This window comes from Impatiens glandulifera, chromosome 5, assembly GCF_907164915.1.
Source record: "Impatiens glandulifera chromosome 5, dImpGla2.1, whole genome shotgun sequence".
Lineage (NCBI taxonomy): Eukaryota > Viridiplantae > Streptophyta > Magnoliopsida > Ericales > Balsaminaceae > Impatiens > Impatiens glandulifera.
This window is the reverse complement of record NC_061866.1, coordinates 42,508,455-42,580,543: the sequence shown is the minus strand read 5'-3', so window position 1 is coordinate 42,580,543 and position 72,089 is coordinate 42,508,455. Positions and strand designations below refer to the sequence as shown.

At 29.7% G+C, this 72,089-nt stretch overlaps 5 protein-coding genes and 4 non-coding genes across 10 annotated transcripts; 5 read left to right on the top strand and 4 right to left on the bottom strand.

Moving 5' to 3' along the window:
* Positions 1 to 13,434: 13,434 nt before the first annotated feature.
* TRNAD-GUC lies at positions 13,435 to 13,506 on the top strand. Its single transcript has one exon. It is a non-coding gene; the product is annotated as a tRNA-Asp (tRNA).
* An 11,815-nt stretch (positions 13,507 to 25,321) lies between these two features.
* LOC124937938 (NADH dehydrogenase [ubiquinone] flavoprotein 1, mitochondrial-like) lies at positions 25,322 to 27,592 on the top strand. The gene is made up of 2 exons (XM_047478276.1): positions 25,322 to 25,449; positions 25,978 to 27,592. The coding sequence occupies exons 1-2, from the start codon at positions 25,447 to 25,449 to the stop codon at positions 27,418 to 27,420; spliced, it is 1,446 nt and encodes a 481-aa protein (XP_047334232.1). The 5' UTR covers positions 25,322 to 25,446; the 3' UTR covers positions 27,421 to 27,592.
* Positions 27,593 to 28,144: 552 nt separating this feature from the next.
* On the bottom strand, positions 28,145 to 34,326 carry LOC124937939 (protein PHR1-LIKE 2). The gene is made up of 6 exons (XM_047478277.1): positions 33,804 to 34,326; positions 31,993 to 32,069; positions 31,804 to 31,858; positions 31,347 to 31,425; positions 31,161 to 31,230; positions 28,145 to 28,700 (listed from the first exon to the last, which is right to left on the bottom strand). The coding sequence occupies exons 1-6, from the start codon at positions 33,994 to 33,996 to the stop codon at positions 28,281 to 28,283; spliced, it is 894 nt and encodes a 297-aa protein (XP_047334233.1). The 5' UTR covers positions 33,997 to 34,326; the 3' UTR covers positions 28,145 to 28,280.
* Positions 30,303 to 30,374, top strand: TRNAD-GUC. The gene has a single exon. It is a non-coding gene; the product is annotated as a tRNA-Asp (tRNA).
* TRNAD-GUC lies at positions 30,633 to 30,704 on the top strand. The gene has a single exon. It is a non-coding gene; the product is annotated as a tRNA-Asp (tRNA).
* A 9,156-nt stretch (positions 34,327 to 43,482) lies between the features above and the next one.
* TRNAD-GUC lies at positions 43,483 to 43,554 on the bottom strand. Its single transcript has one exon. It is a non-coding gene; the product is annotated as a tRNA-Asp (tRNA).
* Positions 43,555 to 49,142: 5,588 nt separating this feature from the next.
* On the top strand, positions 49,143 to 57,785 carry LOC124940276 (protein arginine methyltransferase NDUFAF7 homolog, mitochondrial). 2 transcript variants are annotated; one of them, XM_047480781.1, is made up of 14 exons: positions 49,143 to 49,282; positions 49,360 to 49,436; positions 49,534 to 49,645; positions 50,195 to 50,277; positions 50,925 to 50,990; positions 51,733 to 51,833; positions 51,979 to 52,097; positions 52,420 to 52,460; positions 53,896 to 53,984; positions 55,020 to 55,200; positions 55,275 to 55,391; positions 56,088 to 56,132; positions 56,774 to 56,902; positions 57,324 to 57,785. In XM_047480781.1, exons 1-14 carry the CDS (start codon positions 49,228 to 49,230, stop codon positions 57,456 to 57,458), a joined length of 1,350 nt encoding a protein of 449 aa, XP_047336737.1. In that variant the 5' UTR covers positions 49,143 to 49,227; the 3' UTR covers positions 57,459 to 57,785. The 2 variants fall into 2 exon arrangements, with proteins under 2 accessions (XP_047336737.1, XP_047336738.1); XM_047480782.1 differs by lacking the exon at positions 57,324 to 57,785 and having other exon boundaries at positions 56,802 to 56,874.
* Positions 57,786 to 58,560: 775 nt separating this feature from the next.
* On the bottom strand, positions 58,561 to 61,502 carry LOC124939409 (probable pectinesterase 29). The gene is made up of 6 exons (XM_047479888.1): positions 61,218 to 61,502; positions 60,445 to 60,458; positions 60,207 to 60,366; positions 59,760 to 59,969; positions 58,821 to 59,068; positions 58,561 to 58,738 (listed from the first exon to the last, which is right to left on the bottom strand). The coding sequence occupies exons 1-6, from the start codon at positions 61,500 to 61,502 to the stop codon at positions 58,561 to 58,563; spliced, it is 1,095 nt and encodes a 364-aa protein (XP_047335844.1).
* Positions 61,503 to 65,826: 4,324 nt separating this feature from the next.
* LOC124938670 (cyclin-dependent kinase inhibitor 5-like) lies at positions 65,827 to 67,372 on the bottom strand. Its single transcript, XM_047479153.1, has 3 exons — positions 66,810 to 67,372; positions 66,386 to 66,589; positions 65,827 to 66,298 (listed from the first exon to the last, which is right to left on the bottom strand). The coding sequence occupies exons 1-3, from the start codon at positions 67,193 to 67,195 to the stop codon at positions 66,229 to 66,231; spliced, it is 660 nt and encodes a 219-aa protein (XP_047335109.1). The 5' UTR covers positions 67,196 to 67,372; the 3' UTR covers positions 65,827 to 66,228.
* Between the last annotated feature and the right edge of the window lie 4,717 nt (positions 67,373 to 72,089).

Genomic DNA, 72,089 nt, shown 5'->3' with positions numbered 1-72,089 from the left:
TCTAAAAAGTCATTTGAGATTTGCATTAAATATTAATATTAATTATGAAAACTATTTAGGAGATTTAAATTGTAAAAAAATATACTTACATTACATTGATATGTTCACACTAACTGATAATAAATATTATTATAACCTCTAATCAATTAGTTTCATTCTAATTTATAACTAATTATTATAAATAAAATTAACTGATAATAAATATTATTATAACCTTCAATTCATATATATTAATAATTTATCCAAATAATTAACATCAAATAAAATAAATCCTCCTAATTTTAATGAAATAATAATTTGTTTTATGAATTTAATTTTATTGTGCAACTACTATTTATGGTATATTTTAGTTTTTGATACTCTTATTTTTTTTTTAAATGTTAGTAAAAATAACTTAACAAATATAACCTAAATAATTTGATTATTTATAAATAAATCCAAATAAAATCTAAAATTATTGAGATTTGTATTAATGAAAACTATTTAGGAGATTTAAATGGTAAAAAGTATACTAACATTGAATATGTTCACTAACGGATAATAAATATTATTATAACCTTCCATCCATAAAATAAATTATTAGAAATAAAATTAATGGATAATAAATATTATTACAACCTTCAATTCATATATATTATCATTTATCCAAATAATTACCATCAAATAAAACAACCCTCTCCGTTCTATTTGAGATTTGCATTAAATATTAATATTAATTATGAAAACTATTTAGGAGATTTAAATTGTAAAAAAATATACTTACATTTAATATGCTCACTAACAGAATAATCATTCAGTTTCATTCTAATTTATAACTAATTAATAGAAATAAAATTAACGGATATTAATATTATTACAACCTTCAATTCATATATATTATTAATTTATTCAAATAATTAACATAAAATAAAACAAACCCCTTCAGTCATAATTTATAACTAATTAATGCAAATATTATGGAAATTGGATTATAAGTATTTCGACACTAACAAAAAAATGAGTTTCATTTTACAAAATCTTAGACAAATTGTTAGGTGGTACAAGTAAATTCATAAACAATTGATACTTTATTTTTTTTATTATTATTATTATTATTAACTTTATTATTATTATTTTTTGACATATTTTAACTTTAATGTTATATTGCTGGTTGTTAAATATCTACATTATTTTGATATTTATATATATATTTGTCTTTACATTTGGTAATAAACTTATTTTTTTTTTTTTTGTCACTATTCTATATTTTGGTGATATGAAATTGAAATAATAAGATGTTTATTGAGAATATTATCAAATTCTTAGCCTTTTGATATTATATTTTTTATTCTCTATTACTTTTTCATCTATTCCTTTAAAATGAAATTATCTGCAAAACTAAAAAGAGAAATTTCGAACAACAATTTTATTGTTTGAATGTGTAGAACCACTAAATTCTTATCGGATGATGACACTATGAATAAGAGTTTTGTTTGATATTATAGTCTCAAATTGGTAGGACTTTTAAATGATATTTATAGTCATAAATTTTGAGAAATTAGAACTTCTGATTCATTGTGTTGTGTCCAATTACGATCCTTACAACCTTAAAAAAAAATGTAATAAAAAATATTGTCAATTATCGATATTCATTCTACTTCTTATTTCATCTTATATTTTTTATTTATTTACAACTTAGACTAACTATTATAATATCTATTTATATTAGAATTTACAAAAATAATACAAAGGAATTAATTTGAATGGTAGATTTAAGTAGCAACTACAAGCATTTAGTAGTTGTTCGACGTTGATTTTTAATTTTATTTTCCATGTTTTTTTAGTTAATATATGTGTTAACTTACATTCGTGCAAACGCACGGACTTTTTGCTAGTTTACATTATAACAGGGTGGGATAATATTAAATATGTCATAACCATCAACAATTTTCAATTCATTATAGCTTTGAACTTTTATATATTTATTTTGATAATAGTTGATATTGGAACTTCTAAGTTCTAATCCCATCTTCATTTTTTTATTAATCAATATTAGTTCAAGTGGTAGCAGTGTTGCCTCAAATATTTTTGAATTCGACTTCGTTTAAAACCACCTTAAACAAAAGTTGTGTTATATAGTAAATATTGTGTATTTTTTTTTAATTAAAAAAGTACATTTATTTGTATATGGTTCACAATCTACTCTATCAAAAACACTTTGAGTTTTAGGCTTAAACAATCAACTAGCAGTCTGGATTTTCGGTGACAAAATCCGTATGTGTCTCTATTTCAATCAATCAGAATTTGTGTTGAGGAAGTTTATTAGAATAAAGAGAAGATTGTATTGAATGATATATATTTCGGTTACATAGGTTATGTCTATTATATAGACATTACATAGAACTTATAAAGAAATTAATCTAATAATATAAAATAATAATGATATTATCACAATTTATCATATTGTGATAAAATCTTACAAATATTTTATTTTATATTATAACATCCCTCCTCAAACTCAAGATGGAAAATACTTGAATAAACTTGAGGTTGAAGACGATCAAGAAGTTGAAAATGTTGACGGTGTATTCTTCAAATTTCAGAAACTCGTGAGCTCCATCCAGTTATAAGATATCAATGTGTTGACTGATAAACCAGCGAAAACGTCAAATCCCATGGGCATTAAATGCTGGGTGAAACAACAACTAAATAACTTCGACATTACTCGTGAGTCTCAAAATCCATCCAATGACGGGATGTCCGTGTGTTGCATAAAATAAAACCAACGAAGAGGTCGAATCCTATGGGCATAAATTGTTTGGCTGAAGCAACAACTAATATCAAAACCATTGTAAGAGCTATGATACCATATAAGATTATAGAGAAAAAGATTGTATTAGAATCGTTATATAATTAAAACCCTCCATTAATAGTTAAGGTAACCATTAATGGAGGCAGCGAAAGACTAAATTATGTAACTTAAGAACAAAATTTTAGCTCTGATACCATGTTAGAATAAATAGAGAAGATTGTATTGAATGATATATATTTCGGTTACATAGGTTATGTCTATTATATAGACATTACATATAACTTATAAGGAAATTAATCTAATAATATTAAATAATAATGATATTATCACAATTTATCATATTGTGATAATATTTTACAGATATCTTATTTTATATTTTAACAGAACTAATTTTTTCTTTAAAAAAAATCAAAAAAAAAAAGAAATTACTACCCGTTTATTATTATTATTATTATTGAGAGAAAAAAAAACTCGTATGTGAAGCAAACTTAATCTGATAACCTATCTCTATATAATAATTACAGTAACATAATATTTTAATTATAAAATATATATTTGATCATTATAAATATATAATTAATAATTATTTATAATTATTAATTAATAATTAAATATTTTTATATATAATATTATGTTATTATTGTTAATAAAAATGAAAATTAATATTATTATTAATAAAAATAAAAAATAAAGTTATTAATAATATATAGAGAGATTCTCAGGTGAAGCGCTTCACTCTTTGAGGTTATGTGTTTCACCTCCTCGCTGCTTGCTTCACTCTTTGAGGTGATGCGCTCTCAGGTGAAGCACGGTCCACCTCGTTACTTACTTCACTCTTTGAGGTGATGGTCTCAGGTAAAGTGTGTTTCACCTCGCTGCTAGCTTCACTCTTTGAGGTGATGCGTGGTTCACCTTCCTGCTTTCTTCACTCTTTGAGGAGATGGCTCTCAAGTGAAGTGCACTTCACATCGTGTTTGTTTCACTTTGTAAGGTAATGCGCTTTCTGATGAAGTGCGATTCACCTCGTTGTTTGCTTCACATTTTGAGGTGATGCGGTGATGCGCTCTCAAACCAAGTTTTGTTCTCGTCAAATGAATAACAAATCATTATAGTATAGTGGTAAGTATTCCCGTTTGTCACGGGGTGACCCAGTTTCGATCCTGGCAACGGTGATAACATTTTGGTTTAGCACGGTGAACCCGTTTTTTAAAAATTAATTATGAGTGAAAAAAATAAACTTTTATTCTCACCTAAAGAATAACAAGTCGTTGTAGTATAGTGCTAAGTATTCCTGTCTGTCACTCAGGCGATCCGGATTTGATCCCCAGCAACGTTTATATTTTGGTTAATAATTTGATGGAAACAAACAAGACTTGAGAAAACCAAATCTTTTTCTTATCAATGAATAACAAGTCGTTTTAGTATAGTGGTAAGTATTCTCGCCTGTCACGCGGGTGACCCGGGTTCGATCCCTAACAACAGCCAGTGAAGCAATCCAGATCCGAGTTTGATCCATGGCTACAGCGTTTATATTTTGGTTAATAATTTTATAGAAACAAACCAGACTTGGAAAAAAACAATAAGCACAATTGAACTTTAGTTTGTATTTAGTTATTAATAGAGAGTTGGTGGTCATGTTATTTTTAGTTGATTAATGAAAAGTTTCTCTTTTCTAAAGAGTTGTGATAATTATTTTTTTTTAATTTTTGTAAATAAATACTAATTATAAATTGACTAAGATTTTCATTTTGAAACAGCTCTGGCTAATATATATTCTGAAATTGTCCAACCAATATTTTAGTAAATTAAATTCATGACACCACTACACTTAACAAAAAAAATAAAAGAATAATCATGACATAACAAATTAATTATTTGGTGGAAAAATTTAATTAATCAGTTTCTGGCCGAATAAAAAATAATGATAAGAACATGATAAATGAGATAGTTATTCATCACATTTTTCTAAATGGTTTGGCGTGGTCTGAGAAAATATTTATTTTTATAAAAATAAACAAAATGTTGACAGCACTTAAATATTAATATATTTATATTGTAATTTCCCAAATCTATATTTTTTAAATCCACTTTCTATAAATATTTTGTCTGTTATAAGAGGTCACCTATATTATGTATATAGAACACATAATTAAGTATTTCCAATTCATTCTCCAATTTTGATATTAATTTTGTTTTTCAGTAAATATTTTGGGAGAACTGTAAATAATCTATTCTATCTACAATATAAAAATATCATTGACATTTTTGTTTAAATTAATTTTACAATTGTCTATTTTTTTAATATTGAAAACAATGAGAAACATAAAACATTTGCAAGCTATAGGTCCATTGTATTTCAAAATTATTATAATAATAAAAGGTTCAAATATGATAGGTAGCTTAAGATTCACACAAACATATTATGCTTTTTGTTTCTTTATTATCAATTCTTTTTTTTCTCAATAGGACCAATTATAAAATTTAGTAGCAATCATTTAGAAAGAGGGTCAAATTTGAGGTGGGAAATTGCCTATAGAGACAAGCATGTTCACTTTGAAATTAAAGTGCCTCAAGACCTTCTCAAAAGACACATGGCCTTGTTGGCTTGGGGTTATTTGAAAAAAACTAAAAAAAAACATCAATCCTCCACTACAATCGTCGTGTCATCCTTCAATTCATTAATCAAAATACTAAAATACATTATATTTTAAATTATTATTTTTTATTTTATCATTATATATTAATACCATTAAAAAAATTTTATTAAAAAAATACCCACTTCCTCAAAATAATTATCAATCATTATTTTTTTCAAATAAAATAGTTATTTAAATAACTAGATCCAAACAAGGCCTAGTGATTGAGATGAAAAAAAAACTAAAAAAAATTATAAGGTATATATATACCTGTCTGTGGTCATATACTTGTGAACTTGGACCATTTTTTATTCATTCTGCATGTTAGATCCACAAACACCAGCCACATTTCTTCATTCTTGTGAAACAAAACTCTTATTTTCATATTAAAAAAATCAAAGCTTGTCCCACAAAGCAAGCCCACAAAGTTTGTAATGTGACGGTGATAATATTTAATTTATTTCAAATTAATTAAATATATGGTTTCTTTCATTTTGCTTTGCGAATATATAGAAGAGAGATATGAAATTAATCTATTTAGAAACCACTTTAATTATTTTTTATACATATCTTGTTCAAATTAAAACTACTTTATGTATATCAATATCATTTATATAACTATATATTTCTCAAATTAAAATATTTAAGATATTTATAATAATTTGAATTTAAAATAAATAATACTTGATCACTCCACTTTTAATGGGACAATGCCTATGTACATACATGTTTAACATAATAGTCACATTATATTTATAACACTTCAATCATTTAAACATTAAGAAAAAAAAGTGTGTTTTTATTGAGATGTAATGGTAACTATATATGGATAACGATAAGCCTTATTCCAAGTATTCATTTTGATATACAAGGATTGAGAAGTATAAATGGGCATCGACAATGATTGGATATTGGGGGAAAATAGTGGAAAATGCATCACGTTTGTCAATGTGTGAAGGTGGACGCCCGAACCGGTTGTACTTTTTCCTCATTACATAAATGTTTTCGATATATTAAAACCCTAGTGTCCTTATCCTTCATTATTCTATTGTCCAATAAGAAAGCGCCTATAGTCTCGACTATTTCTTGCGTCTAGCTAGATCATTTTCTTCTCGTTGTGGTTGTGTACATCTCACATCGTCTCACATCAGAGAAAATAAAACAACATTGATATTTTAAATATCAACGTTAGAGGCTGTAATTCCCATTGTTAATGATTAACAACAAAGTTATTGTTATGTAGTTACTTGAGACAGTGTAGGAAATAAGTAAAACTAAATCTATCGCCAATATATTATCAACGTATTTGGTTACTTTCGTTCATGGTAAGTTGTAACAATACAGAGTACACTACATTGCACTACCCATCAATTGTCTTTGCTTTTTATATTGTTTCTTCGAGACCATCTACACTACTCGTGGTTTGATACAATGATGAGCTTGTATGGGCGTGTGCATTTTAATTGCGCTTTGAGCCTTCGTCTCCCTTCTTTAGGCCACGAGTCACCCCCTATAATTAACTTGGGGCTTGTTTATCTTTGGTTATTAAGATATTTCTAAGTTTTTATTAACCATCATTTCAACTATCTAATAATCATTTTTATAAATTAAAATACCAAAATTAACTTTATACTTAAATATTTTATTTTTATATTAATAAAGTTAATATTAATATATATAATATATAATATTTATTTTATTACAATATAAAAAATATTTAATACATTTACTTTTGAATAATGGAGAACTAGCATTTGCTAACACTCCACAATCGATATCATTACCCTTCGCTTCTAAATAAAATCCAAATAACTCGTTCGTCAAACGAAACCTTGTTCAACTTTTAATTTTTCATATGTCCTCATAGTTTTTGTTGAGAGTTTTTTACACGCACCTAGATTCGTACTTAATTATTTTAATATGTTTTACCTAAATAAAATTTAAAATATTTATGTTTGATAAAACTAGTCATGTGATGGAAAAAGGTATTGTACCCATCTTTTGTAAGCAATAAGTCTATATATAATATAATCATATTAAACTCAAATAGAAAAGAGAAAAGAGAAACCTAGCATGTGAGATCTGTTTGGAACCCACATGCATGATCAAAACTATTAAAACACTTTGAGAGAATTTTGCCACTAATTATAAAGGCAATGGTAACCTAATTAAAACATATGTAATTCCCTTATAATAAGGATCATTCTCATGGAAAAAAGAATATTCATCATCTTTAATTAGCTAGCTAGTTTAGGAACTGAAACCCTAGAAGACAACTAGACTCCTTTGCTGATGTGGCGACCAATCATTGGTTAATAAGAATAGGAAAGCACGACTAGTTGAACATGATCCCACCCTAATATATATCATTTTTTTTCAATGCAGCTTAAAGCATGCTTCTTTTCTTTTCTTTTCTGTTTTTTTTTTTCTATTTTTTATTTTGTTTTGAAAAGAATGAATATTGAAGATTTTATGAAGTAAAGATAATAAAATAAAAAACTTTAAGCAGCAAAAAAAAATAAAAAACAACATAGAAAAAAAGCGAGAAAAAATACAAATATATAAATACAATTATTTGGCTCGAATGATTTCAAGAAGAGCAATAATTTCTCCACACGATATATTTTTCGAATCTAATTTCATACATCGTTATGATAATGACACTGTAAATAATCTTGGACCTACTTTGTTTGTTAAATATTTTTCAATTTTTTTCCAACTAAATAGTTCATTAAAAAATTATAGTGATAAAGATTCATCTAATAAGTCTAGCTTTATTTAGCCTCCCCGATCTATATCTCTTAAAAAACACTTCCGGTCTCCGGTCTTCGGCATAATCCATTGGATTCCGGTCAAATTACATAAAAGATTTTATATACTTGTAACAACGTGACAATGTTTTAAACAAATTTTGATTATTTTATTCTCTTGTTTTCTACAATTTTTCAAACAAATTAACGTATCTTGATATTTGATTAACTATTTTGTTCTCCCAAATTTCACTTTAAATAATAAAATATCTCTTAAAACTTTTCGGTTATTTTTATGAAATAAATAATGCAGTTTTTTTATCTATTTTTTTCAAATACAAGCCATAAATATATATATATATATATATATATATATATTTATTGATAATTAAATAAATTTTATTTAAAATATATATGCATAGGGTTTGTTTGAGGAATGGGTTTTTTGCTTTTACCTAGGTTCTTTCTAAAGACCTTGTTTGAAAAATTGTTTTTTAAATTTTGAAGACTAAATTACACGTAACTTGTATATCTGTAATATATATATATATATATATTAATATTAAATTTAATTAAATAACAGTTTTAGTATTTAAATGATAAAATTGAATTAATTAAATTAAAATATATATTTGAATTTTAAAATAAAATTAATTTTATCCCAATAATCAAACATCAAACAAGGTCTTAGAGTTTAATTAAATAAAATTTAGTTGACAAACATGTAATTAAGACTGTCATGTTATTGTTATATAATTAATTTTTTACTTATAAAATTTTGTATATTTGGGGAAACTAATTAAGAAAGGGTAGACTATTTAAAAATATTGTGAAACTATTCTTAACAATAGACCATTTTTATAATGTTAGGCTTCTCTCGCACATAAATTCGAGAATGACATAAGTTTTATCTTTTATTTTAAAAGTGTAAATAATTTTCATTACCATTTTAGATTAATTGATTTTTTATTTTCATTTCAAACCTTTAAACTACTCGAAAATATATTTAATGTCTAATTGCTATCATTGTTGCATTGTTGACTCTATTTCATGTTATAACATTGCATTATACTGCAATAAAATTACTCATCCACTGTTACACATAATTTTTTTTTCCTAAAAGATGCAATGGGCACGCACGCCTCTCTTTTCTTATGTTATGGCCCTTATATATATATATATAATATATATATAGCCACCATTCTCCCTCTAGTTCATGTATTTACGTTCTCTCTCTGTCTCACTTTCTCTGTTTAAACCACCATCTGCACATGGAGAACCAACTTCCCATGATGGATCAGTTCCCTTCTTGTTCCCAAGAAATATCCATGGAATCTAAATTCTTCATAGATCCAAAATTTGGGCAGTCAACTTTGAAGATCAAGAGGAAGATCATACAAGTTAAGATCATCATCATCTTCATCATCCCCACCTGCCCAGCACCCACACCGGATACTCTGTTTTTTCGGTCAGGAGCTAATTTACCAGCAAGAACCAATCAGAAACGCAACATCATCAATCCTTTCATGTTTTCCAATGAAGAACTATCCTCATCATCATCATCAACAACAACAACCAATAATATCAAATACCCAAGTCTTGGTTTGTTTCTCCAAGAGCCAGCAATCCTAGAAATCGCAGCTCGTGCAGAAGAATCATTGAATAAGATTGATCCGGTAACTGATCATAATTGGCTAAAGATGAATAATATTACTTCAAAAGGGTTCAGTGATTACTGGCTAAGCACAACCAAGACTGAACCAATGAAGTACACTGGTAGATCAAGAATTCAACAAATCTAACCCAGAAACCCAATTTCTCATCTTCATCTTCATCTTCATCATCTTCAAATGGAAAACTCTTTAGGGGAGTTAGACAAAGGCATTGGGGGAAAATGGGTAGCAGAGATCCGATTGCCAAGAACAGACCAAGGGTTTGGCTTGGAACATTCGATACAGCTGAAGAAGCTGCTTTGCCTTAGATACAGCAGCTTGATATACTAAGAGGGGATTATGCTCAACTAAATTTCCCGAATCTGAAAACCAGTTAAGACTAATTCCACTAAAGGAGCTACTGCAGCTCTTCTTGAGGCAAAGATTCAAGCTTTATCAAAAGGGATGAGTAAAAATGGTGGGTTAAGAAGAAATACAGATCCTTTGCCAAAGAAGGAAGATCAAAGATTAGAAATGGGGAATTCTGAATCACAGATTGATGATGATCAGAAGAAGAAATATGGTAAAGAAGAAGAAGGATCATTGGTTCAACTTAGTAGAATGCCTTCTTTGGATATGGATATCATTTGGGATGCATTGTTGGTTTCTGAAACATGAATTAATCATAATGGATATTTTTTTTTTTTTACTTTTTCTATTGTTACCATCTCTTCTCATGTTCATATACTTGAAAATTGAATTGAGAACTTTGGTCTAGGGTTCATCATAATGGGTAATTAAAAGTAAGTTTATTTTATTTAATTTTCTTGTGATTGGGTAATTAATGGGTATTTTGATTTTGCTGCAAAGGAGAGTTTGGAATCAGGTAATTGGTGGTACATTCCTTGTTTCATAGTTTTTGTCTTGCGTTTTTAAGATTCTTTCCATATAGGAATTTCTAAAAGTTTATGTCTTCCGTTTCTTTCTCATTTGCATTTTGTTTTTTTGATGGAATGTTATTTTAAATCAAATAATTCTCACATCACATATCACATATCTATTCAATAAATAAAATATTCAATTTATCCATTGAAATATTTTATTTTTTTTATACAAAATAATATTTAATAAGTTAACTCAAGTAATTAACTTTTCATTCACCAAATTTTTCATTCATATTTTTTTTAAGGTAAGACATGATATTTAAGGATGACAAGTGAAACCGTCCCGCTAAACCGAACCGAGTTATTTTGTTTGAGACGGTTTTTCTCCAAAACTGAACGGGATGGGGCGGGGATGGTAGTTGTGTCATCCTCCGCCCCGATTCTGCCCCGAACACTATAAACATAATAATATATTAAATTACTAATATATTTATTTATTCACTTCTATTTTATAAGATTAGTAAGTTTATTTCTTAATAATAATATAAATTTTAATATATTACAATATATATTATATTAAAAATTAATTTATATATTTTTTTGTATATATATATTTTTAAATATTTTATTAACGGTGTCCCCTCGAATTTCTCGAAATCGAACAAAACCGAGCAAGGCGGGGATTGATATTAAAAAATACCCAAAATAAAAACAAGACAGTGATGATAAATGCATTCCCCCCTCGAACCCGCCCCCAATGCCATTTCTAGTGACATTATTCCAAAAAAAAATTTTTTAAAAATTTAATTCACTATTTATTTTATTTTTATAGAAAATGAGACAAAATCTACATTTATGCCCTCGTTTTAAATATAATTTTTCTGTTTTTTTAATTCACACAACTCAAATTTTTTATCTATCCATGACTATTATGTAAAACTAATTTGCAGTTAGAGCTGATTTATTAAGGGGCTCGGGTCGGGTGGCTTCAATCCACCAAAAAAAAAGGTTTTCTTTTAAGATAAATATGTAACATGACCACATAATTTTCTATATTTTCAATTTGTTTCTTGAACTAAATAAAAGGCAAAAAAAAAATATATTTATTAACTCAATTTATCAATATTTGCAGTAAGCTAGGTCACTTTTTAATTATTTTTAAGAAAATAAATAAGAATCATTAATATATATATATATATATGAGAAATGATTAAGTGAGGGAATTTGGTGAGGGAGTGACTTGGCATAATGCCCAAAAAATCAAATAATTTCTCTCTTTTTTCTCTTTCCTCCCACTTCTACATTTTCCAACCAATGAAGGTGATGCCAAGTCATTCCCTCACCAAATTCCCTCACTCTATCACTCCTATATATATATATATATAAAATAAAAAAAACCGATCACGATATCGATTAATACTTTCTATGAAATTGTGCGCCGTCTTCATATCCTGCTGATCTAAGGAGTCCAATTCAGTCTTTAAAAAATAACTAATATTTTTGTAGTCTCCTCTTTTTTAGTCGATAAACTCCCTTCAATTCTCGATGGAAACAAAGTTTTGCGAATTCTCCGCAAAACTGGAATATCATTTTCAGATCTACGAATATATATGAATATGAAAAACTTTTCTCTTGTTCAATTATTGAGTGCCTCTGATATCCACAAGTGAATATTATTTAAACATTATATATACTGAAGTATTTGTATTGTTTTTCATATAATATATATATATATATATATATATATATATATATATATCTATATATATATATATATATATATATAGATATAAATAAAGCATAACAATTAAGCTTAATTTTGAACCTAATCTAAGAGTAAAAATTATTTAAGACTAGATTGATATTTGGCTATTTAATTGGATTAAATTCATATAATCCATCATCTTTTTTAGGGTAAAACTATTTTATTAAATCAAACAAATCAATTATCCTGAAAGAAAATTGGAGATCAACCTCCTATGAAACAATACAAAAGCTTTGGAACAAGTTCAACTAAGATGAACATATATGTAACCAATCCATTGTTTCTTATAAAATTATTCAAATTATTAGTTAGTACTAATTTTATTTTTTAATTGTTCTATTTAACATGTAAATAAAGGTAAGTTTTACCATTTTTTTAATAATTAAATAAAGAAAATAATGAATTCTATTGAATTTTTAAAAAAAATTATGGGGTAATATCACATTTTAACCGTTAAAAAAAATTCTTTCAAGGTGAGCTTCAGCCCATCCGAGCCCTTACATAGATTTGTCCATGTTCATGCCTGTCACATGGGTGACCCGAATTTGATCCTTAACAATGGCGTTTACATTTTAGTTAAAAATTTGATGGAAACAAACAAAACCTGAGAAAATCACAGAAAATAAGACTTTTTTTTAATAAGTCAGTGAACGATGTATGAGTGAAATGGAGAAAAACTCGTGATTGGTGTAAATGGAAAGATTTGTATATGATATAGTTCAAGAAAAAGGCGTGATAATTAACTTATTAGTGAAGCAAATAAACTTTTATTCTTACAAAAGGAACATTAAGTCGTTGTAGTATAGTGGTAAGTATTCCCGCCTGTCACCCGGATGACCCGGGTTTGATCCTCGATAATGGCGTTTACACTTTGGTGTAACATGGTGAGTGTTTTTTTTTAAAATTAACCTTTGAGTAAAACAAAGAAGCTCTTATTTTCAAATAATGAATAACAAGTCGTTGTAGTATAGTGGTAAGTATTCCCGCCTGTCACGCGGGTGACCCGGGTTCGATCCCCGGCAACGGCGTTTAAATTTTGGTTTAACACGGTGAACGTTTTTTTTGAAAATTAACTTATGAGTAAAACAAACGAGCTTTTATTCTCAACTAATGAATAACAAGTTGTTGTAATTCGGGTGACCTAGGTTCAATCCTTAATAAGGCGTTTACTTTTTGGTTGATAATTTGATGAAAACAAACAAGATCTGGGAAAACCACGGAACTAAAATTGGAATGACATGAAAAGTTTTTTTTAAAACCTTTAAGGACGTTACAACGATATATAAGAGGAACGGATAAAAACTCGTGATTGGTGAAGGAAATATATGTTTATTTTATTAAAGTTTAGATATATTTTTAAAAAGTAAAACAATTACAAATTTATTGGTAACAAAGACGACCCTTATTAGTAATTAACATTCAAAATAAGATAAAACAAACCAAATTCACTTTTTTTTAAGAACCTTACAACAAATATATGAGAGGATAAAAACTCGTGATTGGTATGTTTTTAAGATATGTTTATTTTTAAAAACTCGTGATTTCCTTCTTATAATTTTTAAGATATGTTTATTTTATTAAAGTTTAGATATATTTTTAAACAGGAAAATAATTATAAATTTATTCGTAATAAAGATGACCAATATTAATAATTAACATTCAAAATAAGATAAAACAAACAAGATTCAATTTGTTTTAAATGATCAAAGTAAATTAAAACTATATTTTTTTATGAATTTGATAGGCGGTTAACTTCTTTCTTCTACGAAGATTAGACTTATACAAGTTCAAAGTAAAGTCACTTATATTCTTCTCATTGTAGACAAATAAAAAAACATCTTCACATCCAATGGTTTCATTTTCTTTATAGCTAAGAAATGACATGCAAAACTCGAGATAGAATTATTAACATAATGCAAATCTATTAGAATTTCTTTATAACTCAGTTGGTGTTTTAACAAAGTTATGGTCTATCTAGCTTTATTTTTTTAAATTCATTTCTCTCTTTTATAACTTTTTAAATGAAATAGTACTAAGTTTTTTTTTCCAGAAGGTTCTATTATAATTTTAAAAAAAGTTATATTAATGGCTGTTTGGAATTTAAAACTGAAGTGAAGTTGAATTTAAACGTACAAATGTTATTAGATTTTTAATATATACATAATTATAAATAAAAAAAACATTATTTTTTTAAATCAATACCTTAATAAGTTATTAAAAATATATAATTTTTAAGTAAATTAAAAAAATATATATTTACTCAAATCCAACTTCAACCTCAGACTCCAAATTTTAGCTAAGTTTCTAAATAAGTTTCATTAATTAATATAAAAAGATATAAAAAAAATCTTGAACTGAATTGCCATGAGAATGTGTAGACCAACCTTTTGGAGAAAACCAAAATATCAAATTGGAACATTCGAATTTCGATGTGAAAGCTCTTTTTCTTAACAAAAGAGATAATGTCAAATTTAGAATGTTCTTAACAAAAAAAGTTCACACAGAAAGTAAGTGGGTCATTTAATTGTATGGGCCCATTAAGTAGTTGTGGGCCATTTAATTGTCTGGGCCCATTGAGTCATTGTGGGCAAAAACTTTAAATGATTCTCAATTCTCAACCATTTGGTAATAGTATATACTAATCTTCCATGCACCTTTTTACCTAGTGGAACAAGAATTAATGCTTTCCTTAAATTTTCTTTGGAATTTATTCCATCCTTCGACTCTATCTAAACAGTTATGCCCTTTTTGTTTTATTCATTTTTTTAAATGTATTTCACGTGTGTGTGGTTGTGAGTTTGGCGACGTAATTATTTTTGGACGAGAAGAATCGCATATATATGTTACACAAGCATAATCATCGCGTCAACGATACTGATTAGAATATCCACTAGATATTTTTTCAATCAATGTACTTTGAAAATTTTGTAAAACTATGAAAATAAGCTAAAGACAAATTTACTATAAAAAAATACAAAGAAACATCAAATTAAAACCGAGTGAATAAATATCCTTTGTTTTTTATTTTTGTTTAGCTAAATGTGTTTGAAAAGGTATGTTTTGAAGTTTAATGTTTTAGGTCAAGATTAATGAAATTAATGAAAAGGTTGTGGCTAATTTTGGAATTTAAATGTTTATACATGAAGAAATCATATTTTAACAAACAAAAAATAATATGAAAAGAGGAGACCAAATGGGTGTTTGAGAATATCTCTTAACATGATTATTTGAATATCTTATTTATTTTTGTTCTCCTTTCTTAAATGTTAATATTAAAATTAGTCATCCATATCTTTCACCTTTGACTAGAACAAGGAGATTTAGATGACCAGCATAAAATAAATAAATTTCAACCCATCCTTTTTTGGATTACTTTTTTAAAAAATAAATAAAAATAATTGGACAATTTGAACAAAAGATCTAAGTATTTTTTTTAACCATTTTTAATGTATATTGTATATTTTAAATATTTATTAGAAAACATAACCAAATTTTATTTTTTTTTAAATAAAGTATGCAAATTGCCGGACCAATAGCGAAGTCTTGAATGTATGGAGGTGTTGATTCGAGTAACCATGTAAACTAATACAATGAAAAAACAAAAGAAAAGAAATAACACAAGATGTACAAACTGCATATGTCCTCGTGAATGCCGTTAATTATATTATTTCACGCATATAGTTAAAACTCTATATTACATGATATTTATAGAGTAGTACATTATGTCACAAAGACTAAACTATTCTAGGCCTAATTCATTAATTCTAAACTTAGTTAACATGTGTATATAAACAACATACACAACAATCTTCACATGGGAGAATATTCATCTCACTGGAGATAAATCACATATATTCACCTTCGAAAAATTCAAGGCTATTTAGAAGATAACAATATAGAGTTTTAGACACTTCAAGTGGGTTGACTTACCACCCTTCCTTAGCAACTTAGACTTCAACAAGCCCAAACAATGTTTGAACTTGTTAGAAGTAACTGGTTTTGTCAACATATTAGTTGTATTTTGTTGACACTCATTTTCACCCCAATTTTGTAGTTTATAAACAACTATTTTTGAAATAATTGAATTTTCAAAAATAATTAATTTCGAATTTTAATAAAGTTAAGGTGATAATTGACCCAAGTTATAAAAACACAAAGGTCTTATCATACTTGATATATTTAAGATATTTTATCATTTAACATCACCTTACAAAATATTTAAAAATTAAAGGAAAAAGTTTTATTTTTCATATATATAAAATAAGTTTTTTTAACTTATCATTAACAAATTTATCAAAATTCTTGGTTAAAATTATTTTTTTTTTTGTTTAGTTAGATTTGTTTAATTAGTTTAACATTAAATATAAAAAAAAAAAAAAAAGTATAAAATTAGGTCTATCTCTTTTCCAACTTAGTCTCCCCATTAAAAAGTTATTTTTTAACTTTAATTAGTTATTATGAATAAATAAGATTATTTACTTTTGCAAGAGAATAATCATTTGTTTTTCCATTTTTTTTCTTGTTTAACATTTTTTTTTTTAGGCAAAATGGAAGAAACCGTGTAGCTTAGAAGATGGTGGAACGATCTAGATCGAAGATTTTCAACCTCTTGAAGTGAAAAAAAAAATAAGGCACTCCCTCCAACTGTGAGCACAAGGATTGAAGTCCCTTAAGACTTGACATCCCTTCAGACTTGGCCATTTAAATTAAATAAAAAAAAAACATTTTTTTTTTTTTTTTGACAAAGTCAAGCCTTTCCTCATGACATTAAGGGTGTAAATGGGTCTTGGGCCCTATGATTTCTCATGAATTCCCTATAAATAAACACCCTTGTACACTCGCATAACTGTCAGATTTTTCATTCCTAATTGCCCTTAGGCTGCCAAAACCGCACCTCCCCTTTACACAATAGGCTGCCTATTTGAATACCTACCAAACAATCACCAATTAGTTAATTGGTCACAAGAATTGTTTGCGGCTTAAGGTTTAACAACCCTCTTTGTAGTGTTACAACATAAACAAACCTAATGTCTAAACCTAATGTCTAAGTGTTTCAACAACAGAATAGACGGTCAAAATGAAGATGAAGACAATCCAACGACTAATCTAACATTTATAATTACATTGTTTATTATTAATTATTGAAAAATTCCATAATTACTTAAATACCCTTACTCTAATAAATAAAGGATTAAACCTGTAAAACAAACATTATATTTTGATTCAATAAAACTTTCACATTCTTTTTACTTCTTAGATTTCATCCCTCCCTTATTCACATTCAGAATTCTTCTTCTTATCTCTTCCTTAGTTCCATTTCATAATCTCCATCACTTGTCGCTCGCTACACTAGTATCAGAGCCAATGATCTTCTGACAGTTAGAAAAATTAATTTTTTTTCCCACTTTCAATGCAAGAAAAATAAACAAGAACTGGTCATTCACATCATGGTTGGAACAAGATCGAAAATGGAGAACCAAGATTCTAAGAAAGACTCGGATTACATCAACGAATGTTTGGAGGAACACAATTTTGTAATCAAAATCTTAGAAGAGTCAGTTCTACAAAACAACGAACGATTAAGTATTCAGAAAAAGAGTTCCAAAGACTTTATTCCTCGAATAGATCTAAAATTCAACAAATTATAAAAAAGATTTGAGACAGTGATCAAAATAATGGTACAGCAAATTAACAATAATAATAATAACAACAATCAGGAGATTCCTAGAGAATATAAGGGGCATCATAATAATTCGACACCAAACGTAAATGCAAATACAAGAGGAGTTCATACAATTAACGTTCAAACTCCTAATAAAAATAATGTTCAACCTGATAATATAAATGCAAGAATGGATCATAATCTTCAAAAAGATAATTTTATATCTTAAGAATTTAACAAACAGTTATCATGATCACCACAATTTCGGACAACCAAGACCATATCATATTCATACAAGTCTAACAAGAATAGATTTTCCCAAACTCGATAGAAAAGATGTGGATGGTTGGATATATTCAGCAGAAGAATTTTTTGCGGTTGATAACACCCTCCGGATATTAAGGCAAGAATTGCTCGATTGTATTTCATCGACAAAGCAAGAATGTGGTATACAAACTACAAATCAATGTTAGACCCTAATATGATATTAACATGGAATATGCTTAAGGAGAAGTTTTAGAAAAAAGTTTGGTTTAATAATCTTTGATGCCCTAATGAGCAATTTAATGAAACTTGAACAATCTGGAACGATAGAAGCATTTAATGACAAATTTACTAAATTTCCTACAAACTTTCTAGAATGTCCAGTGATTATATGATAGATTGCTACTTTGGAGGGCTTCGACCAAAAATTGCTAATCCAATTAAACTACTCAATCCTACAAATATCAATGATGCGAAGGCAATGGCCTGAATTCAAGAAGAAACATACACGTCATATGTTAAACAAGCACATGTGTACATCAACGATCCTCCATTGCTCCCAACTCCGGCCAAAAGACCATTTAACAATAATTATAACAGATTCAACTTCAAAAAAGTATATCATAAAGTTGTAGTAGAGAAAATGGCAAAAGGAGAATGCTATCATTGTCCGGAAAAATTTGACTCCACACACAAATGCAAAGCAATTGTTTATACATTGGAAACATCCGAAAATATTGAACTGTCTAATGACAAATAAATAGAAGTTACGGATATGGAAATATAAGACTTATCTATAGTTTCATTGAATGCCTTGACAAGAACAAATTACTACAAAACAATGACAGTACTTGGGTAATCAAGGAAGTAGCGGTCAATATTTTATCAATTCAGGCAGTACACGTAATTTTCATAAATGCTAACCTAATGTCTTTAATTAATCACTTTGTTTCAGTTACTAACCCTTTGTATGTTTTAGTAGCAGATGGTCTCAAATATCATATTCAATACAAGACTACTATTTTAACACGAATTTGAGAATCTTAAAGATGCCTAGTTATGACTTGATTCTAGAAATAGAGTGCCTTATTAAATTGTCAAATATTTCATGGAATTTCAAACAATTAACAATGTCATTTTCTTCACACGATAAAATATTTACAATTACTAGTCTTACATCTACCATGCCTAATGAGGAAAAACAAACGACAAGTTTCAAAAAGGAAATTAAGTTTGACAAAGCTACATCATTGACAAATTGTGTTTCTCTATCTCCTTAATTTTTTTTCAATATATATTAACACGGGTTTTGAGATGCCAAGAGAACAATTAAACATACTTTTGAATGAGTTTAACTTTTTATTTTAAAAACCCACGGAGCTGCCTTCCATTAAAACAATAAGATCATCAAATTGTTTTTAAGGAGGGAGCAACCCCAATTAGCCTCAACCCCTACAGCTGAAGGAGTAGAAGAAGATCTTCATAAATTGTTAGCAATGAAGCATTGGCCTATCCCTACAACAATTAAAATTCTAAGAGGATTTTTAGGACTAATAGGCTATATAGAAGATTTATATGTAACTATGGTTTAATTGCTAGACCACTAATTAATTTGTTGAAAAAAGATAATTTGTATGATTTGAAATCTCACAAAGTTTTTTACAAATTACAAATAGCAATGTGTACTCCACCAATTTTTCCATTACCTGATTTTAATGATACATTTATTGTAGAGACAAATACAAGCCATATTGGTATGTGGGTTATTTTAATTCAGAAATGAAAGTCCATAACATTCATAAACAAGACTCTTTCTCCTAATAATAAACTTCTTCAAGCATATGAGAAAGAATTACTTGCGTTAATTGTGATAGTGAAAAAATGGAAATCATATCTACAATTTAAGTCTTTCATAGTTAAAACTGATCATGAACCACTGAAATATCTATTAGAATAGAGAATACACATAGTTAGACATGAAAAATGGTGTATAAACTTATATGGTTTGATTTTTCTGTTACCTATAAAAAAAATATTGTTGTAGATGCTCTCTCAAGAGTGGAATGTCATTGCTGGGCTTTTTCCACTAATCATTCACCTTTTTTAAATACTATTTCATCATTATGGGATAGTGATCGAAATCTTAAAAATATTATTATTGATATTCAGAGAGATCTAGACACTCATCCCTACTATTCTTATACCAACAATCATCTTAGAGGGAAAGACAAACTAGTAATAGGATTTGACACGGATCTTAGAAATAAAATAATAGAAAAAGTTCATACATCGTCGGTGGGAGGACATTCTAGAGTAAATGTAACTACAAAGAAAATACAACTCGCCTATTTTTGGAAAGGTACAACAAAAAAACATTTGGGAATATGTGCGTAGTTGTCAAGTTTGTCAACTAAACAAACCTGAATCAGATCTCCCAAATGGATTATTAAAAACCCTTTCAATTCATAATCATGTTTGGACTAACATTTCTATGGATTTTATAGAGGGCCTTCCAAAATTACAAGGTAAAACTACCATTTTTGTTATAGTAGACAGATTATCTAAGATGACTCATTTTATATAAATTACACATCTTTATACAGCTTATTCAATTGTTATAGTTTTATTGATAACATATTCAAACTGCACGGTATGTCAAAAAATATTACTAGTGATAGGGACAAAAAAATTTTAAGTGTTTTTTAGAAAGAATTACTTAAATTACAGGGCATAGTACAAAAATTATCTACAGTTTATCACCCTCAAATAGATGGACAAAAAAATAGTCAATAAATGTGTGAAAACTTACCTGAGATGCATGATTAGCAAAATACCACACGTATGGAGTAAATGATTACCCTTAGTTGAATGGTGGTATAACACCAATTTTCATTCTACAAGTGGTATGTCTCCATATCAGTTAGTATACAACCAGGAACCATTAGTGCATGTCACGTATTTGACTGGAGACGCAATTGACCCCAATCTGGATAGAACTCTACAAGTAAGAGAACACCACCAATTAGCTAAACAGAACCTTCGACGAGCATAAAACATAATGAAACGACAATATGATAAGAAATATAGAGAGGTATTTTTAGAAATAGGAAACATTGTGTTCTTAAAAGTTCAACCGTACAGATAAATCACGCTCACCCTAAACCCTAAACACACAAAGCTTCAAACCTAAGTTCTATGGGCCTTACGAAATTACAGGAAAAATCGGACAGATATCATATCATTTAAAATTATAATCTCATACTTGTATTCACAATGTCTTTCATGTGTCACAACTCAAAAAACTATTGGAAATCATGCATCAAAGACAAATATAAATGACCTAGAAAGAACCGATTTTGAACCAGAGACAATTTTAGAAGAAAGACTTACCTTGAGAGATGAAGAAATGATGCGCCAGTTACTCGTTTAAAGCGAGGGAAAAGATAGATCGGATGCTTGTTGGGAAGATTTTTATATAATAAATAATTAAATATTGATTTCCCCAATCTCAGATGGAAATTAAATGGACTTCGTAGGAGGTAGTCGTCTTACATCTCATGTAGAGAGTAATATTACAACATTAACAAACCTAATGTCTAAGTGTTTCAACAACATAATAGACGGTCAAGATGAAGACGAAGATAATCTAATGGATGAAGTTATAACATAACATTTATAATTACATTGTTTATTATTAATTACTGAAACATTCCATAATTACTTAAATACTCTTACTCTAATATATAAAGGGATTAAGCCTATAAAACAAACACTACGTTTTGAGTTAATAAAACTTTCACATTCTTCTTACTTCTTGGATTTCATCCATTCATAATTCTTCCTCTCATCTCTTCCTTAATTACATTCCATAATCTCCATCACCTGTTTAACCCCATCAACGAAGCAGCGCGCTACAGTAAGTTCTTGACTTTCCCCTTGTATTTGTCTTTGTCTATTAATAACATGTTTTGCCTTTGCATTTTCAACTTTATAATGTAATTGCATGCATATATTTAATAATTTATTCTTTTAATTCATTATTTCAGCATGTAAATATGTAAATATAAACTGCAATAACATGTAAATAAATAAACAAAAAAAAAACAAAGTTAAACAAGGATTTTTTGATCCAAAATCTTTTTTAAATCAAAATCGGCCCAAGAATTGGCCACTTGAAAGACTCTCGGTCAATAACATGTGTTCTTGATTTGAACTTGGATCTACTTGAACTAAATGTGTTTAATACGCGCTTCGAATGCTTTGGCTCGAGGAGATTAAGGTTTAATGTTAGAACGTAAACCCTTAAACAAAAATCCAAAGAAAATGTGAAAATGTGCTTATAGTGATGTCAATTGTTCTTCGACAACTACAGAATCAACAACTAACTACCGCTCAAGATATAGTCACAATTACTCAGGAAAGGAAAAGAAGAACGATGTTTATAAAAATCCTTTAAAATACCAGGAAGAATCGTGCTCCAAATCTTCTCTGTAAGCACATTTTCACTATAAGCACATTTTCACATTTTCTTTGGATTTTTGTTTAAGGGTTTACATTCTAACATTAAACCTTAATCTCCTCGAGCCAAAGCATTCGAAGCGCGTATTAAACACATTTAGTTCAAGTAGATCCAAGTTCAAATCAAGAACACATGTTATTGACCGAGAGTCTTTCAAGTGGCCAATTCTTGGGCCGATTTTGATTTAAAAAAGATTTTGGATCAAAAAATCCTTGTTTAACTTTGTTTTTGTTTTTTTTTTGTTTTTTTATTTACATGTTATTGCAGTTTATATTTACATATTTACATGCTGAAATAATGAATTAAAAGAATAAATTATTAAATATATACATGCAATTACATTATAAAGTTGAAAATGCAAAGGCAAAACATGTTATTAATAGACAAAGACAAATACAAGATATGTATATATAAAACAACAAAGAAAATGTGAAAATGTGCTTACAGTGATGTCAATTGTTCTTCGACAACTACAGAATCAACAACTAAGTACCGCTCAAGATATAGTCACAATCACTCAGGAAAGGAAAAGAAGAACGATGTTTCTAAAAATCCTTTAAAATACCAGGAAGAATCGTGCTCCAAATCTTCTCTCCCCTTTTTCTCCTCCTTTTTCTGCCCCCATCTGTTCGTCTGCTCGATCTCCTTTTATAGGCGTCTGGTCTTGGGAGACTAGATCAAACTTCTTGGCTAGGAGACTAGATCAGAGGACGACGTCTTCTCGGAAGACCAAATCTACCGCATACCTGGCTTGAGGAAGTCGTCGGATCTATCGGAATACCAGATCTACGTGGCTTGAGAGGGAAGTCGGCAGCGGGAATCGGTCGAAAACCCTTCATCTTCGGGAAAGCCTCACTCTATCTCTGGAAGGAAGAAGTCGTAGTGAGGGGGGCGCGACTGTGAAGGTTTACAAAAATAATCTCTCTCTTCAACTAGGGCTCCTTTTTTTATTAGGCCTAATCTGATGGGCTGCTTCTTTCTCCTACAACAAAATGAAAATAAAATAATAATCGGAATAATATCAAATATATTATTTGTTTGGATTTCATTGTTGATGGGGTCTCATATTTTTTTTGTTTGGTCTTTTTATTTATTTTCTTTATAAATTAATGGGCCTGCAAAACAAAAAATAATAAAATTAATATCAATCATATATATTTATTACATCTTATTTATGCATTTTTAAAATATCTCTAAATAACATTAATAAATATAATGATTATTACTCAACTTACCATTTATTATTTTGTATTTTATTTTATACTTTAACATCCAATATATTTATAGATAATAATATATTATTTTTTTCAAACTTTAATTATTACTATATTTTGATCAATTAATTTTTATCTTTCCCAAAATATCTAATAAATAATGATAATAATTCCTTTAATCTATTATTCACCTTAATTATCTGTTTGTAACACTCGATTTTTTTTTAAATAATCTTTCAATTAATTATTTTAGGATCCAAATAATACGGGATTGTTGCTTAAAATAATTTCTAATTCCAATACTATTAGCCCTTTAGAATAATATTTTTATAAACTCAAAAATAATAAAATTTGGGGAACAAAAATGTCTGTCTACAATTTTCAATATATTATATTGATTATATTTATTACCAAAACCTTAAAAATAAAAAATAAAATATAATCAACCCATATAACCCTTACTTCAGATACAACTTGGTCATCAATATTTGGACATAAATTAACCTTCTAACTTTTTCTATATCTCAATTCTCAACTAGATATTGTAGATTCATTATAATGATATATGATTTCATATGTCAAACAAATTTGTATAGTCATGAATGCCCGTTGTTGTAACTCTTCATAATCTTTATCCTCCATTCATGTTAGTTTTTCAGCACGCAAGACTTTTATAATTTTTTGTTGCGCCAAAAGATCTTTTAACACTCATTTGCCACAAACTGAAATTACTCGTTCCATTAAACTTCCAACTTTAAATCTGGCACTATAAGACATCTCAATATACCTAAAAATACTCACTTTAAAAGACAAGTTAAGCAATAGTAAAGTTCTTAAGATACACATTAATAAGTGTCTCTACTCTCGAGTAAATCGGCCAATTTATTTCTATCAAAATCCTCGCTCATGTTCTATCAAGAAACTACTTTTTTCTTATCGGGTCATACGTTGAATAATTAAATATGCATATAATAAATAAATAAATAAATATTAACACTTAACACAATTTTTTTTATAAATTTCTTTTTTAATGGTATTTAAAAGCTTAAGCATAAAAATCTAAGTTTTAAGTATAGTTTTAAATAAATAATGATACTTTAAACCTCATTTTAACATTGAAGCCTAATATTTAGAATAAAAGCTTATTATCAACATGATCACATCTAGGTCGTCCATCAAAACAACTAAGTATGAGTATCACACACTGGATTACCTCTCCCCTTCTCTCTATATGTCTCTGTTTTTCATTTCTTCCTTCAAAAAAACCAGTTGAATCGGTGATCCGTCGAAGAAGCTTTCTCGACAAGAAATGGTATGTACCCATTCCTCATGATCTCAGATTCTTGTTCAAATTCTTGTTAATCGCAATTTCATTTTCTCATCCATGTGCGCAATTGTACAAAACAGCTATCTTTCTCTAATTTGTCTCATGGTTGATCGGTTGGTAAAGATGGGATAAGGGTTTGGTAATATAACCCAATTAGGATATAGGGCACAGTTTTATATTTTTTTGATTTTTAACCCTAAGTGTGTGGATTTGATGAAAAAGGAAAGGTTAGGTTTTATGGATTCTGTGTTTAAATGTTAGATCACTGAAATTTATTTGATTTTCTAGAGGGATTTTTGTATTCTTTGAGATTTTTGTACCAGAGATCATGATCAAATTGGAATTATCTAATCACCTTGTAGTTGACATTACAACAAATTCTTGATGATCTTCAATGATGACCAAATGGGTTGATTAATCATTTAGTGTTAATTGCTGTGTCTGTTGTTTATCATTCATTTTACATCTTGTAGGGCATAAGTTGTAAACAATTGTATGTTTTTCCATTGATAGGCACCTATTAGGGCTGTCCTTAGCTTGCGAAGAGCAATTCTGATTCATCGTCATAGTGAAGCGATTGTTCTAAGCAGGAAAGCTTTCAGCACTCAAACTGCTACTCCATCTCAGCCCCCTCCACCACCTGCTAAAACACATTTTGGTAACCTAAAAGATGAAGATCGGATATTCACCAATGTATATGGACTACACGACCCATATCTCAAAGGTGCCCTAAAACGAGGTGATTGGTATAGAACGAAAGATATAGTACTGAAAGGAACTGATTGGATCGTCAATGAAATGAAGAAATCTGGTCTTCGTGGACGTGGTGGTGCTGGTTTCCCCTCCGGTCTCAAATGGTCTTTCATGCCAAAAGTATCGGATGGCCGCCCTTCTTATCTTGTTGTAAACGCCGATGAAAGTGAACCGGGAACATGTAAAGATAGGGAAATAATGCGACACGATCCTCACAAATTGTTAGAAGGTTGTTTGATCGCGGGTGTGGGAATGCGAGCTTCCGCTGCTTACATTTACATAAGAGGTGAATACGTTAACGAGCGTCTTAATCTCGAAAAGGCTCGAAAGGAAGCTTATGATGCAGGTTTATTAGGAAAAAACGCTTGTGGGACAGGTTATGACTTCGAGTTATACATCCATTACGGAGCGGGGGCTTACATATGCGGAGAAGAGACCGCGTTATTGGAGAGCCTCGAAGGCAAACAAGGCAAACCGAGGTTAAAACCGCCTTTTCCCGCGAACTCGGGGCTATACGGCTGCCCGACAACCGTAACAAACGTTGAAACGATAGCGGTTGCTCCGACAATTCTCAGGAGGGGCCCAGAATGGTTTGCGGGTTTCGGGAGAAAAAACAACTCCGGGACAAAGCTATTTTGCGTGTCGGGCCATGTGAATAAACCTTGTACGGTCGAGGAGGAGATGAGCATCCCATTAAGGGAGTTGATCGAGAGACACTGCGGCGGCGTCAGAGGCGGTTGGGACAATCTATTGGCGGTTATTCCGGGGGGGTCGTCGGTTCCTTTGCTTCCGAAGAGTGTTTGCAATGATGTGTTGATGGATTTTGATGCACTTAAGGAGGCTCAATCGGGGTTGGGGACAGCTGCGGTTATGGTGATGGATAAGACTACGGATGTGGTGGATGCGATTGCCCGGCTTTCGTATTTTTATAAGCACGAAAGTTGTGGGCAATGTACGCCCTGTAGGGAAGGGACGGGATGGCTTTGGATGGTTATGGAGAGGATGAAAATTGGGGATGCGAAGGTGGAAGAGATCGATATGCTTCAGGAACTGACGAAGCAGATCGAAGGGCATACTATTTGTGCTTTGGGTGATGCTGCAGCTTGGCCTGTTCAGGGTCTTATTCGTCATTTCAGGCCAGAGATGGAGAGAAGGATTAGGGTTCGAGCCGAGAGGGAATTGCTCGAGGCTGCAGCTGTTTGAGGTTTGAAAACAAAATGGTGTTTTCTTGTTTTGCTATTTTTTACAGAGTAATTTTTTGTTCATAAATGATCTCTTCTAACTGCTTTCTCAGAGATCATATGATTGATTATACTCAAATCATCAATTCTTTTTGCCTGTAAGGAATAATTTCACTGTGGTGAAAATATTTTATACTTACTGTGGCTTCTTCTTTCCAAAAGAAATGACAAATTGAAGAATTCACGTGGAAGGAATTACCAATGTTTTCTCTGTTCATAAACTTTAAACGAGTTGAGGCAAGAGACGAGGAAATAAAAACTCAAATAATCCAGTGAAGCATAGAAGTCGATTGAGAGACGAGGAGGATTTAGACATTGTTTGAACCTCCGTCTATTCAATCTAACCGAACTATAACTTTGTTCTAAACCCAACTTCCTCAAATGGGATGCAAATTTGATATGTACTCTAAACTTTTACAGAATTTGAAGTTCTTGTTGAGAATCAGTTTAAAAGGACTGTCAAGGTATTACAAACCGGACTAAAACTATGAATATTGAAATCTCAATATTTTGGCTGATATCAATGGAATGAAACATTACCTCAATATGTCCACACACCAGTGAACACAATCTCAATACAGTTCACACATGGCGGTGGACTCGCATTAATTTAGAGCGATTAAATGTATAAACACACTAAGTGATAGCTTTGTACTATCAATCGAATTGATTAACAATTAAGATGGTTGAGAGGCAAATAAGCTGAATCACTAATCCATTTACTTATGTAATATACAAAACCAACTTAAACAGCAGTTTGGTAACTTTCTGGTAATTTTGGAAAGAAAAGAAAACAACAAGGCTCCGAAAGGGTTGGTTTTCTCAGCCAGTGTTACTCATCAGCCATCCCATCTGCATTTCACCCTCCCCAAACACGGGCCTCATTCTCTTCTTCACTGAGACTGTGGTGGCAGCCCCCATTGGTGAAAGGAGACTGTCGTTTGAGGTTATGGAGCTTTCAACTGAACAGTCGCTGAAGCGGACAGGAATGTTTGGAACATTTTTCTTGCTTTCTAGAGCTGCAGTCAGTTCTGAAGGTGAAACCATTCTTTTGAGGTCAGATGGGAACATGTCATTACAGTAGTTATTTGAAACCTTGATGGCTAATCCGGAGAGTTCTTCTTGGGCAGCTTCAATACTGGCGCACGACGAAGACTCTGTTATAGCTTTGCAAGCTTTCTCAAGAATCGACTGCAAATATTTTCCCTGTGCTTCGATCCGAAGTTGGAGGTGTCGTTGAACCTGATTCCCACATAATCACAAAGAGAGGAAGAAAACAAAAATGCAGAATGAGATTCCTTTCCTTATCAGGAGAGTTCAATAAAATCAGACAGCTAAAATTTTTTAGAAACATTACAGAAAAGTAGTAAAAAAAGAAAATTAAGAATCAATAGTAACATTCATCAACATTTTCAAAAAATTGAATGATAAATTCTCGCTTATCACCAAGGTGAACCAAGGTGAACCGGTTTGAAAATTGCTTTTTATTCTCACCAAAACAATAACAAGTCCATCTTAAGTGTACCATCTTCTTTCTCATTTCAAGGAAAGGGTGTGGAAAAAAAAGGAAACAACGGACTGATCCAAATCGGACCAAAATCTGAATGACAATTAAAGTTTTTTTCAAAACTTAGCATTAAGGATGTTACGACGATATAGGAGAGGAATGAAGAAAAACTTGTGATTAGTATGAAGGGAAAGATCTGTTTATGATATAGATCAAGAAAGAGTCGTCTAATTTCCTTACGTCTTTGTTCTTTCTATATAATGAAGTTCAAGACTAGTGTTGAACGCCGTGTAACATCATATTCAACTAACAAAACCCACCGCCCGCGTTAACATTTTGGTTAATAATTTGATGGAAACAAACAAGCCCACGATAAGCCGGGAATTGTGATTATTAACTTATTAGTGAAAACACAAGCTCTTATTCTAACGAAAAGAATAACAAGTCGTTGTAGTATAGTGGTAAGTATTCCCGCCTGTACTTATGAGTAAAACAAACAAGCTTTTATTCTCACCTAAAGAATAACAAGTCGTTAAAGAATAACAAGTCGTTGTAGTATAGTGATAAGTATTCCCGCCTGTCACCCAGGTTCGATCCCGACAATGGCGTTTACATTTTGGTTAATAATTTGATGGAAACAAACTAGACCATAGAAAACAAGACTTATTTGAATAACCCGGCGGACTACGAACTGGAGAAGTAGGATCCTTAACAAAACAATAAGCACTTAACATTGGATCCGAAACAGACCAAAACCTAGCATTAAGGACGTTACGACGATATATGAGAGGAATGGCGAAAAACTCGTGATTGGTGTGATGGGAAAGGTCTGTTTATGATACAGTTTAAGAAAGAGTCGTCTAATTTTTTTACGTCTTCGTTCTTTCTAATTAATGAACTTCAAGACTAGTGTAACATCATATTCAACTACGAATTGGAGAAGTAGGATCCTTAACCAACAATAAGCACTTAACATTGGATCCGAATTAGACCGAAATCGGAATGACATGAAACGTCTTTTTCAAAACCTAGCATTAAGGACGTTACGACGATATATGAGAGGAATGGCGAAAAACTCGTGATTGGTGTGAAGGGAAAGATTTGTTTATGATACAGTTTAAGAAAGAGTCGTCTAATTTTTTTACATCTTCGTTCTTTCTAATTAATGAACTTCAAGACTAGTGTAACATCATATTCAACTAACAAAATTCACAGCCCGCGTTAACATTTTGGTTAATAATTTGATGGAAACAAACAAACCCATGATGAGTCGGGAATTGTGATTATTAACATATTAGTGAAAAAACAAGCTCTTATTCTCATGAAAAGAATAACAAGTCGTTGTAGTATAGTGGTAAGTATTCCCGCCTGTCACGCGGGTGACCCGGGTTCGATCCCCGGCAACGGCGATAACATTTTGGTTTAACACGGTGAGCCCGGTTTTTGAAAATTAACTTATGAGTGAAACAAACAAGCTTTTATTCTCACCTAAAGAATAACGAGTTGTTGTAGTATAGTGGTAAGTATTCCCGCCTGTCACACGGGTGATCTTGTTTCAATCCCCGGCAACGGCGATAACATTTTGGTTTAACATGGTAAGCCCGATTTTTGAAAATTAACTTATGAGTTAAACAAACAAGCTTTTATTCTCACCTAAAGAATAACGAGTCGTTGTAGTATAGTGGTAAGTATTCCCGCCTGTCACGCGGGTGACCCGGGTTCGATCCCCGGCAACGGCGTTTTTCATTTTGGTTAATAATTTGATGGAAACAAACTAGACCACGAAAAACAAGACTTATTTGAATAACCCGTTGAACTACCAATTGTAGAAGTAGGATCCTTGACAAACAATAACATTGCATCCGAATCGGACCAAAATCGGAATGACATGAAAAGTCTTTGAAAAACTTATTCGACATGAAAAGCCGTGTAGCACCATATTCAACTAACCTCCACCACTCGGGTTAAATGCCTAGCAACGGCATTAATATTTTGGTTAATAATTTGACCCGAGCTTTTTGAAAATTAACTTATTCGAACATGTCCTTACTATAATATTTTAATAGATGATTGGGGTTGCCATATGAAAATAGGACAATATTTTTAATTAACTCTCTACTCTGATGCTATATCATTTTTTTAGTGAAGAAAAGTAGATCAAAAATGAAGGTAAAATTTCTGCAAACAAAGCTAACCTCAAGTTGCTCATGGAGTCTACGCTGGATTTCCATTTGTACTCTCAAAGCTTCAGTAACCTGGTGCCCTCTATGAGAAAGACGAAAACCAAGCAAGTGCAGGAACAATAAAGATTTACTAACATTCAGTCAACTAAAGTCCTTATAACTTTTAAGATATTTTCTACAAAGATGTAAATGACATACTCGTTTAACTCTTGAGCAATTTTCGATGAAGTTGGTGTGCATGAACCTGTGTTGTCTACACTCTCTGCTGCGCAAGATGCTGCAAACACATGTGATATTTTTATTAGGTTATCTTTGAATGTGTATAATTGGAATTAGAATTTAATTACAATTCACAATTCTTATTTTTGGAGAAATCATAGAATTGCAATTCAAAATTGGTAAGGATGAAACTTTAAAATCATATACATTCAATTTCATTGCAGTTATAGTTTAAATCATTATTTTAAGTTAATCAAAAAAACAAATACAGGAATTGTAATTGGACTACTACTTTAAATTCTAATTCCAGAAGAACCAAACATAACCTTGAGTGTGTTTTTTAGATTCAAAGAGAAACATAAAAAATAAATAAATAAGTCGCTTTTGAAATCAGTGGGACAAAATTACAAGTCTAGAACAGCAATCAAGTTTTTACCATCTTTGGAGTTGTCTGGCAAATCCTTGCAGACTTGCTTTCCCAACCGATATTTCTGCAACATGAGGTATTTCAATATTAAGGAATTTAATGAGCTCATTGTTTAGCATGTGTTGTAATGTAGAATTAAGTTTATGATTAAAAAAAAGGGAAAAAAGAAAACAAACAGCTGAAAAGAGAGTGATTAACCTGAAGATGTGACTTCAAGTGATAAAGAGTGAGACCTTTGACTCCCATTGTTCTCATAATGGTTTTTGGCGTTGCTTCTGCAATACTTAAGAAATAAAAATTAGTTTTTCATTATATAATAGGGACTTCCGGATAAAATAGCTCGATAAAAAGTACAATAGATATCGGCAAAAAATTAAAAGCAATCAAGAGCATCCCAAAAAACCATAAGCGACTAAATCCATAGACAAAAATTAGCAAAACACTTTAACTCACGAGTCAACCTTCCTTTTCACAATAGATTAATGTAGGTTTACATCAACATAACAAATGGTGTCTCATATGGATACAGTTCCAAATGAGAAACCTGCTCAATTTGCTCTAACCAAATAGGGACTATATAGATGAGCATCTTCTCTACAGAATGTGCAGAGAAAAATTGAGTCCAAGAGTAAAACACAAATTTGAGTAATATTATCTTAATCATAATAGCATCAAACTTTAAAAGTGTTTAGATTTCAAAATGAGTTAAGAAATTGCAACAGTGAATTTCAAATACAATATTTATTTTAGGATATACAAGGGTGGATCAGAGAACACGCATGATCAGAAGATTACAGCCATTTATATAAGGATAACAATTTTTGTTGTTAGGCATACAAGTATAGTCGAATAGAATACATATGTGATTAGAATTATTAGAGTTAGAATAGCAAGGGCTTGTTTGATAAAATAAACAGCATCCCAACAATTTTTTTTATCAAATCATCAATTAAAATATCACAATAACCTTACCTTAATTTGTTATGACATTTTTTAAATATCGAATAATAAGTTTTTGGTCATTTGACCTAAATAATCTGTTTTCTCATCAACAATATCATTTCAAATAATCAAACAACCCCTTAGAGTTTTATTACAGTTGCAATAATATCATTCTCAAACAATCTGAATTAACTCAAATAATCCTATATCATACAAGTTCTTGAGAGTTCTATTAGAACTACAATAGCTACTACTATTTATAATATAGATTGTCATTAGATCATTGTATCAAAGGAAACATTCTTTATCTCATCCCCATTCTCTCTTGGTTTTATATCTTTCTTCCAGTTTCTCATCCTCTACTCTTTGTTTACTCATATCCTTCTTTCCCTAGAAAAATAATATTTATCAATCCTCCTAGCATATGTGAACAAGCCATCAAAATCATCCTCATCTACAATTTCAGTCTTCATATTTGTCTTTGAAAGAGAACGGAATGACAGTTCTTCTCGACCTCCACTTCAACTTAAGGCGTTCTTAGTGAGAATCAAACTTGAGACATTTGTCTCTTAGACAAGACTATTTCCACTTGAGCTATCCTAGTGAACTATTATGATATTGTTGTTAAGTTGAAGTTGAAGCAGCTTTTCCTCATTATCTACTACAAACTCTAAAGGGTAATGGTTAAATGAATGAAATCTTCTTTCAAGTAGACTTTTATTACATTTTAAGGTGGTTTTGAATGAAAAATTGATATTGAATTAGTTTCCATATAAGATAATATCCTAACAAACAGAAAAGGAATCTAACTAATAGTTCTAGGTTCCAATCCCCTAGTATTGTTGTTGATTGGTGATATGTTACATATCATGATATCACAAATAATTTACTTAGGAAAGTGGTTGGTAGAGCACTTAATTGAGTTTTTCATATATTTATTTCATTGGTAAGCCAATACAATTTGGACTGAGTTTTTTATACTAAATCATAATCGAGTCAACAGTGAGAAAGGGTGTAGCAAAAATAGAATTTTTTGGCAAATCTACACAACTTGAAAGAGAACTCACTGTCGGGTCCGCCGAGCTGAGTGACAGCATCAATGAATCTCTCATGGAGCTCAGCCGTCCACCGAAGACGAGGTTTTGGATCCGTTGTCAATACCAAACAAGGGTCTCCTTGTAAATTAGTTCCATCAAGCGAACCCTGGTAACCTCCATGAACAACGATGTCTAATGGAAGTGAATGAATCGCTGAGTACATTTTCCCGGGAAAGTTTAACCCGACGAGAACCCAACAAATAATAGACAATAAGAAGCTTTGGTTTAGTCAAAGATACTTGTTTGTTTCCGGGGCTCAAAGCCCCGAAGAAGATTTTGGGAATGAATCTGGTGAGGATTGGAAGTTGGTTTAGGCAAAAAGAAGAAGAATACATATACGATTGAAGAGAAGTGATTGAGAGAATGAACAGACAACGATGGCCTGTAATGTCTTTGTCTTGTTCTTCTTCGTCGTCCTCCGCTTGCTTTTTTCCTCTCTAGGCACGCTGGCTTCTCTCTCTATAAATCTATCTGCGCGCAGAGAGAGGTGAGATTTGAGAGGCAATGAGAGCAAATCAACGTGTAGTCAGCCTGTCAATTTTATTATTTTTCTTGCTTTTAGTATTTATAAGCTTCCTTATCAATAATAAAATATTAGGTTAAATATAGATTTACAAATATTAAAATTGTAATAAAAATCATCCCCAATCATTCAAATTTTTGGATGACTATAAAGACTTATTGATGTTCAGATAGTAAATTTTGTCTTTGACCAAAAATTGGAAAGGAACGTTGAAAAAACTCAGCCAAATAATAACTAATTCGTAGGAAATTTGAGGAAATGATCACCCTAATAGCGGATAGTGTGACGCAATTTGGAAAGGGAAGGATCACTGAGGTTGCGTGACGCAATTTTTTATTTTTTTATTTTTCAAAAAAATTTAATTATGAATTTTTTTTACGAAAAAAAATCTCGCAATTCCGGTTGCGTCACGCAACCTCCGACATGGGCAAAATCGTCCAAAAACAGTAAAAGGGGTCACCAGCGCTTTTTTTTTAACCTTTGCACTTTCCGCAATTACCCCTTTTTTAGAGTCATCTCCTCAAATATCCCATCTAGATGGGCGATTCTATGTAGGGATCAGCCCATTCCGAAAAATAAAATAAAAAATGTGACATTAATTTTTAATGTCTTTAAAAAATTAATATAATTCATTCTTTATTTATCTAATTATTAAAAAATAATAAAATTTATTTTTATTTATTTATTTTATCTGAATTTTTTCGTTAATTTTTTTAAGTCCACCCTAACTTTGAATCCTAAAATTGTCTTTGTCATTGTTACTGATAATCTAAAAATATAGTCAAAACGAGAAACTCGGGTAAATTATTAGAGAATATTTATAAAATGATTTTTAAATGAAAGATAAATTTCAAAAGTTATTTATTAGAAAAATAAAAAAATAACACTAAAATCTGATAACACCATTTTTTTATTGCAAAGAAACACAAATTCGAGAAACACAAATTCGAGAAAATGATCATCAACACGACTAAATGTATAAGTTGTCGACGATCCACCAAAAATTAAGAGTATTATTCGAATTACAATTATCCGAGACAATAAATCGGATCCAACTAAATAAAATGTTGTGCCGAATAAACTCAACATCAATTCAAATTTGAGAGATATAAAGATAAATAATGCTCCTTCCAATTCTAAACAAATATTGAACGGGCATGAAGACTGTAACTTTCCAAATTTATTTTTTAAATTTTTGTTATAAAGAGAGACGAGAGGAAAATGATATATATTTATATTATTTCTTATATTTGCTCAAGATCAAACACTATATATATAAATTAACTGAAAATATATATAATATTTGAAAACATGTAAATTTACATATTTTTATCATCCAATTCAATTTGATAATACAAAACATTGTCATCTTTCATTGTTTTTATTTTATCCATAATTACCTAAAAATACAAAGAAAAAATAAAACCTAACCTCAACAAATTAAAATATATATACATATTGTATTTGAGGATCAGTATTGAAATGTCAAATAACTTGTTTACATGTTCATATTTCAAATCATATGACCTAATTTGAAAACACTTCACTATAAAAGTTATGAATATAAAAATATATTAATTTTCTGATAGATTCAAATAAAAATATATATAAATATTTAAATGGGACCATTGTAATAATTGTTCACTTTTGTTTGGCTTATAAGTTATATAGGACTTAGGAGCTAGAAAATGTAACTAATTGCAATATTTTCTATATTTTGTATTTTTGTTATCACAATCATATAAATTAAATTAACTTAATATTTTATAATCTTCACTTTAGGCCAAAAGCAAGTTAGTTGTCTTCTTAAAATAAAATAAGATTTTGTTATTCTGCCTAAGATATTTTTAATTTGTTTATTTATTCAAACTTTAATAGTTTTTTCTAAACAAGTTAGAAGTCATTAAAAAATTAAGATAGTTTAATTGAAAAAACCTTTAATAGGATAAAAAAAATTATTATATATCTTAAGTTTTAATTTTACTAAAAATATTTTAAATTAAAATAATAAATGATGATTGGTAATTGTGTTAACTTTTTTTAATAAATAAATTTTATTTAAAAAATGAAAATTATAATTGTGGTATCATGCTAATTTTTTCAATTTAAAAATAAATCAATTATATTTAAAAGAAAAAATTATTAATTATTTTGAAACAACATTTTTATATTTACTTTATTCATATGAAAAACATTTTTTTTTCATTACACCATGCAATTCTTGGATGTTTCATTTAACAATGATGTGTGATGAATTAATAGTAGATCCAATTATATTTAATTTAGGAAAGAATCTTGTTTGGTTTCTTCTAAAACTAGTTTTGTTTCATGAAACTACATTTAACTAGAATAATTATTTATTGATTAAACTTTCAAATCAGTAACATTTGATATATTGAGTAATATACTTACCACTTAAACTATCTAATATGTTATTTTATTCATAATTATTAAATTGATAACTAGATATCAATAATTTGTAAATTGATATACTATAAGATAGTTAGGTAAGAAATCAAACCATTCCCGACACCTCTAATTCTAACAATTGAATTTCACCAATTAAATAAATAATCTAAAAAAACCTATCATGCAATAATTAAGTCAACCCTTAATCCATGTGAAGTCCAAATCTAACTAAAATCCCAACTCAAATAAAATATAGAAAATTCATAACAAGTCCTTAAACTATTTTTTAAATGTTCCTAAATTTATTTATTTGTTTTAGGGATTCTTAGTTTCAAAGATAATTTTTCAAAACTATACTTAAAGGGACCAATTTAAAATATTCATGTGTAAAAGTATACTTTTAATAAAAATAGTTAATTAAGATTATAATAAACACATAATAAATAATTCAAACTAATAAAAAAACATTTAAAAGATACAATCTAAATAAAAACAATATTTAAAAAAGAAGTAAAAACCTCAAAATTAATAAAAGTGAAAGATAAGAAAGTAATAATTGGTTACAAATTAATTACAAGTTATAAGTCACAAATCAATGAAAAAAAATAGAAGACAAAGGACATAATAAAATTTGAGGGTTAAATAAAGAATGGACTAATACTATATTTGAATTTAAAATTAGTATAAGAAATGATTATTAATGTTTTCTTAAATTATAAAAGGTAATGTAGACCACAAACTCACATGCCACAATTAGGCTTATGTATTATTATTTTCATTTAATTTATTAAATTTTCCTATCTTTTTAATACATTATAAAACACTTGCAAAGTGGACCACAAAGTAGGGTTAGGTTGATTTGTTTGTTTTTCTCATATTTTAGAACCCTAGTTGTAAAATAAACCTAAAACATCCTCACATTAATATATACACAAGGAAAACTATTATTTGTATTTTTTAATAAATAATATTTATATATAATATTTTATTATTATTGTGATATTCATTACCAAATACAATGTTTAGTATAATAAAGTATTTTAATTCATCTTTCCTTAACAATTAGTGTTTACTGAGATATATATAATATCCATTAGAACACTTTTCTTTTTATTAAGAGAAATTACATAAAATTTATTTGTCAATGTAATAATGCTAGCTTCTAAAACAAAACAAAAAATGAATTATCTGTTAGTCAGCCCTTTTCCTTATTTTGTATGTAGGTGAGGGAATTTGAGAGAGAATGGGGAGGGAATGATGTGTCATTATATCACTGGTTGGAAAAAGGATAAAAAGTGAGAAGAGAGAAGATAGAGAAATTTTGTTATTTTTTAGACCAATCAGAATGCGCCACGTCATTTCCTTTAAAATTTCCTCTCCCAATTTCCCTCCCCTAATCTTTTCTCTTAAATTATAACCTAACCAATCATAAGTTACAATATCAGCCTCTTTGAATTCATTTTCTATTTGAAAAAAATAATTCTAAGCTTATTTACTGTCCATTGTCTAATGACTCCAATCTACCCATTTTTTTTTTTATGAGATTAGAATAGGTGCCTTTTAGTGCTATATAATTTATAAAAGATCTCCTCTTCACAAAATTTTATTATGACATATAATTAGGAAAAATAATTAGGAAAAGTATTGTTAGTTGTCCCAGTATTTTCTAGGAAATAAACTTTTATATTTAGGCCATATGAATTATTTATGACATTTTATTGACTATATTAGTTGCAGTAACTTCCAAGAAAATAAACTTTTTAAAAAGTTAGCCATGAAGTACCATCATCGATTAAGTTGATTGAGTATCATATCAAATATTTAAATTGTAAAGTAAAAATAGCTAGCCTTATTTCTTTTAACCTATCTATTTTAGATAATACATTCTTTCATTCTTTTCATAACACCGGAATGTTCGACAAATTCTCATAGTTCTTCCTTTTAATCGGTTCTGTTTTCTCTAATATCTCTTTATCTTCTACAACTAAGCCCCCTCTTCGTTAAGTCCACCTGATTTACATTATAACATCGATATATGCCCACCACCAGCCATATACAAATTACTAAACAAAAACCAGAATTGTGTACCTATGAATGAAGCAAATCAATAAGGAACTAACAGTATGATAACAAGTATCGAATTCAAATGCTCTTCTGCTTCAGTCAATTAGTAATCACTCTTATAATCATCATTATGAGTAACATGATACATGTCATAAAGAAGAAGGATCCAAGATCATAAAGAAAACATGATCAAATTTTAAGTTTGAAAAGATCAAGAAGCAGTTAAATTTGAGTGATAAATTTTGTCTAGAACATGATCGTAAATTTCGAGAATATGAGCATGTTCTGGAAAATTTCTTCCTTAACATGACCATGTTCTAGACCAATTGGTTCCCAACATGGCCATGTTAGGGTCATTTCTGAAAATTACCAAAATTTATCATTTTCGATAATAGTTAAAATCTAACATTTCTGAAAATGTTTGATGATATAACTGAAAATGTAACATTTTTGAAAATTTTCTAGAATTGCAAATTCAATGTTGGTGTCATTATAGATTTATATAACTGAAAATGTAATTTTGGCCAGATTTGTAAATCTATATAACTGAAAATCCTATATAACTGAAAATGTATTTTGGCCAGATTTACAAATCTATATAACTTTGGTCAGATTTGCAACTCAGTTACAGTGGAGAATCTTAAACTCAGTTTATTCCACTGTAACTCAGTTTTGTTACTATCATTAACATGTAATTACACACTATAACTTTTAACCAAATAAAAAAATTATAGTACCTTACAAATTCAATGATTTCTTATTTTTATTGGAAAACAAATCAAAATTCTCTAAACCCTAAACCTAATTTCAAATGAGGTTTACTATGACACTCTACTAGCTGTATTTACTATATAATGTCTTCAAATCTCCTAACTCAGATACAGAAACCAGAAACAGAAATAAAAACAGTTTCCAAATATTAAATCAAGTTCCCAAACATGGAAATATTTGGGAAAACCCTAACTATAGGATAATCATGTTCGGGAACTTACCTTCTGTAAGTGTTGAAATTGGATGTAGTTGAAAGAAACTGATTCTCCTAAAAAGTATAAGTAAAACGATTTTAGGGTTTTCGTTTTTTGTTAATTGTTGTTCACCATTTGATTTAAGGGCTTACCATTTTCGAAGCTTGAAAGAAAAAAGAAATCACCGAAGTAGCAGAAGAAGAAAGAAGAAGTCGCTGAAGTTCGAAATCGCGTAAAAAAGAAGGAAGAAAAAAGCAAAAGTCGCAGAAGAAGGAAGACGAACGATTTCGACTCATAAATCAAAAATGGAGAGAGTGAGAAAGAGAGGGACGGATTAAAAAATATGTTTTATTTTAATTTAGTCCGCCGTGGTTTTTTTTCTACCATGGCTGTCAGGTGGGACGTCGCTGGAGGTCGTTGTCCTAACGTAGCACTCCTTATCATTTTTCTATTTATATAGGTAAGATTCCAATTATTTAATAAAGTTCAAACATAATAGTTTGGATAATGTCTTGTGATAAGATTTTTGGAATCATTTTAATCAAATAGAAGAGAATAAAAATCCACCAAAATGGTTTTTATTAGAAATTCATCAACTTTAAATATATATATATATATATATATATATTTATCTTTTTTAATAATCAAAATCCATCCAACAAATTATCAATTTTTCTTCAGGAAACATATACTCTATTTTATATCCACGGTCAAGAGTGTTCCTACCATAATATTATGATGCCCTAAACCAAAAAAAATCTTATCTTATGTTCTACTAAATAAATATAATAAATTTTTAATATTTTTAACAAAATTAGCATTTATCCCGTGCATTTTCACGAGTAATAATATAAAAAATCTTGAAAAAAAAATATCACGGTAAAAATGTGATAGCATTTTTAATTTTATTTTTAACCGTTTTAAGTTTATGGGCGGGTCAACCCTCAATCCGACTCAAGTATCCAATTACTCTCACATTGCAGAATGATCTTTAAAATAATTGATACAGTTTAATTCTTCAACTCATTTAGTTTCACATCTAGAGTCCACTTCTTCCCCATACTACGAGTGAAAGAAAAAATGTAAAGACTACCGTTAAAGTAGCTCAGACGAGACTTTCTATATCCATATGAATTATGTTCCCTATCTCTATAAATATGACGGAATTCTTCCATTATTGCTCACTAATAATAGTGAAATCTATAGCGTAAAGTCAAAAAAGAATTATGACCGATTAAAAACTATTGATGAACTACCGCGTTCATCAAATTTGGTGTTGAATTTAAAATATAAATTGTTATTAACTTAGTTGGTTAAAGGGTTATACTTGTTTCGTTAGGTTGCAAGTTTGAACCATACTTATATCATTTTTAATTTTATTTATATCCGTTTTAAATTTATGGGCAGGTCAACCCACAATCCGAATCAAGTATCAATTTACTCTCACATATATATCCAAATTAACCACAACTCTCGACCCGGCAATCCGGACACTTTAAAAATTAAGCATCATTATATATATATATATATATTAGTTAGTTAAAAAGTTGAATTTATATTGTTAAAATGTTTCACGTTCATCAAATTTGGTGTTGAATTTAAAATATAAAGTGTTATTAGTCTAGTTGGTTAAAGGATTGTACTTGTTTTGTTAGGTTGCAAGTTTGAATCATACCTATAACATTTTTAAATTTTAACCGTTTTAAGTTTATGGGCGGGTCAACCCACAATCCGACTCAAGTATCCATTAACTCTCACATATATATATCCAAATTAATCACGGCTCTCGACCCAACAATCCAGACACTTTAAAAATTAAGCATCATTATATATAGAGAGATTAGTTAGTTAAAAAGTTGAACTTATATGTTAAAATGTTGGTTATTAGTTTAGTTGGTCCGCGTTCATCAAATTTAGTGTTGAATTTAAATTATAAAGTGTTATTAGTTTAGTTGGTTAAAGGATTGTACTTGTTTTGTTAGGTTGCAAGTTCGAACCATACCTATAGCACTTTTAGTTTTATTTTTAACCGTTTTACTATGACATATATATCCAAATTAATCACAGCTCTCGACCCGGCAATCCAGACACTTTAAAAATTAAGCATCATTATATATGTAGATAATATAGTTTAATTGGTTAATTTATATTTAACACATATAATGACTTAGGGATCAAACATTTGTTGGTGCTATTATTTTTTATTTTTCTGATTTTTGGTGCATGTGTGGTAAGGGGTAAGGGTGTAAGTAAACCTATCAACCCGTTCAAACCGAACCGAAACCGTTCACAAACAAAACCGAATATCAAATAGAATCGACCAAACTAAATTCATTACGGTTTCCTTTATAATTCATAAGTTAATAATCACAAATCCCAGCTCAGCTCAGCAAATTGCTGGCTTGTTTGTTTCCATCAAATTATTCACAAATTGTAATGCGGGCGGTGGGCTTTGTTAGTTAAATATGATGTTACACGGCGTTCAACACTATTCTTTAAGTTCATTAATTAGAAAGAACGAAGACGTAAGAAAATTAGACGACTATTTCTTGAACTATATCATAAACATATCTTTCCTTTCACACGAATCACGAGTTTTTCTCAATTCCTCTCATATAACATCGTAACGTTCTTAATGCTAGGTTTTGAAAAATACTTTTTATGTCATTTTGATTCGGATCCAATGTTAAGTGCTTATTGTTTGTCAAGGATCCTACTTCTACAATTGGTAGTTCACCGGGTTATTCAAATAAGTCATGTTTTCTATGGTTTTCCCAGGTCATGTTTGTTTTCATCACATTATTAACCAAAATATATGAATTGGTTATTACTACATATCATAATACACTCATTTAGGTGATAATATTAAGAAAGTATTACGTCATTAATGGGGATCGAACCCGGGTCATTCGCGTCGTGAATACTTATCACTATACTATAACGACATATATTTTTTTGGTAAGAAATGAGAATAAGAGATTGTGTGTTTCACTAATAAGTTAATATTTAAATGACCTGATCCAAAATGTTAACGTTGTTACCGGGGATCGAACTCGAGTCACTCGCGTGACAGGCGGGAATGCTTACCACTATACTACAACGACTTGTTTTTTTTTTTTGAAAATAAGAATCTGTTAGTTTTCCCTAATAAGTTAATTTGGACTTGCTTAATCAAATCGGTCTTCATAAAATGATTAAGTTTGATGAAAGAAAAAATAAATATCGAAGATTTGAGATTTTCTACTTTGGATTTTATATGTTGATATTTGTTTAGATCTCTTTATAATGTTCATTTTTGTAGTCTTAGTTATTAATTGGTTATTACTATATATCATAATACTCTCATTTTGGCAGGGATCGAACCCGGGTCAACCGCGTGATAGACGGGAATACTTACCACAATACTACAATAACTTGTTATTTTTTTGGTGAAAATAAAGAATTTGTTTGTTTTCCCTAATAATTTAATTTGGGTTTAATCAAATCGGTCTCATAAAATGATTTTTTTTTAGAATAAAGGAGAGCTAGCATGACACCCCACAGTCACGACCTCCCGAATAATGAAAGAAAAAAATATCGAAGATTTGAGATTTTCTACTTTGAATTTAATATGTTGATATTTGTTTAGATCTTTTTATGATGTTCTCGGATTTGTTTGTTTCCATCAAAATATTAAACAAAATGTTAACGCCATTGCCGGGGATCGAACCCGGGTCATCCGCGTGACAGGCAGGAATACTTACCACTATACTACAACGACTTGTTACCATTTTGGTGAAAATAAGAATTTATTTATTTTCCTTAATAAGTTAATTTGGTTTAATCAAATCGCTCTTCATAAAATGATTTTTTTTTAATAAAGGAGAGAGCTAGCATGACAACCCACAACCATAACCCCTGAATGATGAAACAAATAATTAATATCGAAGATTTGAGATTTTTTATTTTGGATTTAATATGTTGATATTTGTTTAGATCTTTTTATGATGTTCATTTTTGTAGTCTTAGTTATGAATTGGTTATTAATACATATCATAATACACTAATTTTGGTGAAAATAATAAGAAAGTATTAACGTCTTTGTTGGGAATCAAACCCGGGTCATTTCCGTGACAGACGGAAATATTTATCATTATATTATAACGACGTGTATTCTTTTGGTGAGAAATGAGAATTAGAGATTGCTTGTTTCACTAATAAGTTAATAACCGAATGATCCAGTTGTCGTGGATTTGTTTGTTTCCATCAAAATTATTAAACAAAATATTAATAGAGTTGTCGAATTTCTAATAGAGAAATGATTGGGAGAGGAATTGGAGAGAGAATTGGAGAGAGAATGACGTGGCGTAATCTGATTGGCCAAACAAATAACAAAATTTATTTTTCTTCTCTCCTTACCTTTTATTCTTTTTACAACCATAGATATAATGACACATCATTCTCTCCCCTATTATCTCTCCCAAATTCTCTCCCTTATTACTCCTCTTTCTAATATTCAGACAATTTCTGAAATACTCGTTTCATAAATTATAATTGAAGGAAGTGGAGATCCAAACCGTTCACAGACTTTCTAATATTCAAACAATTTCTGAAATACTCGTTTCAAAAATTGGCAGCTCTATTAAGGTATATGTCATTGAATCATCCTATTACAATCACCTATAAATATGTTGTTTAATTATGATGCTCGTCTCCACTTCTGATACACTGAATTAAACCCAAATTAACTTATATATTCTTACTAATTCAGTTATATTCTATTTTTACAAGAGAATAAGTATAAAAAGTTAAACAAATCATTATAAATTTTTAATGTAAAAAATGTGAAACCTATTTTATAAAATAATAAATAACTTTTATATTCGGTAACTAAATATTATTACATGTTTATATAAATTGTTTATAATTGGTTGATGTTATCAAATTTACATTTATATATGTGTTTTAAATATTTTAAAATTAAACTTATAATAAATTAAATTTTTTAAATATATGAATCTTCTTAGTAGAAAAAGGGGTATCAGTAAGGTCGAAAATCGTTACTGAAAGCCTCAAAAATCGTTACTGATCACTTTCTGTAACGACGAATAAAATTGTTACCATTTGTTATAGAAACGAGCGTTACTGATACTTCTCTGATAACAGTAACAACTTTCGAAAACTATTACTAAAACTCGCCTAACAACAGTAACAGTTTTAGCCGATGTTAAACCGTTACAGATAAAGTTACATTAGTAACGATTTTCTTATGTATAAAACCGTTATAGATAAAGTTACATTAGTAACGATTTTCTTATGTATAAAACCGTTACTGTTGTTGGACGAGTTTCAGTAACGGTTTCTAAAAATCGTTACTGTTGTTGGTCGAGTTTCAGTAACGGTTTTCTTATTTGTTAAACCGTTATAGATAAAGTTATATTAGTAACGGTTTTCTTATATATAAAATCGTTACTAAATAACATAATCATTCTATTATTATTATTTTTTTTTTATATTTCATATTTGTACCTATATAAATAATAATAATCATAATAATATATTCCATAAACCACAATCATCAATCTAAAACAACAATCATCCACAAACTACAATCATTAATCCACAATTCATTAATCCACAAAAACTATAAATTAACCTACTTCAAAAAGCACATAAACCATAAACTAACTAGACTTTAAAAACCAAATAAACCTTAAACTAACCAGAATTCAAGTGGGAGGAGCATCATCTCTAGTGGGAGGGGAATCATCTCTGGTGGGAGGAGCAGGGGGGACGTGGAGGGAGAGAGTTAACGGGAATCAGGGATAATATGAAGCTCATCTGCTCCCTCATCTCAATCATCTCATCCCGCATTTTATCACGCTCTTGTATTGATTGTTGTCTCTCCCTTTGTGCTTCTTCACGCTCCAATTGACGTTGCCTTTGTGCTTCTTCACAATCAAATAATGTTTCTTCACGCTCTCTCTGTGATTGAAGTTTCTCAGTTTCACGCTCCTCTCGTATTCTCTACATCTCCTCAAGTAAAACTCGGTTTTCTTCACGGATCTGTTGCGTGTCACTACGCGGAGTGCTAGAACCCCCACGAGCATCTGCCCTAAAAGATGTAGTTGTGACACATGAGCCCAAACCCACGACTTGTCCATGTCCCTAAAACCTGAACGCGTACTCAGCCAACTACAGATCATTCCTACTCGGGTCTTCTTCTATAGCAGTTCGCAAGGCAGTCTACAAACACAAATTACACATTTTCACAGACATAAAATAAATGAAACTAATAAACATGACTTACCACTTTTTCTTGAATAATAGGGGGACCTCCGGAATTGGATCTTGTAGAGTTGGTTTTTTTGCATGAGTGTGGAGAAATAAGTCAGCAAAATTAGGCGATGTACCGGTAGTCTTCTCCTATACAAATTTAAAAATTGATATAAACGTAATATATATGTATAAACTTTGTATTCAATGATAAAACGAACCATTTGTCTCTCGACTTGCAAAAATAAGATGTTGCCCGCATGATTCTTGTACACAACGCGCAACCTATTAAGCGCATTGACATTACTTGTTTTCTGTAAATAAGAAAAGATTTGTGTTTAATGAATGATTAATGTACGAGCTCTTTAAAAAAAATTAACTTACCTTGAACTCCGGAGTGAGAAAGCGACGATCAAGAAGATAATGCCAATCACTTAGGGCGATCTTCAGAGGGGGATTTGCCCTAATTGCTGTCTCGTCACCTTCACGAGTTTTAACGTACAAGGTGTTCCATTGACATCTCCATCTATCCCAAATAGATTGAATGGGTATTTTTTTCCCAAAAAAATAGATTGAACGAGTATTTCAAAAAGAATTTGCAGTATGAATGAAAGAAGTATCAACATTTTGAAAACCAGAAAGCACCCGTTTTCAAGACAAATCACACTATTCAAAGTTTTGCAATTCTATCATAATTGTGACAAAACAGTTGGAACAGTCCAATTCGATCATAATTGTGAAAAAGTAACCTGATTGAAAGAATATAATGAAAAAAATATATGAACTTACCTGATTCAACAGTTCAAACGGCGGAGGAGAACGGATTAAACAGTTCAAACGGTGAAAATCTAAATTTCTGCAAAAGACAATAAAAAAATAGTGTGAGAAATAGATTGCAGGAAGATAATGAAAAAAAGATGAACTTACCTAATTGATTGCAGCCGGCGACAGCGGGAGGTGATCGGATTCAACCGGTAGAGAGAAATAAGCTTGAACGGGAGGCGGGACAGAGAGAAGAAAACTTACCTAATTGCGGATGATCGACGTCTTCTATTGGCGGCGACTTCAACAAACAGGCGACGAAAGTGAAGAAAACGGGAGCGTGGAGGGAAGAAGAGAAGAAAGAAAGGAAGAAAAAAAAAGAAAGAGGGCAGCGCTCTCGGGTTATATCAGAGAATCAGTAACGGTTTTCGATAAACCGTTACTAATATTAAATAAACTATCAGTAACAGTTTTTATAATAACCGTTACAAATACTTTATTAGTAACGGTTTTCCTCTATAACCGTTACTGATATTCTTGCAAAAAAATTTAATTGAAGTCATATCAGTAACTGTTTTCTTATAAACCGTTACTAATATTCATTGTAAGATGAAACGTCAAAACGAATATTAGTAATGGTTATACTAAGGACCGTTACCAATACTTTAGTAGTAACGGTTTTTCTACAAAAGAAAGAGGGCAGCGCGCTCTCGGGTTATATCAGAGAATCAGTAACGGTTTTCGATAAACCGTTATTGATATAAATAAACTATCAGTAACGGTTTTAATAATAACCGTTACAAATACTTTATTAGTAACAGTTTTCCTCTATAACCGTTACTGATATTCTTAGAAAAAAATTTAATTGAAGTCATATCAGTAACGATTTTCTTAGAAACCGTTACTAATATTCATTGTAAGATGAAACGTCAAAACGAATATCAGTAACAGTTATACTAAGGACCGTTACCAATATTTTAGTAGTAACGGTTTTTCTACAAAACCGTTACTGATATTCAAACACAAAAAAATTAACTGAAGTCATATTAGTAACGGTTTTCTCAGAAACCGTTACTGATATCCATTGTAAGATGAAACGTCAAAACGCATATCAATAACGGATATACTAAGAATCGTTACTAATACTATATCAGTAACGGTTTCTCATCAAAACCGTTACTGATATCCAAACAAAAAATTAACTGAAGTCATATTAGTAACGGTTTTCTCAGAAATCGTTACTAATATCCACTGTAAGATGAAACGTCAAAACGCATATCAGTAACGGTTATACTAAAAACCGTTACCAATACTATATCAGTAACGGTTTCTCACCAAAACCGTTACTGATATTCCTTTATGTCAATAACGATTTTTATAATAACCGTTACTGATAATCTTAATTCGAAAAATAAAATTAAAGACACTATTATCTGTAACGGTTATTCCTTATGTCCGTTACTGAATATTCATAACAGTAACGGTATTATATAGCCGTTACTTATATCTTCATAATAGTAATAGTTACAGTAGGCATGGTTGGGTTGGAAGTTATTTAAATAATATTAATAAAAAAAATTGCACTTTCCTATTCTTCTTTACCTTACTTAATTTATTGACTAAAATGTAAATATATTTTAGATTTTTATTATTATTATTTATTTTATCTTTATATATTAATACCTTTATATTTTTTATATATATAAAAATATTCACCTTTTCAAAATAATCACAAATAATTATTTTTTTTATATAAATAACATAATCCTTTTTATTCGATAGAAAACAATATACAAGTAGTCGAAAACCGAATTTATATCCGAATGAATCAATTCAATTAAAATTGGGGTCGGTTATGAATATTGAATTAGAAGGAAACTGACTCACAAATACTTCTACCTACATCTCAAACTAAACCCAAGTCAAAAATAAGAATATATATATATATATTTTTTTTCCAACATCATATTATAATATTTATTGAAAATGATAAACTCAACAAAAATGCAGTGGAAGTAAATACATGAATACAGAAAAAAAATTAAGAATTAAAAATGTTATATTCGGGTCTCAAAATGTCACATTTCTTAGGACGCGAAATGTCGATCTTTTCTTTTTTTTTCAAATTCTGACATGGAGACAAAGTCATAAGTTATATCGAATTCGTGAAATTACTTTCGCGCTCAATCTTTATTGAGTTTATCATTCATCATTTTATTACCCACTTCCCAAATCTGATTATACTCCCCCAAATCTGATTAATGGGCACTAATTGTTATTCTATTTAATTTAATTTACAAATAATCCAAAAAAAAATCTCCAAAACCTTGGGTGAGCAAATTCAGTTTCCAAAACCTTGAGGTAAGCAAGCAGCCTTCTTTCTACAGTGCAATCACAGAATCAACCAAACCAAGGCATGATGATGATGGCTTCTCGTAAAACCCTCTCTATGTTCCTGCGCTGCTCCAGAGGTCTCTCTTTCTCTCCCATTTCTCTCCATTTCGAAGTAAAGCTTGTGTTCGCTTTCTCTAACGTATCTTATTTTCAGTTAATCATGCCGAAAGCTTTGCTTTTTCTTCAACCCAATTCTTTTCCACCAACATTGTTGGCGATTCCCCAATTCTCGTATTTCACTACCCAATTCTCTTTCCCTCTTTTTTTGTTCTTCCTTTTATAAAAGCGACACTATTTTCGTTGATTCTCTTCCAATGATTGATTGCAGGTTCGAGATTTTGTTCATTCCGCACTCTATGATCCCAATCATGGTTACTTCTCTCAGAGATCGGGTTCCGTTGGCGTGCTAGAGAGAAGCATCAAGTTCAATAATCTCCAAGGTATGTTTTCTCCATTAATGTTGGTCTACTATTCGAAGGCTAGTTTTGCCAAAAACTGTGTATATAGCTGCATCAACCAAGTGTTGATCTAATTAATCTACTTGTAACTTAGATTGTCTAACTAATAAGCTAATGAACATTCCTGTCACACTCACTACTGTAAAATTGGTTATTTGGTGAACATTCGGTGAAATCTTTTGTAAACAAGCAATGTCAGATAAGAGCCGGGTGCTTATCTCTTCAGTCTTGGAAAAACATTTGTCCAGTTGTGGGTTATGCAGTCGAACATTATCTTATGCTTGATTTGTCGGTGGTCAATATTATAGAGAATGAAGATGGAACAATCTCGAAAGAAATAGAATGAAGATGAAGAGAAACTAGAGAGTGATTATGTCCTGTTTCTTAGTAATCTCTTTTTATCTTTCTGTAACATAACATACCTTGCAGATGAAGATTTATTATTTTCTGTTTGCCTTTATGTGAATTCACACTATTACTTGTCACTGGATCAAAATGTTCTACCGTAGATTTTTTTCTTATGTTTCACAGGGAGGAAAGCTTATATGCAGCATTTGAGTAATATCTACAAGCAGAATGACATATCTTGGTTTACTCCCGTTGAACTCTTTAAGGTACATTTAACATTTATATGCAGCTTAATTGATAATTAATGCAATGATCTTGTCAAATGAAAACAACACTGCACTTTACTTTTTTTTTCTGAAAAGTTAAAGCTTGTAGTAACTGAGTGATCGCAAAGGAAGTCATTTCATGATTACAAACAAAAAACTCAAAGAGAGGAAAATCAAAAAGAAACTACTGACAACAAAGGACACGATCAAGTAAAAAGATCAGAATTTCTAGGAATTGAATCTTGAGTGCATATCTCTTTTCTTGACATCTCTTGATCATATGGCTCTTCGAAGAGTCCAATCATTTCTTGTTACCCCTCCCAACTTCTGATTAAAGTCAATTGAAAACCATTTTGAAGAGCCCAAAAGGGATCAATTTCACCTTAATGAAACCATCTTGAAACACAATTTTCCTCCCATAGGTTGTCCTTCCTCTTGAGTAACATACCGAAGATTTTATCTCATGATTTGTCACCTGTTGAACTTCATCTTTCTTCCATTCCTCTCAAGAACAGCCCCTAACCTTAAATATTCCCTTCCTTGGAACCTCTTCACATAGTAGCTCACTTGTTGCTTGGTTTATATTGTTTTGCTTTTGTGTAAGATATTATTAGTTTGCCTTTTCATAGTAGTTTTCTTCCTTGTAGCCATGGTACGCTCATGCGATTGCTGAAGCAATTTTGCGAACTGCTAATCTATCAGTTCCTTTAAAGGTAAATTTTGTTGTTGAAATATAGTTTCATAATATGATTGTTATAGTTAAAAATCTTTGAACAGCCGTTCTGGTTCCGTGGATCTTAGTGGCATCTTGTTATAGCTAGTAGCTGATCTAACTATGTGAGATTTTTGTATAGAAGTTGCTAAAATGGATTCAAGTAGTCATAAACTTAAAAATTGCATATGACTGTTGTGTTATTTCTACTATTCAGATCTCTTTATGCTTCTTAGGATAAAGATTTTCCATATTAGAACCTTAATTATCTATTTAAAACCCCTGGAGTTGATTCAGCTGTATGCCAGTTTGCATGGAGTATCTTGAATAAGATTTCAATCAAATTTTTACTGGTACATTTATGAGTGACAATTTTTGCTCTGCCCTCTTTAAGCACTAGTCACGTCTTGCCTTCTCTTTTGGATGTGAACATTAGCTTACTTTTCTTGCTTGAGGAATGAGTAAATCAGGTTAAGGAAACATATCAATAGTTCTCTGTAGGCATGAATGTGAAGTTATACTAAATTGATAGTAGTGCCTTTTAGAGAATCCTATTCATTAAAGGAGATGTTGTATGTATCTGTCACAAGGGACTAAAGTTGCTGGAATGCTAGTTATGGATTTTATCAGTTCCCGAAGTAACTATTCCCATATATCTATTGTATAAACTTGTATTCCTCAGATCCATTTTTTAATTTAACATCAAATAACAGCTGATCATGTCTCTTGTAATCTCAATTTAGATATATGAAGTTGGTGGAGGATCTGGAACATGTGCAAAGGGGATAATGGATTACATAATGTTGAATGCACCAAGCCGAGTTTACAGTAGCATGACATACACGTACAGATCCTGTTTCACATACAGCTACTAAAATTTTGTTCCATTTTGGAACTAGTTTGGATATGCAAAGATATGATTTTGCTTTTGCATAAATGCTACAAATATAGTGTCCATGGGGAAGTAACAAATGTTTGTGTTTCTGCAGTTCTGTGGAAATCAGCCCTTCACTTGCAAAAAGACAAATGGAAACAATTGGAGAAAATCGAAGTCATGCATCAAGATTTAAAGTAGAGTGTCGAGATGCTGCTGACCGAGATGGATGGGGTATTGTTCTGGTTACTATATCTTTTTTCCTTTTCTCTTATTTTGCTACAATGTCTTAGGGCATATCAAACAAATACTTGATATCTTCAGCTACTACAAGTTTATATGTTTATAGAGTGTCTTGTCTTGGCATCCCTATTGGATAGATACATGTAGAGATACAAGGTCTCTGATTCAATTCTCTTAGGTTTGGTTCAAGTTGCTCATTATTTTCTGTTTACATAAAGAGTCTGGTACACAATGTTCTCTTACTTGTTTGCATAATAGGAGTTACATTCTTAAGTTTGATTATTCATCTTTAGTAGTTTTGCTGTTCCAACAGGGGATGTAGAGGAACAACCATGCTGGGTTATAATGCTGGAGGTACTTTCTGTGATACACAAATCCATCTTGTTAAAAATAGGTCAATAAAGTAAAGCAACTTCAATATGTGTAAACTAATGGTTTTCCCCAGGATATTGGAAGATGCCCAGAGAATTATTTTAGTGTGGTCTGTAAGTCTTGTGGAGAGTTGGGTAAAGGCACTTGTTGTATCTGATTTCTAGAACAGAGAGAATAAGTTCTCAGACATTGAGATGGTAGGAACTCCTAATCTCGATGTTTGGAATTTCAGACAATGGATGCTCTTAATGTTTATCCATTTCAAATTATTGTAGCATTTGTTTCTAAAAATCAAGTAAGAAATGATACCTAAAGGTTAGGGTTGACCTGTTGGTATCACAATTTTGCCACAGACTGGATGCATAAGAAAATAAGCTGTGAAATCTGTTATTGCATGTATTGTGTTTCATCTTATTAAGAGATGGTAACGAGGAAAATCTGGTAGTCTCCTCCAGGAAAAAAATCTGGTCTCAAAAAAAGAATAAAAACCAGTGTGGATAAATATAAGTTTGAGAAGTTAAAGAAGAGGAAATCCTCTTATGCAAGTGTTGTTTGTACAGTTTTCACCTATAAACTTGTAACCAATTTGTGTCTATCGGACAATTACATAATTATAGATTTAGTCTATCTTCATAACCTATCCATAATATAAACCATCATGTTGTCCTAATAAGGATAATTCTTTAATAAATAGGTCTGTTAACTGCAATCCATTTTTGGAAAAGTCAAAAAGAGTTTTTGGATCTAATGAAAGTGAATCTTATCTTGATTGCAGCTAACTATATACTTTCAACCATTTTGTAGACACAGAATATGGGTGATAGAACAACAGAAACCATGAGACTTTCTTTTTTGAAAAATTAAAGTTTGTATTAATAAATAGTCGCCAATTGTGACTGCACAAACAATTAGCAAAACAACCCAAAAGTGAAAGAAAAGAAGAAAGTGTGTGTGTGAAGCGTGGGGTTGGGAAGGGGAGAGGCTACTTGAATATTTTTTGAAAAAAGGGTACTCGATAACCTCCAAGAGTGGATATTATGAACAACACTAACCAGCTAAACATTTACTACTAATAAACCATCCCATTAAGATATGAGCTCCTCAAACTCTTTGATTATAAGCTTCTTCTTCATTTACCTTATCTAAATTAGATTCATTAAGTTAATTTTGATGGCTTGAGGTCAACCAAGTATTCACATATTTGTGACCTACATACAGTTCACAATCTTTTCTTCAATAAATACGATTCTTACGACTTCTATTGGTCTGAAACCCCTTGCATATTGTTGAACTCGTGAGCATGTGCTTAATGTGTAAGATAAGGTTTCTTACAAAGTTTCTGTTCAAGGCGATCACTTGTAAGCATTCATGTTTTTATACTTTCTCTCCAATGACCAGTTAAATCAATTGTTCCTAGGTACTTGATAATCTTCCCCATGATTTGGTTTGCTCAGAAAACCAGGTTTCACCATGGATGGAGGTGTGTGTGGAAAGGAAGCATGATAGGTAAATAACAGGATGCATTACATATTCATTTGAAGCAAGAAAACGAGTGATCTGCAGTCATACGTCAGGAAGAAACATGCGTATTCAATCTTGCAGTTGTTTCTTCATTATCTTTTCATTCACTCTCTTTCCCTTCCAGTTAAGAATCTTGGTTGAGACCTAAGCTAAAGTTGGTTTATATCAACAGCTGGCTCTTTTGTACTCCATTGTCCCTGAATAGGGATTTATGTGAAACAAAAGGTTCTAAAAGATTTGTCAAAGAACTCTCCAGTTCTTAATCTTACTTCACAAGAGTAAATGTAATTTGCCGTGTTTCCTGTACAAAATTTTGTGAAAGAACATTAGATAGAAGATTTATTGGTTCTAAACCTTGACATCATAAGAGAAAATTTAATCTAGTTGTTTCCTGTATATAAGATGTATGGCGCATTTTGTAAGATTTTAAAACTGTTTGGTGCCAAGAACATTACAGCTGATCAGAATCATATTCCTTCAATATTCCATTAGATTATGGTCATCTGTCACCAAAGTTATGATACCTTTAAAGCTTCATTTTATGCACTCTATCACAAAGGACTCTATGTATAGGCTTGTTGTTGTCATATTTGGATTAAGTAAGTATTGGCTTACTGGCTCATCCCCTTTGTTGAATTCCCATGTCAATTGGACATGTGGTGGTGGTTTCCTAGAAATGAAGTTTTTCATCCCTATATGTTTAGACATATATGCAATAATATTTTGTGTGTAGAGATATATGCATACATATGTATTGAGAGAGAAAGAGGGGATGATTTCCTTTGCCCGTGGGGGGCATGTGGAATTAAAAATGAAAGTTTCCTTTGGAGAGTGCATTTCCAAAGATGTCTTTTGTTGCATAGCTTGGATCTTCTTATCCATGAAAATTTATTTGTTACACTTGTTTGGACAATGCTAGAGATTTTCCTTTTTGTATTTTAGTCAAGCATGACATTCACCTGTTGAATAGAAACTCTGCATATTGTCCTTATTGCCCCCCATGTTTCTGTTAATTGGCAGTGACGAACTGTCTGAACTATATAAGCCAATAGAAGATCCCCTGATATTGCGATGCATGGAGATCATGGATATGGATAAAGATCGTACAAATCAAGAAAGCAAGATAACTTCCTCAGCCAGAAGTATATGGGCTAAAGTTTTTCCAAAACCCGGAAGATGTTGGCTGCCAACTGGGTGCTTGGTAACCATATTCATAAGCATTCAATTCCTTTTTGCTCCTAAGACATAATTTACTTAAATAAGACAAACTTGCAGAACCTTCTAGAAGTTTTACATGCAGCCCTACCAAAGATGTCTTTAATTGCCTCAGACTTCAGTTTCCTTCCTGATGTGAAAGTTCATGGTGACAGAGCTCCCCTGGTTTCAACAAAGGTACTTCTCCTTCTAGGTTAGGTTATTTGTTGTCACTTCCACTAGTTGCCATTATGCAATGTAGGGTGCTTCTCTATGTTAAAAGCTAGGTTATTCTGCCCAAGTTTCTGTAGATTGCCAACATTTGATCATAAAGATGCAGATTATGTTTGTTTAGGTTTTTCTTTTAAACTAAGACAATTTAATTTGTAAAAGGAGAAAAAATGATGGAGAGATACAACTTGTTTGTTTTTTTACCGTGAACAAGATTTTTGGATGGCTATAAATGTGAGGCTTAAAGGACAAGCAAACACTATTGGTTCTGTCAAATTCTTACAATATAGATTTTTTCTGACAAACTCAGAAATTTCTAATCATATGAAGCTGGACAGCCATGAAGGACTGCGAATCTTTGGCTAAATGCCTTTCTTATCGCAACATTAGCAAAATTCGGTTCAATTTAATATCGACCCTTAAAAAAAATCGTTGGCTAAATTTGCTATCATTGAGGATATTTTAATGTCTTTCTTCTTTGTAACCTGTACAGATTTCAGATGGTATAAAAACAGGGATGATGGTTTTTCCCTATTTACTTGTTTTTCATTGTACATGTCATTGCTGTTTATTTATTATTTTTGGCTACTAATCCTAAAGAGAAAGAGCATGAGTTGATTAAGAATGTGATAACTTCATTCATTCATCTGCTTCTCTTTGCAGAAAGATGGCAGCAGTAAAGATTATAACAGCTATTTAAATGCAAAGGTATTTTTCTTGATTACTATTTGCAACATTTATTCTATGAATGACATGCCGGCATATGGTGCATAATCAACTCTGTTTTGTCGTGTGTTTTATTCCTCTTTCATTATGTACTTTTTCTCTTTCAGCTCGTTTTGTACTAATCGAATACTCCTCGCGTTCACAAAAAATCTCTTTAAGGAAAAGTTTACCCTTTGTAAAAAAAAAGTTGACAATTAGGTATGGCCTTTTCCCTTTTTGGCCGAGTTTTCAAATATTTATTCAGAAGAGTTGAAGGCGTTTCTGCTGGTATATATATAGAGGTTCCTAAACATTCTTTAAAAAATGGTCAATTTTATTACACTAATTTGTGTAAAGAGCTGGAAGGTGGCAATTAAGCTGATTCCTACAGACCCGTTTTCTGGTATTAATGACCTTAAACTATTGTTTCCACGGTGATTATAATTTATTAAAAAGTAATTATGGACACTAGTTGTATTAACCTTGATTTTTTATGATCAATTGCTTCCTGTAATTAGGACTTTACCAATTTTCCATGACCTCTTACTTCGATGAATGATTATTAGGAATAACTGAAATGGACTATATTATCTTCTGAAGAACACCAATTTTCTAAGTATAATTCAAATTTTCCCTTGATGTAGGGTGATGCTGATATCTTTTTCCCAACAGACTTTTGGCTTCTAGAACGCATTGACCATTATTGCTCTGGATGGGTGAAGGCTCAGAACGATACAACCTCCAAGAAAGGGAGAAAAAGGCGAACCTTGACGGTACGTTCCTGTCCCAAGTGTTATGTTGGTCCTGTATTTGTTGGTTTTCTGTTCCTTTTTGGCTAACATAATATATCCATATTAAGCATTCCATTTCTTGGTCTAGTCTTTGTTCGCACCTTTGTTGGGCTTTGGCTTGCACCTTTGTAATTCAATTATAGCGTAATTTTTTGCTTTATTTGGTATAGAGATTTTTCATAGATCATGATCCAGATCATTGTGATTTTTTTTTTTTGCAAACATAACAAATGTAGATTTTTCCACATCATAATCCCTATGAAAAAATGTATAAGAAAACAGTCCCATTACATGTTACATATTAGGTTGGGTAGTTAGGGTATAAATACTAAAGTATCTGAAGTTTAATCTTGTGCTTTTAAAAAAAAAAAGTATAACAGATTGTCTATCTTGAATGCTGCAGCTAGACACATCCTTATTCATGGAACAGTTCGGTCTACCCTCAAGGACAAGAACCAAAGACGGCTACAACCCTCTTCTTCACGACTTCAAGAACACAAAGTTTTATTTGAGCGTTCCAACACATAACACCAAATAGACAAGAAAAATTGAAGTCCCTAAAGAGTATAGCCTTGCCAAACAACGACGATGACACAATACAGTAGTAAAGCTTAATTTCCTTTCTTGAAAAAAAAAATATGAGGCAGGGGATTCTGTTTATGAATCTTAAACAACCATTTGGGCTCATTCATTAATGTGGACTATCATTTTTTGTGGCAAAAGAAGGCTTTTTATTGTACAATAAACTGATGATAGGCAGACTGTCAGCAGCTCTTGAATGAACCTTCTTCAGAATATGTTTTTGAAATTGACTTTGTTTTCTACTTCCTTTTAGCTCTATTTTTGAATTTTAGTTCAAGATTTACCGAAATCTTTCCATGGTTGGCCTATTTGAGAACCAATTTACTTCATATGTTTGGGTATTCTTGTATGTTTGTAAGTGATATTCTTTAAGCTTAGTAAGATCAAAATCAGTTTATTTTGAATGATGATCCATATAAAAAGTTGAGCCAAAATTATAAGCCCTTTTGTGTATTAGGTTTATTTGAAAAATTAACTAGTTATTTTCAAATAATCTTGTTTGATGTAAGTTATAGAACTTCAGATTTTGTTCATTAAGAAAAATTATTTAGATGTGGATCAAGTTGTTATATATGCTGATGCAATTGAGGACCCTAAGTGTCTAGTCTTTGCGAAGGAATACATAGATCTGGTTACTTTGTAGGAGGCTAGTCCGGTTATGGGTATGGATCAGGATGAAAAGGTTACTTTGTGGGATGCTGAGGCTAGCCCGGTTATGGATAGGTATGGATCAGGATGAACAGGCATGCTTTATTTATAAAACTGAAAAAATCTCTTGGACAATATACTAAACCAGATATCTATAAATGACATTATGAACAGTACAATCAATTCCGATAAACAAAATTGCTTTCTCAAAATAAATCAGCAGGTTTACATTGGTACCGGACAACATCTATAAAACCACAAAAAAAACAGTTGTTTCCTCCTTTTTTTGGGTAAACCATCAAGCGCAGTCTACATACAAGAAACCCTTACAAAAAAAATACACACAAACATAGAAAATGACTAAACATTTTTATGAATCCTCATTCTTCAAGGAGTTATTAACAGTAAGATCACCGCGGTGGTAGCATATGGAAAGGTTGTCTTCTAATCCAACCTTCATTATCAATGAATTTGATGCTGGTAAAATATGACAGCATTTGAGGACTCAACATTGCTTCCCAAGAAACTCTGTTCTTTTTGTTTGCTCCCAAACCATGACACCCTACTTCAGAAAACGTTATCTGGTTCCTGCATAATCATATACATTTGTTTCTTTTGAGACATGTAACAAATAATAGTTTCAATTCTAACCATTTGTTTCTTTTCTTACCCGGTTGCAGCAAATGATTTCCAAGAATTCCACCCTTCAGGGACCACAATGCTTGTCATAGATGAGTTATAGAATATGACTCTGGCATAGTCTCTCCATGGTCTGCCTAAGTAAACAAGTCCATTTCCAACCACTTGACATTCCTTGAACACGAATCCGTTTGTTTCTTCTGCTGTGGCTCGACCTTGGGCAGTTATATATCCTGCCAGCCCATTTAATCCTCCTGTTATAACCGATATCGTACATTTCTGCAAAAACCATAACAATAGTGGTTTGAGGATGCATGACCATTACCTTCATTTTAAATGGGAGAAACTATGCATAAAGAAGGTAAAAAACAAAGTATGAGAACTAAATTTACTTTGAGCAAGAACACAGTATGAGTAAAAAAATGATTAAAATTTGTTAAAGATCAACAAAGTGAAATGAAACTTTATAGTAGTATCAACTATCAAGGATTTTCAGAACCATGTTGATTTGAGAATCTTGATTTGGATTATTGAGCTTTTTGATTTTGTTCGATTTCTTTTGTATCTTTATTTGAGGAATGAAACAAGTCTATATATAGTCTACTTATGAGAGGAATGGGTATTTTGAAATTTATGAAAAGGTGACGTTCATCAATACAAAAACAACTACTAAGATCAACAGGGTAAGAATTTTACTTTAAATGTCAAATGTTTCATATTCGATTTTTACTAAAAACGTTCTAAATTGAAGTAAAAAGTTACGACAGTTCAATTATCACCGTAAATATTCGAATGTGAAGTGAAGTCATAATTGTGCATTGCAAAAAGTAAAAATAAATGACTTTAACTTAGCCCTTAACTAAATATTTGACTTACTAGATTATATGTATAGTACACAGCACACAGCTATTTTCAGAAAAATTACATGAATACAAAATAATTTTGAATATATAACAATTCAAAAAATTACCTCATATATAGATTGCCCAGCTCCAAATATGAAATCAACAGCTCCTTGAATAGTACATCTCTTAAAATAATGCCTCCCTTGAACATCCCACAATGTGTCCTGAAACCCGAAGAATCCACATCGATAAAACGCCGATTTGTCGCCAGAAATCCTCGCAGCCACCGCTGTACTTACTGGCTTCCCAATCGTATACGGGTTGTTGTATGAATTCTACAAAGTGTAAACCGCAATTAATATATGATTACACAAAAAAAAACACAACTTTATGACATCCTTATTTTGAAACATTCTAAGATAAAATGACAAAACAAACTAATTGGACTACATTTTTTTTACCAAGATCACAAAATTACAGATTCATAAGTTAAAAACAAATGGGAAATCTAATACATGAAAATTATATTAATAATAAATAGAATTAAGTAGCATTAAGAAGGAAAAACATACCCAAAAACTCATGCTTTTGACAACAATATTATCAGCTTCAGAAATAAAAGTGGCACTTGTCATAATATTGTCATATCCATTCCAAACTACAATTGTCTTCCTCTTCCCATCTCCTTTAAGGTATATGAATGGCTTGAAATATGGTATATACACTTGTTCTCTGCATTACCCACAAATAAATTCTCTTAATTATTTCATCCCACAATAGTTTTTTCTTAAGGTAAGAAACTAGCATGACTCACGGAGCCGGTTCTATGAAATTTTCGAAAAATCAAAAAAATACGAAATTTCACTTCAACTTCAAGTATTTTAAATAGAAATCAATCTCATACATTTGAATTATAACTTTAATATCACTTCAACTATCAGGTGAGTTAAATAAATGAATTTCATCACGCAATATATATGGGTCTTGGTATGAATTTGAACGAGAAACTGCCAATAAATTTCTTTAAAAATGAAATTTAAAAATTACCTCGAATCTAAAACAAAAAACATTTGAATCATAATTTTAATATATATTAAAAAAAATCAGATAATTTTTTTTATTTCAATAACTCTCCCTTAACTTAAAAAGTAACCATTATTTTCTAATTCACGATTCTCAACACTATATATATATATATATAACTATATTCAAATCTCCATAAAAAAGTCCTCATGCTGAATCATGAATCAATGGGATGATTGAAATTTTTAATTAAAATTTTTATTTGGTTAACCCTAACTCAACTCGAATGAATCAAATTCAAATTTAACCCAACTCAAATTTATATTAGGGATAAGCTTGAAATTTGAGTCAAACCAAGATATGTTCAAATCCCTACAAATCCTCGTTCTATAATCAACTTTCTTAACTCTATAATGTAATGGTTTTTTCTTTTTGATGCTTCAGAATGGTTAACGCAACATTCACTCTTTTTTCTCATTAAAAAACTAAAGATGTTTCAAGAACGATGAACTAAACTAACAGTAAATCAAAAGAGTTCGATATAAAGAGATAGAGAATTACTTGTATTTTCCGGCTCTAACGTAAATACAAATCCATTTGTTATTATCAGCAGGAACTGAATCAACAGCAGATTGAATGGTATTAAAATGACCCCGACCAGATTGATCAACAATAATAGTCCGATAAATAAATCCTCGATGTCTCCCACCAATTCTTTGACGATATTCAACCAATCCTTGTTCTTGATCATCATAAGACAAACAAACTACAGCCAAAACACAAGAACAATATACCAAAAACCACAATCGATGTAACAACATGATGATAGTTGATGCCACAATCATAGAGTAAAAAAAAACAGAACACAATGAAGATCAAAAGGTTGACCAATTGATATTGAATTTAAGAAAGAAATAAATAATGAATCTGGTGAAATTTTCGAGGGGGGAAATGGAAAATCCAAAGGACTCTATAGTTAGTAGGGAAATATTTTATTTATTCTTAATGAGATTTTGTTAATTTGTAATTAAGTTACCATTTTAGTTCTTTCGAATTCTTATAACAGAAAGAAAAAAAACGTTTTTAAAGTTAATTAGTCTGCTGCCATTAAAGGAATTAAATAGATGTAAAAAAATACTATTAATAATTAAGGAAATATATAAATATATATATAATTATAAATATTTTCAAAAATAGGAAACTTATATAATATTTTTGAGATCATATATATGATCTATATAATCTTTGTAGTTAAAAGTTAGTCTCTTTTTTTTGAAAGAATTAATATAATATTTGTATTAATGGTAACCATCGGTATTATAATTAGTCCTAATCCTTGGGAATTAAAGGGTTTGAATTTACAAAATACATTTATTTTTATTCTTAGAAAATGTTAACTTATGGATGTTAGTCAAATAGGCAAAAAAAGTAATGATAAAGTATGTTTTAAAATATAATTTTTTATTGCCAACCAACTTATAATTATTACATATATATCTATCTATATATATAAGTTAGACCAAAAAAAAAAAAAAAAAAAAAAAGCAACGGCTAGTTTAGTAAGGTTGGATTTTTAGGTTTAATATTTATTTAATTCAATAAAATTTATATAAATGTAATTGACACTATTATATGATGATAGGAGTCATGCCTGACCAATAAAGAAAATATACGTGCTTTCTCATTAATAACGTCTTAAATTGAATTGACTTTTTGTTTGATATTTGAAATAATTTTAAAAAAATGTATTATTAATTGAAATACTCTTACTAAGTAAACGATAGTGTAAAGAGTAAAATTTATGTAAAAAAAATTTAAAAAGTATATTTTATATAAAAAAATTTGAATAGTTGACACACTATTAATTTTAAACTATCCACCTTATATATAATTCTCCTACTGGTTCAAGCTTAACCTTAATGTGATGTGATAAAATCGACATTGTAAAAGTTAACTTCAACTTAAATCGTTTTAGGATTGAATTGAATATGTGACATTAGATTTATTAAATATAGACTATTAATCCGTATTGAGTTAGATTCCAATGAAATTGTGTGTACGACTATATTAATTACTCACATAGTTTTGAATTTCGTTTCGAGACAAAAACAAAACTATAAATTATGAGAATGCTCTAAACAATTATTTTGATTTGTATAATATTGCTATTGAATGGGAAGAACATTGTAAAAATATTTTATTCTTGGTTTGAAAAAAAACAATGTTAGTTTTAATTATTCAAATACAAAATAAGGGGATAAATGTGGGATATAAAATATAATTTTAGTGTTATTTTTAATAATATATATCACGAATAAAATAAATGATTAGAAAAAAAAAGTTAATTAAAAATTGAGTTGTGGGTAATTTTATATAATAATGAATTTAGAGGTTTTAATCATGGCTAAGTTTGATTAATTGAGATAGAAAGTTCCTTTACATTTTTATATTATCTTTATATTTATTGTTGTAAAAATAAAAAAATAAAAATAAATCTCTTATATTTATTATTGCAAAATCATATAAATATAAAAATAAGTTAAATAGTTAAAATAATTAAATTATTTTCTAAAAAATTACTATTAATAATAAGAAACTCTAAATAGTTTTATTTAATTTTTATGATTGTTTTAATATTAAAAGTTAACTCACCACCCAGTCTCAACTTGATTTGACTAATATTTTTATTATAATATATTATATTTATTGAGTGTTAGACTTAAGTCAAACGAGATAAAAGACTTACAAAAATTCAAACTTAAATTGAATTTCACTTACATTATTTTTTTATTTTATTTTATTTATGTAAGAGTAATATATTTATTTATGGTTCAATTTTTATTTAGAATATCCTAAATTCTTAAATATATATATTTTTAAATAATTACATAAAAGATAACATCAATCAACTTCATACATAATAAATTAAAAAAAAAATATATATATATATATATATATATATATATATATGTGTAGATTAGTTCATTGTAATTATACATAATTAAATTGACAAATCAATTAGATTGAGAGAGTAATTAAATTAAAGCAAATTAACCAATATATAATTAATATATAGCTAATATGTAAAACACATACATGCTTGATAATAACTATTCCTTTATAAAGTTAAGCTCATTTATATATAACTAAAAGAAATTGCTGGAAAAATTATCAATAGCGAAAAAAAAATTATAAAATAATTTACTAGCGTTTATTTTAATTTTATCGACGCTAAACCCAACTTCCAGGACACTATTTTGGTTAGTGATTTTCTTGCTACGGTTTTAATTGCTTGGAGTAGACTTCTTATAAGTAGACACAAGTGTAACATTACAATTACCAGAGCAATATAAATAAAATAAAATTTTGTTTAAGAAATTAAAAGTTTCTAAGCCCTAAATTGAAGTGGAGACAAATCAAAATGTACAATGCGCCTTTAAATAAACTCTCGATTCTCCACTTTCTCGTCGTCTTTATGACCCTTTTTGGTGCGAAATTGACTTAACCGTCGGTTTGTATTTTATGATGCAACAACTCTAGGTTCACAAGCAAACTCTATACAAAAATTGGTTTTGGTAACATGAAAATGACTCATTGGAAACTGATGATAACAAAGGATGATCATCTTTGAGGACCACAAGTACTGGAACAGTTTCCCAAAGTAACCTTGTTTGCCGTTCACTTTCCCAAAGTAACCTAGTTTGTTCATTCATTCCCAAACTAACCTAGTTTACTATTCAAACTCAATTTTATTTATTTATTTATTTTATATTTAAAATTTATTATATAAAGTTTATATTTTGATATATATTTTAAATTATTATTTATATTAACTAAATTATTTATATTTTGATATATATTTTAAATTATTATTTTTATAAATTAGATTATTTATATTTTGATATATAATTTAAATATAATTATTTTTTATAAATTTGATTATTTGTATTTTAATATATATATATATATATATATTTACATTTCAATTATTATTTATATAGTGTAATAAATATTAAATAATTCTAATAAATAATTGATGAATACTAATAAATTTAAAATATTTTAACCATAATAATATAATAATTAAATATTTGCGTTTTTAATTTTATCAATTATTTATTAAATATAATAAAAAGATTATCATATTTATAGGGTTAAAATATTAATTAAAAATGTTATTATATTTAATAAATAATTGATAAATTTAAAAACTTTTTTATGAATATATTATTATAGTTAAAATATTTTAAATTTATTAATATTTATCAATTATTTATTAGAATGTTAAAGGAAATATTTATTATATATATAAATAATAATTAAAATGTAAATATATATATATATATATTAAAATATAAATAATCAAATTTATAAAAATAATCAAATTTAAAATATATATCAAAATATAAATAATTAAATTTATAAAAATAATAATTTAAAATATATATCAAAATATAAATAATTTAATTTATAAAAATAATAATTTAAATTATATATTAAAATATAAATAATTTAGTTTTATATATAATAAATTTTAAATGTAAAAAGAATAAATAAATAAATAAAACTGAGTTTGAATAGTAAACTAGGTTAGTTTGGGAATAAATGAACAAACTAGGTTACTTTGGGAAAGTGAACGGCAAACAAGGTTACTTTGGAAACTATTCCAAGTACTGCAAGTATTGATCATTCTTCTTCTTCTTCTTTATTACTGTTTTAATGGCAGAAAACCACAAGAAAAAGGAACTGAACCCATGAACAGTAGTCATCAGACCCTTATAAATGTCCCACATTATCATCCATGACCTCATCAACCACGCCTATCTATTCTCCAAACCCAAATTTTCAAATAATCCCACAAATTTTCAAATAATCCCACATTATATTTTATAACAATGAATTAATGACTGAATTATTATAAATAAAATGGTCCCTTTGGTAACAGCATTATTGAAACATCACTCATCATTCATAAAATTGCATAATTGAGCAGATATGGCATCATTTCAGATAACAGTAAATGTTCCCACCAACCCTATGAACCATCCATTTTCATTCTTAAAATTTGAATTGGACTTTTTATTATTACCAATTCTAATTCCATTCTCATTCCCCACTTACCTTGCTTAAGATAACAGGATCATTATTCTTTTCAAAGAAAACGACAGCTTAAGATCAAAACCCTACTGTTCTTAGCCATGAATGTATTCATCCAACAGACAGAAAACAAAACAAAAGTCCAGTTTCAGCAGGACAAAGACTTTTGTGCTAAAAGGAAATGATAAAACAGACAAAAGTAATGAAGCAGAGATGATAAGATTCTTCTATGTATGAAACATGAACATAACATTCAGAGATAAGATCCTAATAAAAGTCATTGTTTAGTAAATTATGTACCCCCTCCCCTCCTACAAACTGAACCCAATTCATGAAACCCTAAACTTTCCTTTTTTTCTAGGTCATAATTCATTAAGTTGTTCTGTTATGTTACAGATCATAAAACTACAACTTAACAAACCCTAATCTCTCTAGTGTTGTTGTTTCTTTACAAAATAAAACCAGAAGAAGGCTTTAAAGATCAAGCTTCATCCATTCAAAACGTCCAGGAAGTGGTTCATCCTTCACAGGATCAAAGTTGTACCTGAGAATCCAAAATCAAAAAAGGGTTTGTTAAGAATTTTCAAAATCAAACAAAAACCCATCAACTGAAATCTGAAATAACTAGTACTTCTCTATGAATTCTCTATGCTGTTGTTGCTCGGCTTCTGCAAAGAACATGTTCAACTCCTCTGTGGTTGGGATGTACATTCTGGTCGAATTTTGTATTGCTCGGTTGGATTCTGTTGAGTTGTTAGGTCTAGTTGATGAACCTGGAGTTTTGACAATTTCTGGATCTCTAATCAAACTGATTGGTGTACTTTCCCTTGAAATTCTGTTTCACACCAAGGTTACAGAAGCTTTGAATTCTTAATAATTTGGTAATAAAGAGACACAAACATAGCATATAATGAATCGATCAAACAAAGGGTATTGAGAGAAATCATCCAATTCCAAACCCTTTTCTCGAAAACAAACAGAGAAAGAATCCGAACGAAAGAACAAAAATTTAATCAAACCCAAAGGAAAACAAGAGATGATAAGAAGAAACCGACCTCTCTTTTCCTTCAAAATCAAGAATATTTTCTCCAAACGAAGCTTGATCAATACTCAAATCACCGTTTTCCTTAATCTCAACTTTCTCTCCCATCATGAACCCTAATTTACCTTCAGAGCTAGGACTAGGGCTAGGGCTAGAATTCGTTTTTGGTCTCTTGGAATCAACAATTGGAATTGTGGGTTTCGCCAGTCTTCTACTCCTGAGCTGAAGATAAGACCCAGAAGCGGCGTCTGCCGTCGTATCCTCCGGCGCCGACAATTTCTGGAGGCGTTTCAAAGCAAGGGTTTTGGCACGGGTACGAACTCCTAGATATGATGATTGTGAAACCTCCATAAGAGAGATTTCCCCTGCTGGTTTTGACTTCCTAAAGTATTTACCCATGAGTGAAATTATCGGGAAATAGACATGGATGGATAATGAGAGAGATTGAAAAGGTGTCAAGATGAAAAACCAGGTGGAAGAAGATGGAGAAGAGATGAAAACAAGTGGAGGAGAGAGAGAGATTGGATGTCTGGTTTTCTGTTGTTTGTTAATAGAGTGGAAACAAGGGCAGGCGGTTTGCAGTTGTTTGTTATAGAGACTAAAAGAGAAACAAACCTTAAAGAGTTTTGGAAAGTATTTTTATAGACGAAATCTATTTTTCTTAATTATAGAAATGTAACTTAGAAAGTAACACAAAATCTAAATTTTAGATAGTAAGAACAATATGAAAAGAAATTTGCAGAGATATTACTTACAAAATTCAGAATTCTCAGTAAATTTGTAGCGATATTAGTTACAATTTTGGGGCCTTCAGGTAGGTGTATTTGTTGATAATATTGTATGTGATACTCCACTTTTATTTTCAATTTTGGTGGGTTATTGATTAATGGTTAGATTTTTGATTTTGTTTTTTTGAATAAATTTATGTTTATAATATTCGGTATTCTATCCTGAGATTTTATTTTAGCTGGGTTTCACTTTTTTTTTTTTTGAAGTGCGACTAATTTTCGCAAGTTAAACATATAACACGCAAACACATCTAACCAGACGAGTTGTTGTCTGACGTCTCCAAAACCGTAGGAGTCTATGTATTCACCTCTTATTCTCATGCTAGAAGAGGATCGTATTATGTGATTTATAATATTTAACTTTCACCATTCATAAAAGAAACAATATGAAAGAAAAAATAATAATATCCTAGTGAAAAAATCTAACATTTTGATTACGAGAAGAATGAGGTTAAGTAAAGTCCTAATCTCTCTCTATATATAAAAGTTCTTATTTTTACTACTATATGATCAGACGTAAGTATGGGCATGATTGATTTGTCCGTCGAACCTATTAACCGGACAATAGAATCCAATATTTGGAGTGACATTTCATTAATGTGGAAGTCTTTTCGTGGACAATGCAGATTCTCGATTGACAATGGCTCTTCAATTATTTTTTTGGATAACGTATGATACAGTGTTAGAAGTCTTTCATCATCGTACTCGACCCTTGCCTCAATTGTTATATTTAGAGATGCTAGTATGTTACAGTTAAAGACATGTTTGACGCAAATTCTAATGGTTTTGCAATGATAATCAGGTATATGAGAAGACTAAATGCTGAAGAGTTAACTTCACATGATAGAGTATTGAACTTGGTGGAGCGTAAAGAGGTGAATAATTCTTTGTGTGATATTTTGCGTTGGCAAGATATTAATAATTTTAAGGTTAGTCATTGTTACTCTTTAATTGCAGAGAATGCTCCTTACGATCTCATATGAGAGAAGTTATGGGACTTTAAGTTATCATCGAAGATCTCGTTCTTTAGATGGAGTGTCATGCATTAAAGAATTTAACAGATTATTAATGAATGAAAAAATGTCATGCATTAAGGGATTTTGACAAATTATAAATGAATGAAAAAAGAGTGTATTATGGCAAGTCGTTGTAGAATGTGTCATAAAGAGGTGGAGTCGGCGCCTCACTTGCTCGTTGTAGAATGTGTCATAAAGAGGTGGAGTCGGCGCCTCACTTGCTCTTACACTGTGATGGAGTGATTGCGATTTGAAGCTTAATATGGAACATGACTAGTATTCAGTGGGTTATGTCGGAATCCATCGTTAGTTGTTGGAAAGTGTGGATAGAGACGGTGAGTTCAGTTGGTCTTAATCGTTGGACAATTATCCCACTTATTTTCTGGTGGACCATTTGATTTGAAAGAAACCGTATAACGTTTAATGATCGTTATCGACCAATGCGTTTAATTCATAATTCTATTATTATGACAATCAGGAAAGTTTTGCTGGGTAAACTAGTTGAGCTAGTTGGGAAACTCGTTGATCTTCTTGAATATTTTTATTTTTTTTAATTCAAGGAGAACTAGCATGACACCACACATCATGCCCCCGTTTAAACTTAAAGCGTTTTCAGATATATTCGAACCAGTGACATGTTGGTCTCTTAAGACGATTCTTACCACTAAGCTACATTGATGGGGTCTTCTTAAAGATCTTCGTGCTCGTTAAAATTTGTTCTTTTTGTTTAATCATAGTGTTGTGTTTTTTTTTAAAATTTTTAATGTTTTTGTCAATAAACTTAAACGATTTATATATTTTTCATAGACCATATATATATTATTTTTAACATTTTAATTAGCCATCCCAAATTTTAACGACAAATCGAACTACTCTATTCATTTATTCTTACAAAATGGATAGTCCATCATGGTGTGTGAGAACCCGATAAACCTAGTATTTGGTATTATTATTATTATATATATATATATATTAATAATACATATAAAAAAAATTGGACTGTCTTTCATGTTTTAGGTACACAACTCAAAATCAAAGTTATTAATTTAAAAATAAATGAAAAGGTAAAAGGAAAGTAACTTGTGAGATTGAAGATGTGATCTGTTGTACTAAAATGTATGTTTCACTTACCTTTATAAAACATTTGGATTTTTATTCTCTCTACATTATTTTTGAATTATTTTTTAAAATAATTAATTTGTGTGAATGTGCTACATAATGAAACATAACATAACGTTCGGATAGATTTGAAACCCCGCGAGATTGTTTACCTATAAGTTAAGATTATATTAGAGCTTAATTAAAATTTGGGATACTTTGATTGCATTTATAATAGGGAATAAATTATTATTGCACAGTAAGCTATCACAATAACTATAAGTCAATAAATTAAATCAAATATATATCTTTAATGTTTAACTAATAAACTTAAATAAATTAATCAAATAAACTAAAATGATCAAGCATAACAAATATATTAATATTTTTTTTAACAATAATTAATTCAAATAAAAAATAACTATAAAAATTAATTTATAAATAATAAAAAAATATATACAAAACCAAAACAATTAAATAAAAAAATAAAATTTAAATAATATAATAAATTTACAAAAAAATAAAATTATAATAAAAATACAAGCTATCACAATAGTTAGAAGTTAATAAATTATCATGAATAAATTAAATCAAATATCTTAACTGTTTAACTAATAAACTTCTAAAAAAATTAAAACTATGAACCTTATCAAATTTATTAATGTTTAGTAAAGATAAAGTTGCAAACAAATTGAATCAAACTAGCTGAAATGATTAATATTTTTAATAACCACTTAATTCAAATAAAAAGTTTGCAAATAATTTTTTTTACAAATAATACAAAATCGAAACAGTAAAATAAAAATTCAAATATTAAATAATATGAAAATTTTATTAAAAATTAAAACTATAATAAAAATATGGAAATAAATTTATAAAATATCTAACCATCATACCATTTTTATGATAACCCAAATAAGATATAGTACAAAAATGGTACACAAAATATAATAAGAGGCGCATTGAAAGAATTAGTATTTACATATATTATTATTATTATATTTGTTATACAAAAGTTTTATTTATATATATATATATTTAAAATGGAAATCGAGAAAAAGTTTTCAGCATTTTCTCGGTTTATTAAACTTTATCTCGCAATACGTGCGGAAACCAATTTCAAGACGTCACTTCTCTGGCATTGGATACCTCCTTTTTTTTATGCCACGTGGAAAGTGTTCATTATGGTAAGTAAAGAAATTATTAGTTTCAAATATATATATATAGAAAATAGCTTTCTAAAGTATATTATAAACATTAATCAACCCTTCAAGTTTTATAAAATTCACTTTAATCCTTTTATGTATTTTCTTTAGTAATTGGTATAAATTAGGCAAATAAATATAATAATTTATTTTATATAATATATATATATATATATATATATATATATATATATATATTGAAGGTATATTAAATGTAAATGAAAAGACATTTTAGAAACTCAATATTATTATATTAACAAATGATTGAAATAGAATATGTAATAATTATAAAAATATATTCTTTAAAATATATTTTTATTTTTTTATAATTTTAAAATTTGATGATATTACTAAATTTTATAAAAAATAATAATATTTTAATTTGAATTGAATAATTAAATAGTTAAAAAATTATATTTAATTGAATATATGTGTTTTAGTATAGAAAAAAAAACTCAATAATTAGACACACAATCACACACCACCTCTAAATGTGAATAAGTATATTTGTATATTTTATTTGTGTATTAGTTTGTTATAATCATTTAAAGGTAATTTTTTATTTTATATAGTTGTAGTTTTATGACTCAATTTTTTATGATAATTTTTTTGTTCACCTATTATGTTTAAATAAATTTATTAAAGTATTCAAATAATTCAAATTAAAACTTAATAGAATTTAGCATGAAAAGTGAAAACAACTGAATGAAATTATTTCTATAAGGTTTCATGGATTATTTAGCTATTTTTATTTAAAACTCACATCTTCTATTATATTTATTTTTAATTATAAATTAAAATCTTAATTTATTTTTATAAAATTAAAAAAATATATATTATTTTATATAATTTAACTAATTAAATTTTTAAATAAACTATGTTTTCACCAACAAAATATTAAAAATAAATCCAGTTAAAAATAATCACAATTCTTAAATAATTTGATTATTTAAAAATAAAATCCCCAAATAAGAACTTGTCAGAGAATCTAGCTAGGGCAGCCTATATAAATACTAAAAACTGTAGATATAGCTTTTAATTAAATTTAAATTTCCATTAGCAGTAAATAATTTCTGTTTAATGACTGTAATTGGCTCTTCGGTATTAGTAAATTAAACCCTTCGGTAATAAGAGCATCTCCAACGCATGACCTCTGCCCGCATGGGACAGCGTGGAAAAGGGCAGG

Coding starts and splice junctions, on each gene's coding strand:
- LOC124937939 (XM_047478277.1), bottom strand. CDS start 33,996: ATGTACTCAGCGATTCATTCACTTCCATTAGACATCGTTGTTCATGGA. Junction 31,859..31,992: donor ACTTGAAGTCACATCTTCAG/GTTAATCACTCT, acceptor CTCATGTTGCAG/AAATATCGGTTGGGAAAGCA. Junction 31,426..31,803: donor GCCAGACAACTCCAAAGATG/GTAAAAACTTGA, acceptor ATGTGTTTGCAG/CATCTTGCGCAGCAGAGAGT.
- LOC124940276 (XM_047480781.1), top strand. CDS start 49,228: ATGATGATGATGGCTTCTCGTAAAACCCTCTCTATGTTCCTGCGCTGC. Junction 49,283..49,359: donor GTTCCTGCGCTGCTCCAGAG/GTCTCTCTTTCT, acceptor TCTTATTTTCAG/TTAATCATGCCGAAAGCTTT. Junction 51,834..51,978: donor TACAGTAGCATGACATACAC/GTACAGATCCTG, acceptor GTGTTTCTGCAG/TTCTGTGGAAATCAGCCCTT.
- LOC124939409 (XM_047479888.1), bottom strand. CDS start 61,502: ATGATTGTGGCATCAACTATCATCATGTTGTTACATCGATTGTGGTTT. Junction 59,069..59,759: donor CTGGGCAATCTATATATGAG/GTAATTTTTTGA, acceptor TGGTTTTTGCAG/AAATGTACGATATCGGTTAT. Junction 58,739..58,820: donor AAATCATTTGCTGCAACCGG/GTAAGAAAAGAA, acceptor ATGATTATGCAG/GAACCAGATAACGTTTTCTG.
- LOC124938670 (XM_047479153.1), bottom strand. CDS start 67,195: ATGGGTAAATACTTTAGGAAGTCAAAACCAGCAGGGGAAATCTCTCTT. Junction 66,590..66,809: donor GATTTTGAAGGAAAAGAGAG/GTCGGTTTCTTC, acceptor GGTGTGAAACAG/AATTTCAAGGGAAAGTACAC. Junction 66,299..66,385: donor CATAGAGAATTCATAGAGAA/GTACTAGTTATT, acceptor TTGGATTCTCAG/GTACAACTTTGATCCTGTGA.